The sequence below is a fragment of the Polypterus senegalus genome, chromosome 10 (genome assembly GCF_016835505.1).
Source record: "Polypterus senegalus isolate Bchr_013 chromosome 10, ASM1683550v1, whole genome shotgun sequence".
NCBI lineage: Eukaryota > Metazoa > Chordata > Cladistia > Polypteriformes > Polypteridae > Polypterus > Polypterus senegalus.
In genome coordinates this window covers 23,076,381-23,147,016 of record NC_053163.1, presented here as the reverse complement: position 1 = coordinate 23,147,016, position 70,636 = coordinate 23,076,381, and the positions used below count along the sequence as shown (strand labels likewise).

General features: G+C 41.2%; 2 protein-coding genes across 2 annotated transcripts; both read left to right on the top strand.

Moving 5' to 3' along the window:
* The first annotated feature begins 32,775 nt into the window (after positions 1–32,775).
* LOC120536943 (tripartite motif-containing protein 29-like) lies at positions 32,776–43,743 on the top strand. The gene is made up of 6 exons (XM_039765518.1): positions 32,776–33,391; positions 35,056–35,151; positions 37,959–38,192; positions 38,295–38,454; positions 41,385–41,450; positions 42,376–43,743. The coding sequence occupies exons 1-6, from the start codon at positions 32,810–32,812 to the stop codon at positions 42,486–42,488; spliced, it is 1,251 nt and encodes a 416-aa protein (XP_039621452.1). The 5' UTR covers positions 32,776–32,809; the 3' UTR covers positions 42,489–43,743.
* A 10,717-nt stretch (positions 43,744–54,460) lies between these two features.
* LOC120536940 (E3 ubiquitin-protein ligase TRIM16-like) lies at positions 54,461–63,743 on the top strand. Its single transcript, XM_039765515.1, has 6 exons — positions 54,461–55,100; positions 57,646–57,741; positions 59,897–60,130; positions 60,210–60,369; positions 61,786–61,842; positions 62,560–63,743. Exons 1-6 carry the CDS (start codon positions 54,513–54,515, stop codon positions 63,099–63,101), a joined length of 1,677 nt encoding a protein of 558 aa, XP_039621449.1. The 5' UTR covers positions 54,461–54,512; the 3' UTR covers positions 63,102–63,743.
* The last annotated feature ends 6,893 nt before the right edge of the window (positions 63,744–70,636 follow it).

Sequence of the window (70,636 nt, the reverse complement as noted above, 5' to 3'; positions counted from 1 at the left end):
GCGACACTTTTAGAAGTGAAACGAAGACTGAACGAGAGAGAGAAGAAGCTGTCGGAGATCACGGCAGCTATGGCTATGCTTCGGGTGGGTTCTAATGGGTAGCTGGCATGATACAACAAGGTGGTCAGTTAAAGAAATACAAATCCAAAACAGACAGCATGGCAGGCAACCATACACTAAGCAGTCGGAATTTTAAATAGTCATGTCAAGACAATACTAGTATAATGGAAACTTACATCTTTGACATGAAACCTGAGACACAGAAGGAGATGGGACAAACATAATCAGAGCATTCTTCCTTGATTTCCTCCTCTGATCCACAGTTTAAAATCAAGCAATTCAGATTTGATTAAAGTGTACATTGCAGATGTTCAGTTCAGGGAATTTGGATACATTTCGGTCACAGCTTGTAAAAATGGCAACACTTTTTCTACAGGCCCAACACTTCAGGACACCATAATGTTTGGGGCACAGCAATGGCAGGTCTATTAAAGCCATCATATTTTTGTTGCAGATCCCTTGCATTCAGTGGCTGTTTGAAGTCTGAGATTCATAGACATCACCAAGTGCTGAAGGTCTTCTCTGGTGATGCTCTACCAAGCCTGTCATGCAGCCATCTGACGTTCTTTCTTCAGCATATGGAAGGCCTGCTCAGTTGGATTTAAATTCTAGAATTCTCTTCTGTTTTAGCTTTGAGAAACTCCTATGTTGGGTTAACATGTTTGGCTCATTATCTTCTTGTAGGATGTAGGATGAAGCGCCGTCCAATGAGTTTGGAGGTATTCACTGGAACTTGAGCAGATCAATTGTTTTTATACACACCAGAATTTATTGTGCCACTATTGTTACTAGTTCCATCATGTAATGAAGAGAAGTGTGCCAGTACCTGTAGCAGTCATACATGCCCAAGCCATAACACTCCCACTACCACCATGTTTAACAGATGAGCTGGTCTGCTTTGGGCCTTGGGCATTTCCTTTTCTTCTCCACACTCTGCTCTTGCCATCACTCTCATGCAGGTTTATCTTTGTCTCATCAGTCCACAAGACCTTTTCTCAGAATTATACAGGCTCCCAAGTTCTTTATCACAACTTTTAATCTGTCTGTCTTATTATTGTGGCTAACGAGTGGTTTGTATCTTGCAGTGTAGCCTCTGTGTTTCTGTTCATGAAGTCTTCTGCTGATAGTCATCTCTGACATACACACATCAACCTCCTAAAGACTGTTTCTGGTCTTTCGGTCAGGCGTTTGGGGCTTTTTCTTTACCATAGTGATGATTCATCTGTCATCAGCAGTAGGGGTCTACTTTGGCCTACCAGTCCCTTTGTGATTACTGAGCTCACCAGTGTGTTCTTTCTTCTTCATGATATTCCAGGCAGTTGATTTAGGTCATCCTAAGGTATTGCTGATGTCTCTAATGGTTTTATTCTGTTTTTCAGCCTCATAATGGCTTCTTTGACTTTCATTGGCACAGCTCTTGTCATCATGTTGAACAATGGCAAAAGGGTAGAAGCAAGCCGAGGTGTCTTATGAACCAATGAAACACACCTGAGGACTCACAAACGCCAATTGTCCCAGATATTATGGTACCCTGTAATGGTTGGGACCATGTGGAAAAAGTGTTTTGACCGAATTGTATGCAATGTGCACTTTAATCAGGTCTGAATTATTATTTTACACTGTGGAGCTAAGGGGTGGGCTGCACGTTGGCTCAGTGGTAGCGTTGCTGCCTCGCAGTTAGGGGACCCGGGTTTGCTTCCCAGGTCCTTCCTGCATGAAGTTTGCATGTTCTCCCCGTGTCTGCGTGGGTTTCCTCCCACAGTCCAAAGACATGCAGGTTAGGTGCATTGGTGATCCTAAATTGTCCCTAGTGTGTGCTTGGTGTGTGTGTGCGCCCTGCAGTGGGCTGGCACCCAGCTCGGGGTTTGTTTCCTGCCTTGTTGGCTGGGATTGGCTCCAGCAGACCTCTGTGACCCTGTGTTAGGATATAGCGTGTTGGATAATGGATGGAGCTAAGGGGTAAATTGAGGGATAAAGTTTCTTTGTCCCAAACATTATGCAGGGTTTATGATAATATGCATTGCTGATTGTACTTGCCATATTGTGACCTGAATCCAGGAAAGTCCCAACATGTCTTTTCTAAGTGGGATCACTCTTAGGCTACACACCAGTATCTCAGTCTCAGTAATGTGTACTTTCATTTTGTTTTTTTGTTACAACACAAGAACCAGTCAATCCGGGCCAGGACACCGTTATGCTCGCACTCACCCAGTTTAGTTTTGGGAATGAAAATAGGATTGTGCAGAGAAATTAAAAAAAGAAGGTTCTAAGTGAAGTGATTTCTCTGTCGAGTCAGATTTCTGCATCCATGGAAATACAGGAAACTGAGAATCGATTCAGTGATCTGAGGTGGTCCATTGAGAGAACCTGCTGGAAAGTGACCGAGCAGATCAGAGAGGTAGAAAAGAAAGAAATAGAAAAAGCTGAAGCAATCAAGCAGCAACTGGAGAAGGAGTCTGAAGAGCTGGAGAGGGGCCACGCTGAGCTCAGTGAACTTTTAAAGACCGATGATGATATTCAGTTCCTCAAGGTGAGTGGTAGACGTCAAAATGAATCCCTTTAGATCAAAGACGAGGGCAGCGAACAAGATCTCTGGGTCTCTGCTTTTTTTAGGGAACTAGGGGGCTCTGCCCCCTGCTTGCTTCGCTTGCCAACCCCCTGGCCTGCGCTACGTGCCAGCCACTACGCATCTCTACCACGCGTGTATGCGTATTTCACTTTCACCAAAATTCTCGTGGATATGCGCCTCTTCATTGGGAAGAAACACTACTTTTCCCTGATGGCAACACGAATTAGATGATCTACAAGTCTCCAACTTAAAGTTTAAAGCAAAACAATATCTACATACTTCTGTCATATCACCTATGTCCATATAGCTGATCTCTTTTCGCTGTTCCATTATTTCACCAAGTAATAATTTCCGTTTGTTAGCGCTAATGCGATCTTTACTATTAGTTTTTTGAGGCATTTGAATTTTAGTAATTTTATAATCTCTAACCTGCTCTGCATGTGTATTGTGCCAAAGTTTTTGAACCTTGCTTTCTAAATACTGACAGATTTCAGCTACTTTCTTGGCTTGCCATGCCTTTTTGCTCCTCCTTTTCTTCATGTGTTCAATACGTGGACCAAATATAATTATGGACTGAATATATTTATGTTGACACGTTCAATACTTATTTTTCCTGCTGTATGTTACCTTGAAACATCTGTCATCCTTAGCAGAAAGAGTTACCTTCCTACAAGACATTTGTTTTATCTTACTTTTAATAGAACAAGAGCATCTGGGATTATTACGGGGAGCTCCTAATGGCCAGGGGCACATCTACTGTGAAATTAATGAAGCTTAAGCTTCAGGACCCAGAAACATTTGGGGTGTCTACTGTATGGGAACGGCTTTTCAAAAGCCTGCGATGGAAACCAGGGCATCAGTGAGCCCCAGACCCCAGCACAAACACACACACAGTCCCTGGTTCAAATAAAGGTTTGCTAATTACAACAAAATACACAATATCTCCACAAGTTAACAAAAGCACAGTGTTGCTCCACGTCCTCTCAGTTCTGACTCACCTGGAGAAGGGAGTGTGGTCCCTTTCAGAAATCCGAGTTTAGAGAGTGCATCTCCCAACAGCACCCCATTGTGACACCCATTGTCCCCAGCAGGGCTGTATTGCTGGACTACATCTCCCAGCATTCCCTACTAGTTCCCAAATGGTTGCTGATACTGCGGTGTGCTGCCATCTCCTATTCTGGGGGAATGAAAAGTCCCCAGCAATATCTTCCCCTTCTGGTGGGCTTTCCGTCCATCTCCTCCGGCCATCACTTCTGTGTCTGGCTTTTCCTTTTCTCTTGGCTGGATTGCCCATCTGTCTGTTCAGAGTCTTCTGTCCGGGTAAGGAACCATCCCCTTTTCTGGTTGGGATGGCTGTCCAACCCGTATGGCATTTACAAACCCTACTTGAAGTGATTTCATTTTTTTAAATTTTCTGTCTTGGAACAGCCTCATTGAAGAAGATATTAGTGGTTACCTCCGACCTCATTGGAAGTTGCGAAGGGGCCTCCCCATAACAGTTCCAGCTTTAGGACCTCAAAATGTAGGTTATGGGACACTTTAGGTCTCTTTTACGTAGGGATGGGAATCGAAAACCGGTTCTTGTTGAGAACCGGTTCCCACTGTTTCAATTCCTTGGAATCGTTTGCCATTTTTGCAAACGATTCCCCTATCAATTCCAGTCGCCTCGAATGACGTCACCACGTTGCGTAGCATCATTTACCCAGCAGGAAACATGGTGCCTAAGTGGCACAAATGCTCAAAAGTTTGGTTATACTTTACGAGAAAGAATGACAACAGGGCAACTTGCAATACTTGCAAAGTAGATATTTCATCAAAGGGAAGAAACACTACGAATATGCAAAAGCATTTCTTAACAAAACACGCAATAACCTTAAATGAATGTCATGTTTTTGATCCACTTCAGACTAGTGAATCTCAACCCAGCAGCAGCAGCAACGTTTGCACGTCCTCTCCTGTTAATATGAAAGGTAACTAATCAACTAACATTGCATATTATGTTAGCGCGATTTGCCTTATTGCAAAACCTGCTATTACTTTGCATTGCATTTAGATGACCATGACGAGAGAGACAGACAGAGTCTGGCTGGCTCAGATGCTGGCAGTTCTCGCTGCAGTCTACCGGTAGCTTCTCCTTTCACAGAGTGTGTGCAGGCATCCTCCACCCCATCTGAGAGGGTGTTCTCCACAGCTGGAGAGACCATAAGTCCAGAAAGATCATGTATCCTTCTTGAAAAAGCAGATACAGTATGCTTATATTTCTGCAAAAGAATTGTTAATTCTCCATAGTTGATGGTTGCAGAATTGCTCAGTGCACAGTTCCATTGGACTTGAGTTGATTGTATTTGTTGCTGGCTGATGTAGTTTTATTTTTGAGTGCTCAGCTCATATATACTTTTAAAAAGGAGAGTGTAAATGTTACTGGACATTCTTGTGTAATTGCCACAGAATACTTTATGTTATACTTTGTTATTGCTACAGAAGAATATTTATTTTATTATTATTTTACATTTACAATTTTTTTTCTGGGGACCCCGTAGCACCCCATCGAGGAACCGTAGGCTGTGGATCTCTTAAGATCTCACTGTTGGGTTTGTAAGGTCATGCTACTCCTAAATTTCTATCTTGTTCAAAGATAAGATATAAAACAAAGTTCTAAGCTAATCGACCTGTGTGTTCTCCTTTTTTAAAAATAAGAATCGATAGGAGAATCGATAAAGAATTGAATTGTTAAACAGAATCGAAAATAGAATCGGAATCGTGAAAATCTTATCAATTCCCATCCCTACTTTTACGTCACCTTATTTTATTTTATCATCTTCTTCTCTTGTATATAGAATTTCTCATCAGTCTATGTCATACCTGGAGATGAAGATGCACTCCGAGTCACAGTCGATGTCAAATTCTCTGCTGAGGATCAAAGGAAGGAAATGTCTCATTTAAAAGAATATCTGGATAAGATTAGTCAGTGGAAATTTGAGAAATGCACTCAAGATGGTAACTTTTACTGTTTGAAATTTTCTATGGTTTAATTTTTTCTTTCATTTTAATCATGCAGTAATTGCATAAACTGCAATGGTTCACAGTATGATGCCCTGTAACAATGAAAATATATAGTATACGAAGGATGATCCAAAATTCCTGGGGAGTTATTAAAATAATTATTTATTATAAAAACTTACAGCAATTCCCTTTAAGTTACCTTTCAGATATTCTCCTTGAGAGGCAACACACTGGTCCCAGCAGTTGTCCCATTCCTGTTAACATCTCCTTCACTCCTCTTTTGTTACCATGTCTAGAGCCCTCTCCAACCCTAAACTTAACCCTAATTATGGAATTACATCCTCACTGCAGGCATTATGTAATGGTCATATTTACAGGAATGTTGTGGCCTGGTCATAATGCCAGTAATGTTCATGGTTGTAGGTGTCACACTGGTGACTTCTTCAGTACGGCGTTTACGTTTACAGACTCGGAGTGAGACAGTATGTATTTAATGAACAGGACCAGGAGATAAACCTAGTCAAGCTGAGGTCAGAGTGGGAAAGCAAACCGGGCAAAAAGGCTACATTGAAATCGCAAACTGAAAACCAAAGACCAAATAGCAGGAACAAAGAATCTAAATACCAGGAGGATAAAGAAAGGATTTTTCTTGTCAAGCTTGGATACAGAGTATACGTCTGTCCTGAACTAAACACGGTCTCATTGATGACGTCACATGCATCTCACTTTTCAAAGAATTCTAGGAGGCAATAGCCATTGGAACACCCGATGTTGAAGCTCCAGAAAGATGCTCCCTAAAACAAAATAAAGATGTTATATAATTAAATAAATAAAGATGGCGTTGTGGCATAATAGTAATAATTTTCAACTATTTATATCCCGTTCAAATGGGAAAGTAATATCATTTTAGAATCCTTGTAGTGAGCAGAGTTATTTTAATGAGGATAATCAGGAGAAAAAATTCAAAACCCAGTGGATCGTAAATCCAAGACAATAGACAAAAGTCAAGGTCCCAAATATTCAATATCAAAATGTACCAAAAGTTCACAAAAAAGAATCCGTAAACTCGGACTGCGTCGGGCTCAAAATGAGAACATGCAAACATGGCATGGAAACTTAATTCTTACATGAAAAACAAATTCTCCCACCTCAAAAATGTTTACTTATTTGGATCATGCCTTTATTCAAGGCAACGTCCAACATTTATGATACAATTGGCTCCATTTCTTTTGTTTTTTTTTCCAGTTGGAGCAAAGGCAGGTCAAGCGACTTGCTCATGGTAACATAGCGTCAGTAGCACGATTTGAACACATAGCCTGAGGGCCTGAAGTCCAAAGCCGTAACCACTACACCACACTGCCTGCCCAGGCAAAGAGTGTCTGATTATAGATATTCACCCCAGAAAAGGAATAAAAATGATCAAAATAATCCTTCCATACCACGTTGATGGATACTGTGTCTATCTGTGTTCAAGAGAAATTAATTGGAAAATAAGCACAGATGACAACCCTGCCGAGTGCAGTTACACTTTATTGTGTCACCAGGCTGGTGCTTACATATCACACAGAATAAGAACAGCTGCTCTACATAATAACTACCATGATAAAGACCTGCCTTTATACAGCAGTGAAAGAATATTTTGAATTTTTGTTTTATCAAGCAATTTAAAAACAAACTTTTAAAATTGCAATTGAGTTTTCAGGACCTTCCTCCTTTCCAGGACCTCCAAAATGCCACCATGGCGTCCATTCAGGTGTCTACAGCCTCAAGTTTGAAAACTACTGGCTTAGTTATTGCATAATCCAACATTTCGGGGGTTGACTCTTTTTGTATCGACAACACACACTGGACCACCGCACCGCTGTGCTTTGCAAGTGATGTAACATTCAAGCCAGGCCAGTAAGAACATCTTGAACTATTCATCTGTAAAGATGGCTTGAGTGGACTGAACATCACACTTTCCATTCACCTACCCTACTGTTAAATAATTTTCTAGAATAAATGAAAAAGGAATAAGCGGAGGGCATGTTTAGTGCAAGACTAAACTGTAATAAGTTGGAAGGAGCACAAAATGCGCTAGCATTTCTCATTGCCTATCCAACCCTCTTATGATCATAGCAGCTTTACAGATCACTAAACCTTCCATTTCTGTTTCAGTTTGTGATCATAATGTATGTCATAATTTGTACATGATGGTTATGCAAGTTTGACTTTCTCTTTTTCACTTAGGGAGTGAATCTCCAGTTTTCATCCTGCAGCCTTGAGAACCACAGAACACAAAGTAGATTTTGTGTGCTCTTTAAAGCAGTTTTCCCTTTTTTTTCCACATTGCACCCTTCACACATGGTATGGATATATTAAGTGGAACATCTAGGGAAGTCCATGAGATCTGAATCTTGAGTTTTGAAGTTCACAAGTGAACAGTGGAAAGTAATAAAACAAGTCAGTGATGCACTGCTGACTCACCAGAGGTGCCAACTCATGCCATCTTCTTCTGCTTTGTGACTTTTAGTTAACTGAAGCTGTCAGTCCAGCTATTGGGCAGTTGTGCTAGAAAAGAAATTCTGGAACCTTGAGAAAATGAAAAAAATGATATGTGACATTGTCAGCTGTTCCTTCTGACAATAAATAACTGAGGTGAATTGGTGGGCCTTGCTGACTCTTTATGTGTGAGACTGGTGTGGGCCCAATAATGCTAGAATTTGCACTCCATCATATATTAATTTGGTTTAAACGTGTGAGGATTAAACAGGCTTGAAAACTGGTGGATAGATAGAGGACTCCATCACTCTACAGTCATATGAAAAAGTTTGGGAACCCCTCTCAGCCTGGATAATAATTTACTTTCAACAAAAAAGAAAACAGTGGTATGTCTTTCATTTCCTAGGAATATCGGAGTACTGGGGTGTTTTCTGAACAAAGATTTTTAGTAAAGCAGTATTAAGTTGTACGAAATTAAATCAAATGTGAAAAACTGGCTGCGCAAAAATGTGGGTCCCCTTGTAAATTTGCTGATTTGAATGCCTGTCACTGCTCAATACCGATTACTTGGTTGGATTAGTTTATTAAGCCTTGAACTTCATAGACAGGAGTGTCCAATCATGAGAAAATGTAGTTAAGGTGGTTAATTGCAAGTTGTGCTTCTCTTTCACTCTCCTCTGAAGAGTGACAGACAGCATGGGATCCTCAAAGCAACTCTCCAAAGATCTGAAAACAAAGATTGTTGAGTCTCATGGTTTAAGGGAAGGCTACAAAAAGCGATCTCAGAGGTTTAAACTGTCAGTTTCAACTGTGTGACACTAGAGGGTGCTGCTGCTCCTCTAAACCCCACAGACTAACGTCCAGACACCAGGTAAAAGTATCAGAAATTATTTTAATTTCTCCTTTTTGATATTGTGCAACAGTAGACACCACTAACACCACCATAAACAATAAATCAATAATCAAATACACAAAATCAATCCTCCTCTCCTCCCAGCAGCTCCGTCACTCTACCACCCAACTCTGGCACCGCTTGCTGGGTTTCCCATAGTCCTTTATATAGTCCGTGGAAGTGCTCCTGTCCTTCAGTCCACGTGATCCAATAGCACTTCCGGGTCAGATGAAGACTTATATTTTTCTTCAGCGGCATATGCGCAGGATTGTAAGAACAGTGGCTACAGACAACCCACAGATCACCTCCAAAGACCTACAAGAACATCTCACTGCAGATGGTGTATCTGTACATCGTTCTACAATTCAGAGCAATTTGCACAAAGAACATCTGTATGGCAGGGTGACAAGAAATAAGCCCTTTCTGCACTCACACCACAAACAGAGTCGCTTGTTGTATGCAGATGCTCATTTAGACAAGCCAGATTCATTTTGGAGCAAAGTGCTTTGGACTGATGAGACAAAAATTGAGGTACCTGGTCATAACAAAAAGCGCTTTGCGTGGTGGAAGAACACCGCATTCCAAGAACAACACCTGCTACCTACAGTCAAATTTGGTGGAGGTTCCATCATGCTGTGGAGCTGTGTGGCTAGCTCAGAAACTGGTGCCCTTGTTAAAGTCGAAGGTCAGATGAATTCAACCCAATATCAACAAATTCTTCAGAATAATGTTCAAGCATCAGTCACAAAGTTGAAGTTACGCAGGGGTTTGATATTCCAACAAGACAATGACCCAAAACACAGTTGGAAATCTACAAAGTTATTCATGCAGAGGGAGAAGTACAATGTTCTGGAATGGCCAGCACAGTCCCCTGACTTGAATATCATTGAAAATCTATGGGATGATTTGAAGCAGACTGTCCATGCTCAGCAGCCATCAAATTTAAGTGAACTGGAGAGATTTTGTATAGCAGAATGGTCAGAAATACCTCCATCCAGAATCCAGACACTCATCAAAGGCAATAGGAGGCATCTAGAAGCTGTTACAATTAGGCCCATAAATATTTGGACAGAGACAACTTTTTTCTAATTTTGGTTCTGTACATTACCACAATGAATTTTAAATGAAACAACTCAGATGCAGTTGAAGTGCAGACTTTCAGCTTTAATTCAGTGAGTTGAACAAAACGATTGCATAATAATGTGAGGCAAGTAAAGCATTTTTTGAACACAATCCCTTCATTTCAGGGCTCAAAAGTAATTGGACAATTGACTCAAAGGCTATTTCATGGGCAGGTGTGTTCAAGTCCGTCGTTATGTCTTATCAATTAAGCAGATAAACGGCCTGGAGTTGATTTGAGGTGTGCTGCTTGCATGTGGAAGATTTTGCTGTGAACAGACAACATGCGGTCAAAGGCGCTCTCCATGCAGGTGAAAGAAGCCATCCTTAAGCTGCGAAAACAGAAAAAACCCATCCGAGAAATTGCTACAATATTACGAGTGGCAAAATCTACAGTTTGGTACATCCTGAGAAAGAAAGCAAGCACTGGTGAACTCAGCAACGCAAAAAGACCTGGACGTCCACGGAAGACAATAATGGTGGATGATCACAGAATCATTTCCATGGTGAAGAGAAACCCCTTCACAACAGCCAACAAGTGAACAACACTTGATGCTTTTATAACGCACTGGTGATGCCTCATCTTGAGTACTGTGTGCAGTTTTGGTCTCCAGGCTACAAAAAGGACATAGCAGCACAAGAAAAGGTCCAGAGAAGAGCGACTAGGCTGATTCAGTGCTACAGGGGTTGAATTATGAAGAAAGATTAAAAGAGCTGAGCCTTTACAGTTTAAGCAAAAGAAGATTAAGAGGTGACATGATTGAAGTGTTTAAAATTATCAAGGGAATTAGTCCAGTAGATCGAGACTTGTATTTTAAAATGAGTTCATCAAGAACAAGGGGACACAGTTGGAAACTGGTTAAGGGTAAATTTCACACAAACATTAGGAAGTTTTTCTTTACACAAAGAACGATAAACACTTATAATAAGCGACCAAGTAGTGTGGAAGACAGTAAGACGTAAGGGACTTTCAATATTCAATATTCTTTTTGCTGATCTCACAAGTATAGCAGTAAGATGCAGTTTCTGTTTTATCCAGTAGATGTCCTTCCTGGCTTTCTTTGGCGGTCTTGCCTTAGTAGTAATAGCATTGGCTTTTGAATTTGAAATGGATTGAAAAAACTGACCTCGTGAAAACGTAAGGTGGATTCCGATTGCCAAGTAAACTACAAGCCCGTTTTTCTTCATTTGATCACAGCAAGCAGCTCTTCCTGAAGAATTTTATTTACAAAGGTACAATAAAAGCAGTCATGGTAAAAAAATATGACAACCATGCAGGACAGCTATAGACAGACCAGGTGAATAAGTTAACTGCATCTTTTAAAAATCAAGAGTGGTCTCCCCTCAACTTTTGGTATTCTCAGATATGGGGATGGATATTTGAGGAGTAAACCGCAAGATAATGATTATATTTTCATATTATGTGCATTAAAGGGCCGTCAACAACAAATGAAATCAAATTAATAAAATATTGACCAATTATTATAAAAATAAAGTTGAATAAATCAGACTCTGCAGGTGTATGAATAAAAAAGTACCACTTCCGGTTAGGGGAAATATCTCAAAAGTTGATAGAAATCTGTGTTTTGTACCTCATATTTGTATGCAAAATTTGGTTGACCTAAATGAAAGCGTACTGAAGTTATCATTTTTACACACACACACACACACGCACACCCAAACGCACACACACGCACACAGACAGACAGATACACAGACATAATTCTAAAAATGGTATTTTCAGACTTGGGAGGTCTAAAACGTCAAGATTTATCAAAATCTCCAGGTTGAATTTTTGGACGATTACAATACTTTCCCTATACTGTACTTTGTTTATGAGAAACTAAAAAAACAACATTCTGTTTTCACTCGTAGTCGTGAGCCGAATGGTGCAGCTACATTATTGCTGATAAAGCTGCATCAGCATCAAAGCCATATTATGAAGCAGACTTCATGAAAGCAAGGATGTTGAGGTCCACTGAACTGGTGTATCCCTACAAGTGACAGGCTCGATGAGACAAATGATAGAAGATGGGGTTATGGACTTGGCTCAAGACTTGGACAGGCAATTATAGTAAAAGAAAAAGCAAAGGCGTTTATATGTTTTTCTATTGTAACTGATGTTACTCACGTGGTTGAAGGATCACCATCTCCAGGTCAGCCTGGCAAAGATCCCAGCTTATCTGACTATTCAGCACCCCATCTTTGTTCAGCTTGGTTCATTATCACTAAAACTAGCCAAGTCAGTACTCACCCTTGGGGTTGTAATCGATGACCAGCCGTCCCTCACTAACTGTGTTGCAATGGTTCATCAGTCTTGCATGTTTACTCTTTACAATATCTACAAGATCAGACTGTGCCTGACCAAATACGCAGCTCCCGGTCCAGGCTTTGGTCTTGTCACAGCAGGACGACTGCAACTCTCATCTGGCAGGGAAAGCGTCATGTGTCCTTAAGCTGCTGCAGATGATTCAGGTAGCATGTCTGTTGTTCAACCACACAAGGCAGGCACGTCACTCCTTTTTCAAGGTCACTACATGGCCTTCTTGTAGCTGCATGCACTAAGTTCAGATCCTCGATGCTTGCCTACAGAGTAGTCAGTGGGTCAGCACCTGTATCCTGTATATATATGGAGACTTCCTATGCTTTTTCCCTTTAGTCTTGTCTTGGTTGGACTTTTGTAACTCTCTGTTGGCTTTAACACCAGCATGTGTCACCAAGTCACTACAAGTGATTCAAAATGAAGCAGCATGTCTGTTGTTCAGCCAGTTGAGGTGAGCACATGTTACTCCTCTCTTCAGAACACTATATTGGCCCTGGCCTGTGAGTTGAGCTAGTCAGTGGAGGCAACAATTGAGCAAGGGGATGGTAAAAAGTGAACAAGTGCTTTTATTCAAAAGAGTCAACAATCAAAAACAAAGTGTTCAAATAAATAGTGCAGTGATTCACAGTTCTTCATTAAATAAATAATCCTTTAAAGTCAAACGTGAGGTTAAGTCAGTGGGAAACTGATGTGCTATATTATTTGAAATTGGAAAAAATCAAATACTCAGTTAGAGGATCCGTACAGACGTTTTTCAAAACATGGCAGGATCTAATCAGTAATATTTTAAAAATAGGTTCATGAAGCATAGAGAATTTATTAATTTAGGTATGTTTAAAAGCTGTAAAATTTTTATGCCGTTTGGCTTGCTCTCTCTCTCAAGGGTGGGGATCGATCTGTTCTTAATTCTATTTTTCTTTTTGTAAAAACTTGATTGCTTTGTATGGAGTGCAATAAAATTAATAAATAAAAAAAAAACAATAAGAAAAACAATCCTTTAAAACGAGGTTAAAACATCCAACAGGAAGCAGTCTTTAAAAAGCACAACAATGACAAGCCTGGTGCTTCTTTTCTGTTAGCGTCTCACCTGCTTCTCCCAGTTGGGCTTTGCAGCAGGCGAGACACTCTCTGCAGCTGCCCTCCAACTCACGCACAAGACTGGAGACCTCCCAATCCCTGGCTTCGGTCTGGCACTCATCCCAGCCTCGAGACTTGGTTTCCACCAGCGGCCAGGTCGCTCACGTTGGGGACTCCACCACCAAGCCTCCCGACTCCTGCTGCCTTTCCGGTCTTCTGTGGCCAGTCGCCTTCTCCTGGACACTCCCGCTACCTGCTCGCTCAGCGGGAGCGACATCAACTACAACCCCTGGGTGAAAGCCTAACACCCAGGCCCTCACAGCTGCCCATGAGCGCTCGTTCGCTCGCTCTCCACACACTCCGTGTGTCTCTCTCATGCCCCGACCTGCTTCCTCTCTCGCTCCCATGTAACCTCCGTCCTCTCTTTTTCTCTTTTCTTTTTCTCGTTCTTTTCAGATCTTTTTCCCAACCGCCTCGCACTTATTTTAAACAGCGAGGGGCCATAGCCGCTGCAGCACATTAGCCACGGGAACAATCACGGATGTGGGCAGTTCCTCTCCTGTGCACTCTCTGAGAACCGCCCACACCGCAGATCGCCCCGCGGCTTGCTACAACCACTACGCCCACTCATGAAACCGCCATGAGTGCGGTGATTATCTATTTAAAAACTGGCCCTTACTGAGAGCGGTGTGGACCCACTATACCACACTTGCCAGTTTGATGTTTTGTTGAATGAGCACAATGTTAGCTTTGGGATCCCATGCCACACAGCCAGTGCTGGTCAAAGCCCTCCTGGGGCCCTAGGTGAGATTGCCCCTCGTCAGGGCCAGATTAAGAGCATTAGAGGCCCAAAGTGCTTTGGGTGCCTGAAGCCCAAACTAATATTACTATTTTATTATTTTATTATTGTATATTGAGGAGCTCCGGCCCCTGCTCTCTTTGCTTGCCCACCCCCGGGTTTGGTTATATGGACATACAATCTAAAAAGAAATTGTTATTTTCATGGGAATTGTTACATACTCTTTTGATTCTATGTTGCACCGCTTCTCCGTGATCATAAATATACACCTGACCGAATTGTGGTTCTTCGAAATTAAACTTGGCGTAACTTTAATTGTTGTGGGACCACAGATTCTCATAGCTTATGGTCCATTATTGTGTAATTCAATGTTTTGACCATTGAATGATGTGAACGTGAAGGCAATATATTTTGCCTGTAGTGTTTGTGGATTTCACTTTCACCAAACAACAAATATTTTAATTCTCACGGATAGGCCGAGAATTGGGAGGCAACACTACTTTTCCCTGATGGCAACACGAATTAGACGATCTACAAGTTTCCAACTTAAACTTTAAAGCCTTACAACATCTACATACTTGTGACATATCACCCATGTCCATATATTCGATCTCTTTTTTCTGTTCCCTTATTTCACAGAGTAATAATTCACGTTTTGTCTTTACTTTCTTTTTTTTTTTTGATACTTTTGAATTTAACTACTTTCATAATCTCTAACCTGCTCTGCATGTGTATCGCACCAACATTTTTGAACGTCTTCATGAAGTCTTTTATTTCTGATCCCGATTGGACCTACGAGGTTTTCAATTCCATTTGGATCGGGCTGATTATTACTTTCCTTATTTTCAAAATTTGCACATAGCTGCTCTTTCTTCTTCACTTAGTCGTTGACGTGCCATCTAGAACGTATAAAATTTTTAAGAGCTGGGAGCACATGAAGTGTGTCTGCCCAAAGCATTTCAACAACTGAGAAGTTAGATGTCCGTGATCTTGTCTGTAAGTAGGGTGTCACGTGCAAAAGTGACCATCTCACGGATCTTGCTTCCAAAGGTTGTAAAAGTCTAGTCTCGCGGGACGTCAAAGTGTCTCTCCGAGAAGATCACGTCTTGACTCAAGATTTTTTTTATTTTAATAGATGTAATTTTTGAATCTAATGTGGGAGCTCCTTTTTGTGGAAACTGGTTTAGCTGCACCATTTTCTTATGGTCCATGGTAAATCCGGCAATGGAAAATTTCTTGGGTGCCCCCTTCCCTTGATACCCTAAGCCTGTGCTTATTTTACTTAATAGCTAATCTAGCTTTGCCCCTCATTGCCCTGAATGGGTAGTCTGCATCATTTGACTTCGATGACATGTTTTGCATGCTCGATGCCCAGAGTGCAAATGCTGCCCATTTGCGTAAATACCGCGGATTTGAAGGAGCGTGCTCCCAGTCGTGTACAGAGCATGCGCACTATCTCAAATGGTGCTCCCTCCACATAATGAGACATTAGGTGGAGTGTCCGGAGCGCGCATACATCTTAACTTTCATGAATAATGCACCTCAAATGACGGAACCCTAGGTGGTCCTCTATGTTGTGTAATGAATGGATTGACAGGCTTCGCACACAAGTGTTACTCAAGTGTTTTTAGGAAATACGTATGGAAATCTGACTTTTCATGAATCAAAAAGCGGAAGTGGTAACAGAATTGAGTGAACAAAGATTAAATGAGGATCTTGCGTTTATGGTGGGTATCGCTGAGCGCTTGAATGACCTCAACCCCGCATAGCCTAAACAAATTTGCAACGGAATATTATGACATGCATACAGTATGTGTGTTTCAGCCAGAAACTAAATCAGGAGGCACAGATCGCGGAGAACAATCCTGCATATTCCCCTTCTATGAGAGACATCAAATTGCAGGCAAAGCTGAAATTTTAATTAAATAACACGACAAAACACTGAATTTAAGCAGCGTTTTCAAGCCCTGAATCATCTTGAGGTGTTAAAAGTCGCTATTTACCATAAACCCATCTGACATGCCAGAGAGGACCTGCAAATGGAATGAACTGATTGAAAGTGCAATGCTGTGTTGAAGGACATCATTTGCCAACGTAAATCTGGACACAGTTTGTCTGTGTCTTGGACCAAAAATAACTGACAACTGTTGCCTTAGTGATTTTTTGTGTTTTTTTTGTAAGCACCAACACTTGTGAGTAGAAGCTGTCTACTATGAACACAAATATGTCAGAAGTGCGCTCTCACCTTAAATGACATGATAAAAGCTGCGTGGCTCAAGGTCACACCCTTCAAGTCAAAAGAGTTCAGTATCAGGGAGTTCTATTTAAGTAGGTTTGGCTCATTTATTAGTGTTTTCCCGAAGTTAACTCAGAGTGAATGTGCAGTAATCTGAAAAAAATATATTGTTATTCTGGCAATGGCACTGCCACTAAAGGGGCTTTAGTAGTAGATATATTTACACAATGTTCAGAGAAATAAAGTTTAGCAATGCAAAGTGATAATTATTTTTTGTGTATTATATTCACACCGATTATCCAACAAAGATGATTCAAATAAATACTTTAATTATTGGAACATACTAAGTAATGACAATTAATTGGATTTTTTGCAAGGTAATATGGTCTCCTTTTGTGAAATTTTTAAACAGTGCAGTGTCCATTCCCAAACGAGTCTGCCACCCTTTCATTAAGCAACAACAAACCATGATTATTAAAAAAAAACAACAACTGGTTAATGTAAGTTATGGAACTTTGCATTTACAGAGTTACACAAGGCTGGATTAAGACTTTTAGAGGCCCTAAGCACATAAAAGATGTTGGTGCCTCCATATATATGAGTTGCACTCACTCTCAGTGGATGATCTGAATTGGCATCTCCTTCAGTACTCACAGTTTACAGTGCTGCCATCTCTGCCAGTCACTGCTGCTTCCCCAGGGTGCTTTGCTCTTTCATCGAATGCCACCATTCTGTGGGATTCACATTCATTCCAGTGGCCTCTCTCTCCATCCCTGTCTGCTCCGATTGGATGGCATACACTGAATTTACCACCCAGCAGAACCTCCTCTCAGCCCTCAGTGCTGCTCCTATTAAAACTGCTCAGCAGAGCCAATGCTGCCTGTCCTGTTCCCTCTAAGGAGTACTCATCATACACCAAAAAGACTCAAATGAGTGACCGCTTTCTCTGTTAGTTTAATTTTAAAACTTCCTTTAATACAATTTGGCTTGTTAATTCACCATACGGCCACTTGTAATGTTCAAGTTAGGAGAGCTCACACACTCCTCAGCGCATCTCGTACCAGCGTAAGTTAAAACACCAGATTGTAGTAAAAACTTTAAAATCACTAATGAATGAAACAATTGGAACAACCCTGGTACTCGTTTCACCACAAGAAGTTAAACATCAACTCCACAGCTTGTTTGAATCTAACTTTATACAGCAGACAGTTGACCCCGGGTGCCACGGTGGTGCAGTGGTAGCGCTGCTGCCTCGCAGTTAGGAGACCTGGGTTTGCTTCCTGGGTCCTCCCTGCATTAAGTTTGCATGTTTTCCCAGTGTCTGCGTGGGTTTCCTCCGGGTGCTCCGGTTTCCTCTCACAGTCCAAAGACAAGACAGGTTAGGTGCATTGGCGATTCTAAATTGTCCCTAGTGTGTGCGTGTGCTCTACGGTGGGCTGGCGCATTGCCCGGGATTTGTTTCTGCCTTGTGCCCTGTGCTGGCTAGGATTGGCTCCAGCAGACCCCTGTGACCCTGTGTTGGGATATAGCAGGTTGGATAATGACTGACTGACTGACAGTTGACTCCTGTCTACCAGCTCACCCACTTGGCCAGACCCAAAGTGCTAATTAATGATAAGCCTCACAATGTGCATGAAATTTAATTTCACCCTAAGCTCTGAAGCACCGCAAAAAAAAAAAAAAAATCCCTAAACAACTTGCATTTTTCTTTCAACAAAATTCATGACTTGGAGTGTTTTTTTTCCAAGGTTGTGAGAGTTTCCAGTAGAGAAAACCCATTAATGTGCAAAATGGTATTCTATCAGTGAACTGGCAGATAAACATTTGAGTAAAAACCACTGTTTCATTCACTGTTCATGACTTGAAACTTGACCGCTTCACTCATCACTAGTGCTGATGAAAGTTTAGTGGTATTTTGATAATGTATTACCTGAACACTCACCTTTAAAAATACAGAACTACAAAAGCAGAAAAAAAACCAACTTGTAAAACGGCGTCATGAGCAGGCCCTGGTGAACTGCCACACTGTTGAACTCTTTGATGTGCAAAAGGTAGGTAAGGAAACAAAAAGTTAGGACTGTCATTGTTTAACTTTCTCTTTGTCTATTTCACAGAATGAAAAGGAATTGAATTACACCGGTAATGTCTAGCCATCTCACAGAGCACTTCATTAAGTAAAAGCGTCATCCAGAAGGGTGTCCTTAATCTCTTCTTTTATACAATCTGAAAAATCCCAGATTTTAGAGCATTCTGCATTATCAAGGGCCCCCCTTCTCTCTTTCCAGTCTTTCGTGTCTTAGACCTCATCTGCATTACTATATATTCGTTTAAAAACACAGATATTGGTCTCTGTTTTCACTTTTTATTCAAACTACCCCAACATTTTCAATCCTCAGTAATAGATAGATAGATAGATAGATAGATAGATAGATAGATAGATAGATAGATAGATAGATAGATAGATAGATAGATAGATTAATGAGTAAAGGAAACATAACCTTTGGTTATGTTATTTTGTATGCATATTATTGTTGTGGGGTACAAGATCTGTAAATTTTGTTCTGTATTTTCATTATATTATATTTTGCTCAAGACAACAATAGATGAACTAAATTCAGGACACATCAAAGCTTATCCTCTTCCCAGTTGTACTTCACTTTTAAAACAGCAGTTCCAACAACAGAGGAAGACATGGCAATGCCTCATGCGATCAATTACTTTATAACCTGAGAAAGGATGGACATCTGGGACAACAAGTAGCTAAATTGGTTTGTAGCCTAGGAAAGAAAGACATGCCAGTAGGTATTAAGCAACATCAAAAAAGTTTTATTGTTTTGGAAAATGGACAGAGAATCTATTCATCATATTGACAGCCAGCCAATCAGAATATCTAACAATCACATCTTGAAACCCAAAGGGTAGGATTTTATAACAAATATGCCTCATCTGAGGAGCGATGGAGGAAGGAGGGAGGAAGAAGAAGGGACAAAAATGTTAGGAGAATGGAACAGAGTGACGTCAGAAGGGGGCACCAGCAATGTGCGGCCGTTTCCATCTGATCATCAGAAAAGCATATAATGAACAACTACGAGTGCTAGATCACAAGCCACCTGAGACATTTCCGAGTTGTGTGTTTTACAACCAGCCATCTAGAGTGCTTAGATCTTCTGGTCAGTTGTCTCTTGTTGTCCCTTGTACCAAGTGTAAAACTAAAGGGGACAGGGCTTTTACAGCTGCTGCTCCTCGCCTGTGGAACTCTTTACCTCATTACATAAAGGAGTCATCTACAATTGAACTGTTCAAAACAAGATTAAAGAATCATTTGTATTCACTTGCATTCCATGACCTTCAGTAATACATTGTGATTATATAACATTACTTCTATTTATTATTTATTTTATTTATGTTCATTTATTTTATTTCTATTTAAGTTATTCATGTTAATTGTATGTTTTTCTTTAATTCTATTATTGTAAAGCACTTTGGCCACAGCATTCCTATGTTGTTTTAAATGTGCTATATAAATAAAGTTGACATTGACATTGACATTTATCGTAAACTTTTTCTAAAGATTATATATATCCAGACTTTACTATCAGTTCTATCTCACTATTATAAAAAAAAACTTGCGACGAGACGAGACTTTGACGAGACGTGATATTTTGAAGAGAGACAGAGACACTTTCACTTCCCTCGAGATGGACAAGTCACATCATACTTACAACCTTCAGATGCAATTTCTGTGATACACATGCAGAGCAGGTCAGAGGTAATGGAAGTAGGAAATTTGGAAAGTCTCAAAAAATGAGACAAAAGAACGCATTAGCTCAAACAAACTGAAAATATTATTTGGGGAAATAATGGAACAGCGAAAAGAGATTGAATATTCAGGTGCTGAACAGGCTTTTAAACGTTCAAAGCGCCACACAAAATGCAGATCACGCAGCATGCAGCAGCAACAAGCCAACAGCTTCTTGAGCAAAGAGGAAGTGAAAAAAACACCTGATACTTGTTTCCCAATGTATCACCAAGGGGTTTCAGAGGAGTGACCGAGTCTCCTTGGGGTGAGTTCAGTCCCCCTCTTCACAACGGCGCCTACCACTGGCTGAGGGGGGGTTTGTTTGTAAGGGTTTGTGAGCAAATTGCAGATCGTGACGGCAGCAGCAGCGCATCAGCAGCTGCTCGAGCAAAGAGAAGTAAAAACAAAATCCCATTTGTATCCCAATATATCACCGTTTAAGAGGGGGTTTCGGAGAAGCAGCTGCTGGCAGGGGAGGGAAGGGGTTGGAAAGTGAAGCGAGCCGGGAGCAAATCATCCCTGTTTTCTATTATTCTTTGTTCTATTGGTATTATTATAATTGTAATAAATACCATGCTACTTTAAATTTTCTATGCTTTGTCTTCATGTCTAGAGTGATTGAAGTAATAAGGTAGATTTCTTTGAGCACCTGATGCAGCTGGATATTTGCCATTATCTCTGTACTGTGAGGTTTATTAAGGCTGAGGTTGAGAGCTCCACCCAATAGTAGGGAACAGTACATAAAGTAAGGCATTCTTGGTTGATAAATGGCCTATAGTCAAGGATGTTGAGCCGTTGTATGTTAAAATGTATTCTTGGAGACCAAAAGTAATATTTAGGTCTTAGATTTATTTAAAACATTGTATGTTGTTTGTGCCGATAATAAGTAAATCTCTTGAAGTGCTGAGAGAGTGACAGGCTATGTTATTTCTAAGGCACTTGTGTGATTTAAAGTGCTAGAGATTAACCTCCTGTGTGTGTGTCATTACTTGGGCACTGTTGAGTTTCTGTGTGTATGCGTATAGCTATGTATGCGTGTGTTAATTTTATGGTGCAACAGTAGACCAACCTGGTAACAAATTTAATGAGTATACCTACCCCTAGGTAAAGGATAAGTGGAGGGAAATACCACAATAATACAACTATACATTGTTTTCGCTTCTCAGTGGATGGCGTAACAATACCATCAATTAATGAGAAACCAGTCACTAGCCTAGGTAAGGTTTTTGACTGTAGCCTCAGAGATACTGCATCAGTTCAGACAACGATCAAGAAGCTGGAAGCTTGGTTGTCGGCAGTAGATAAGTCTGGTTTACCTGGCAGATTTAAGGCATGGATATACCAGCATGGCATCTTGCCACGGATTCTTTGGCCGCTGTTGGTGTACGAAGTGTCGATGTCTACAGTAGAGGCCCTGGAGAGGAAGATCAGCTGTCATCTTCGAAGATGGCTTGGCCTGCCTCGCAGTCTAACGAGTGTAGCACTATATGGCACGAGTAATAAGCTTCAGCTTCCTATCAGCAGCCTGGAGGAGGAGTTCAGGGTTTCTCGTATAAGAGAGGCCCTAGTCTACCAAGGCTCTGGAGATTCTAGAGTAACAGCAGCAGGTATTGAAGTGCGAACAGGAAGGAAGTGGAGAGCACAAGAGGGACTGGAGGTGGCAGAGTCTCGGCTTAGACACAAGGCACTTGTGGGCACAGTGGCAACGGGGCGAGCAGGACTGGGAGCAATCCCAAAGCCACAGTACAACAAGGCTCAGGGCAAGGCGAGACGAGGATTGGTCCTAGAGGAAGTCCGAGCAGGTGTTGAGGAGGTGAGGCAGCAAGGGGCATGGACGAGGTGGGAAGGAGCGCTGGAGAGGAAGATCACCTGGAACGACATCTGGAAGGCAGAGCCACAGCGTATTAAGTTCCTGGTCCAAGCTGTGTACGACGTGCTCCCCAGCCCAACGAACCTGCATGTTTGGGGTAAGAGTGAAGTTCCAATGTGTCCACTCTGTCCTGGACGAGGATCCCTGGAGCATATTCTGAGTAGCTGCCCATCTGCCCTTGGAGAGGGCCGATACCGTTGGCGACACGATCAAGTCCTAAAGTGTATAGCAGAGACCATTTCACATGCAGTGGCCAACAACAAATATGTTGGCAGCCAGAGAAGAATTGCCTTCATAAGGGCTGGTGAGCAGGCGCAAGCAAAGCAAAAATCATTCAGCCTCCTTTCATCTTCAGCAGACTGGGAGCTGCGGGTTGACCTGGGCAGGCAGCTCAAGTTCCCAGAATTTGTAACATCAACCTCATTGAGACCCAATATAGTTTTAACATCTGCATCGTCCAAGCAAGTCCTTTTGCTGGAACTGACAGTCCCATGGGAGGACCGCATGGAAGAGGCAAATGAGCGTAAGCGGCTCAAGTATCAGGAGCTCATTGAGGACTGCCGAAGGAAGGGCTGGAAGGCTTGCTGTGAGCCCATAGAAGTAGGGTGCAGAGGATTTGCCGCTCGATCCCTGTGTAAGATCTTTGCCAGGCTTGGAATCACAGGAGCTGCAAAGAGGAGAGCCATTAAGTCCATCACAGAAGCCGCAGAAAGAGCCTCGAGGTGGATTTGGATCAAGAGGTCCGCAAAGTGGGCCAGTGCTGCTGGGACACAAGTTGGGGCATGATCAACCCCGGCTGGGTCACCTGAGAGAGGGTGTCTGATGTTGTGAGACCTGAAACACCCGATGATCTCAGGAAACATCACTGATGATGTGTCCCAGCGCATCCAGAGATGTATCTAAATACTTTTCTTTATCAATAAGAGTTCAGCTGATACAGAATTACAAGGAAGTCAAAAATCTTTACAAGATCTAATGGTCTGCATTGAGAAAATGCTGAATAAAGTGACAGAGATGACAGAAGACCAGGAAAGAAGAGAAGTGGGTAAGGGTGAAGACATCATAAGGACATTAAACAAGGAGAAGGAGGAGCTGAAGAGAAGAGATGAAGAACTAACTGAGATTTTACAGACAGACAGCCACATCCACTTACTGCAAGTATAGCTTGAGGTTCAAGTGTTCACTATTGGACAGATACTGCTGGGTTCCATTTATGCTAATCAGGGTGGAACCATTTTGTTTTCCTGTCTGTGTTTTTATGTGTATCCATTATGTAATCATCACTTTGTAAAGCTTCTACCTGTGAACTTGTCACAGCACTTTGTGCTAGCACTTAGTGTAGAGTGCTACTCAAAAAATAAACAGAATTTAATTGAACTGAAAGAACACCTGAAGGCTGCCATACTGGGTTTATTATAATGAATTGCCTGTAGTGTTCACTTGCTCTTTGTTTTCTTTCTGATTGTAATCCTTAATGCTGTCTTCCTTTTTCTGTCCTATACACAGAAGTTCCCATCTCTGTATGTCCCTCCTGGAAACAGACATGTCCCTGTCACTGTGGTCAATACTCAGTTCTCGTCCAATGACTTTAGGAAAAAGCTGTCACCTCTCAAGCAGGACCTGGAATGGCTAAGTAGCTGGCAATTAGATAAAGGTAAGGATGGGGAAAACCCACAAGTTTAGTGAAATTACATATAAGCCTAACAGCAAGGAAAGAGCCAAAGAAATAAGAATTTCAATGTACTATATACACATCACAGTAAACCTGAACTTGAATTGAGTTGCATTTTACAAATGCAGCCTCATAATTAACTGAGTTTCAAATTCAGTAACAGTGAGTGTCCACTGTGCATATGAGGCCTATTATAATAAACCCAGTATGGCAGCCTTCAGGTGTTCTTTCAGTTCAACATGAGGAAGCTGTCCCTGTCCCTATATAACACACTAGTGAGACTACACCTGAAGTTTTGTATGCAGTTCTGGTCACCATGCCAAAAGAAACACATAGCAGTTATTGAAGCGGAGCAGAGCAGAGCAACCAAGTTCATACAAGGACTTAATGACTCAGAGAATTAAATATGTTTAGTTTAAATTAGAGGTGACTGGATGTGAATAGTCTTGATCTGCTGGACTAATTCCCTTCATAATTAAAACACCTCAATCACGTCTCCTCTTGATCTTCTTTTGCTTAAACTGAAGAGGCTCAGCTTTCCTTATAACTCATCCCATGCAGTCCTAGGATCAGCCTAGTCACTCTTCTCTGCCTATTTTTCATGTCTTTTTTGACCAAAACTGCACACAGTACTCCAGATGAGACCTCACCAGTGTGTTATAAAGCTTGAGCAGAACCTCCTTGGACTTGTACTCTACCCATCAAGACGCTATATAACTTCACATTCTGTTAGCCTTCTTAATGTCTTCTGAACATTGTGTGCAAGTCGATAGTGTCAAGTCTTAGTGACAAATGAAATGGGATTTGACCTGATAATGGTGGGCCTATGAAGCAGTAGCACGAACCACTATGCCAAATTCTATTTTCACCAGCGCAAACTGATTGTAATACTTTTATATGGTATATAATATGATTAAAGAATTGAATACACACTGTCTAATGCCTCCATTACTTCAGACAGGAAGGCTGATTCTGGCAAAAGGCAAAGTTTTTTATGTGCTTAAGACCCTCCAAAACTACCAAGTAGTTCTGCTTTAGTATTATTATTGTGCTAAAGTATAACTTTGGTGTTTTAAAAATGTTGTTTCTTTTTCTAAACTGCTGACGTGAATTAGGTACAACTGCTTAACATTTTTGTTTTTTCATTTTTTATTTAGTGATTTCAGCTCCTGTTTGTCACCTCAGGATCAGGATCTCGTTTTAATACGAATGGCATATCAAGATCTCCTTTGTTGTCTAATGTTATCTGCGGGAGATGTATTACATTACCTTTCTTGGATACATCCTTCTTTCTACAGCAGTTTGTGCGGATGAAGACTGGACAGTGTTAACTGTTGTAAATATTCGTTGGGATGTTGTAAGTTGATGTTTTCATCTTCCACACGATCACCACCAACTGTTTCAGCATAGTTTATTGACATGCATTTAATCAATTTGCCATGTAACCGATCAACATTTTTGGCATTAATTCGTTCAACTTCCTCATTTCTCGGTACTAGGATTGCCTGTGTACTCATTTTTTCTGATAACCCTTTATGATGAAATTCTTCAATAAGATTTGGACACAATACGACTTCTATAATTGGGAACTTAAAGTGAGAAAAACGTTAAATTTTATAAGAGCTGAGAGTGCAGGAAGTATTTCTGACAAAAGCATTCACACAAATGAGAGGTAAGAGGACCGTGGTCTTGTTTGAAAATGGTTGAGAGGAGGGCGTGACTTGAAAAAATCTCTTCAAAAAAGTCTTGTTGCAGGATTTCTTTATATAATAGAGAGATATGCACTGTAAACAAGGAAAGTGCCTATAAAAATATTCACCCCATTTGAACTTTTCCCATTTTATTGTTATACAACATTGAGTCACAGAGAGTTTAATTTGCATTTCTTGACAATGATAAACAGAAAAAGACTCTTTAATTTCAAAGTAAAAAGAGATCTCTGTAAAGTGGTCTTACTTAATCTCTAAGTTACAAAGGGGCACCAGGTAGGGCAAGATGAGGCTGGTCCAGCCAGAGATGAGAGCTGTGGTGGAGAAGTTGTGTACCAGCAGAGGGATGAAGATGCAGCTGCAAGGAGTGTGGACAAGATGGGATCAGGCATCAGAGTGATAACTATCTTGGGGAGAACTATGGAAGGCCGAAGCCCAATGCATAAATTCCTTGTCCATTCAGTCTATGATGCGCTCCCCAATCCATCTACCCTCTACAGGTGTGGTAAAGCTATAACATCGGCATGTCACTTATGCTCCGGGATAGAGACATTGGAGAATATTCTGACCAGATGCCCAAAAGCTCTGGGAGAGCTATCACTGGAACCATGAACACATGCTGAAGGTGGTAGCAGATCCCATCATCTCAGCCATCATTCAGCACAAGCACTACCAGCCAGTAAAGTGGATAAGTCACTTTGTTAAAGTGGGGGGAAAAGACCGTGGTACAGCCAAGGGTGCAGAGAAGGCTCCGTGCAATGGCCCAGGATTAGCAGCTGAAGGTTGACCTGGGGAAGCAGCTCCATTTCCCAGAGTCCATTATGGCAGATATAGTGCTGCTGTCAGGGGCTATAAGACAGGTGGTCATGCTGGAGCTCACAGTTCCCAGGAAAAACAGGATGGGGGAGACCACAGAGAGAGTGAACCAAGTATGTAGACATGGTGGTGGATGGTGCTTGCCCATAGAGGTGAACTGTAGAGGGTTTGTTGGTCATTCCCTCTTCAAGGCATTCCATCTCCACGGAATCAAGGGGGTGGAGGAGTGTCACCAAGCAGGCCATCAAGAAAAGCACAGAGGCCGTGAAGAGGGCCTCAGGATGGCTGAAGTTGAGGAGAGAGAGCCATGGGCTAATTCTACTCAGACATAGGCAGGAGTCTGATCAACCTCTGCTGGGTTACCCAGGTGAGGGTTTATGGTGTTGAAAGACCCAAAATACCCAATGACTCCAGGCCTATATTACTGATGATGTGTCCAAGTGCATCAGAAGATGTCAGTATGAAGTAATCACATCAGTATTCAGTCCCTTTAAGTTAGTATTTAGTAGACTCCCTTTTGGATGCCATGACGGCTTTCAGTCTAAGTGCAGAGGCCATGGGTTGAAGGTAATCACCTCTCTTGTAGGACATTTAGAATGTTTTTGGAACATTTCATAGTATATTTTTTTAATTTTGATGCAAATTTTGGGCTTTCATGTTGGCCACAGCCAGCCAATCAAGCGGAAACAAGGCTGCCTTGTGATGCACCTTCTTTGGCCAGGCTGGTAGAATTCTGGCCTGCTTTCCTGACTGTTTTTCAAGGCTTAACTCTACTTTGTTTGATAAATCAGAACAGGTGGGGGAGTACATTGTTACCTTTTGTATGCTGGCAGCAGAAATAGGGTGGGACAAAACAACACTGATCTCTTTGTTTAAAAAGGAATTGGCTTCTGAAATCAAGGACAAATTAACCAGCCAGGACTCCAGAGACACTCTAGATGAACTTGTTAATTTACTACAAAATAGAAGCATGTTTAACTAAAAGAAATGGTAAGTAAAATTATGAAAGAGGGTTTTCTGTATGTACTACAGAAAAGAGGACTACTGAAAACCATATTTTAGCAATAAAACGTCAAGACTGAAGTGTGAGACCCCCCAAAACCCATAGGCTACATGCATAAAAAAGAGCAAATTAGAAAAAAATATGATTATCAGTTATAAAAATTCTAACATAAAAAATGGTCTTTTAACGTTCAGTCCCAAATCTAGATAGATAGATAGATAGATAGATAGATAGATAGATAGATAGATAGATACTTTATTAATCCCAAGGGGAAATTCACATACTCCAGCAGTAGCATACTGATAAAAACAACATTAAATTAAAGAGTAATAACAATGAAGGTATAACAGACAATAACTTGGTATAATGTTAACATTTAACCCCCCGGGTGGAATTGAAGAGTCGCATAGTGTGGGGGAGGAACGATCTCCTCAGTCTGTCAGTGGAGCAGGACGGTGACAGCAGTCTGTCTGTTGCTGAAGCTGCTCCTCTGTCTGGAGATGATCCTGTTCAGTGGATGCAGTGGATTCTCCATGACTGACAGGAGTCTGCTCAGCGCCCGTCGCTCTGCCATGGATGTCAAACTGTCCAGCTCCGTGCCTACAATAGAACCTGCCTTCCTCACCACTTTAACCAGGCGTGAGGCGTCCCTCTTCTTTATGCTGCGTCCCCAGCACACCACTGCATAGAAGAGGGCACTCGCCACAACCATCTGATAGAACATCTGCAGCATCTTATTGCAGATGTTGAAAGACGCCAGCCTTCTAAGGAAGTATAGTTGGCTCCATCCTCTCTGTCACAGAGTATCAGTATTGGCAGTCCAGTCCAATTTATCATCCAGCTGCACTTCCAGGTATTTATAGGTCTGCACCCTCTGCGCACAGTCACCTCTGATAATCATGGATCCAGGTGGTGAGACCCCTGAACTGACATCATGAATATAAATGTGTCAAGTTTCCTTTCTGCAGAAGGAGGAGAAGAGATATTATTATTAGTCAGTGCCAAGTCCTGTTTTTATAGAATATTGCTTGCAATGGAGTCCAGCCTTGTGCCTGGATATTACCTGAATCTTCATGAAAATGTAGAAAATGGATGAATATAATTTGATTTGATATACTTTGTTAGTCCCCAAGAGGAAATTGTCTTTTCACATGACTTTGGGTGTCAGAGTGCAGGGTCAGCCATTGTACAGCGCCCCTGGGGCAATCTTCAGATTAAGGTCCAACAGAGTAGGATCAATTCTGGCAGTAACAGATTTTGAACCTTTCAGATACCAGTGCGGATCTTTTGCCACAGGGGCCACCACTCTGTGTTCTGTAAGGAGAAATGAAATGATCACAAGCCTGATTACATTTTCCCAAATCCATAAATAACTTTACTGTATCTTTATATGAATATACAAGGAAGCTCATTCTGCTTTTGTGCCCACTTGATTTCTTTTTTTGTAGACTTCTGTCAGCTCTCACTGGACCCCAACACATCCCAGAAATGCATCTGTCTTTCTGATGAAGAAGAAAGCAACAAGGAATGGAGAGATACAATCCTGTCTGTCTCACCCTCACAGATTTGACCTTGTGCCCCGGTTCTTGTCAAAGAGGGTCTGGATGGTGGTCATTCTTACTGGGAGGTGGACTGGAATGGTGGGTGGGTTGAGATTGGAGTCACCTATGAAGGACTCTGCAGGAAAGGAGAGTCTAAAGAATGTCAGCTGGATCATAACAGAATCTCCTGGTGTTTGTTCTGTTCCAAATCATCCTACTCGGTGTGGTACAATGACAGGGAGATTGAAATAACTGTGGCCCCCAGTACCCGAATAGGTGTGTATTTGGACTTTACTGCTGGTTCCTTATCTTTTTTCAGTGTTTCAAATGCAATGATCCAATTGTTCAGTTTCCAAGCTACTTTTACAGATCCTCTCTACCCCTGTTTTAGGCTTTCTTATCATTCTAGCATACTACTTCAGCCCGCCATCGGTGCAGCCTTAACCTCTTGTTAGTAATATATTCATCTATTTTTGGAAAAATGGGAATCTGGCTTTTCAGAAGGGAAATTGAATATACTAGCATCATGGTGCCACAGATGTTATCACTGGCACCTCTTGGCTCCTGTTTGTATCAGGGCCCAGTCCCTGCCTAAGTGGAATCTGCACTCTCTCCTCATGCCCTTGTGGATTTTGTGCTGGTACTCTTTTATTTTCCTCCCAAATCCAAGACACATTCATGTTTGGTCAAACAGAAAATCTAAAACCGATCACATATGAGTGTGGATAAGTGCCATGTAAAAACAACACCAACAATACACAATTTCACAGCTGGGTAGAACCAGCTAGCCAAACAGGTTGGTGGGTTCTGTGTCTACACAAAACCCTTCTAAAATGGATGGATAGGGGCAAAATGGCTATGGCTACTTCATTCTCCACTAAGCTGCAAGGAAGCAACGTCCTGGGACTGGAACACCCGTGTGCATACCAGCAGGGCAATCTGAGTATTGTACGTAGTTCTGAAGCACAACCTTGCTGGATGCTATGAGTGCTGTCAGGGGGCACTTCTTAGAATAAGCTTTCCTATCTGGACTTTGGCATTTTCCTGACCTGGAAGAACTTCCTCAGTGGGTGGTTGCTCTTCCAGATGGGAATAAAAGGAATTACCCCTCTTAACTCGGGGGTTCAGTCGTGGTTAGTAGACAAGCCTGAGGAGAAGTGGAGTGGAGAAGAACTTAAGGAAGAGGTAAAAAAAAAAAGGAAGATTAAAAGAGAAAGAAGGAAGTGATGTTCAATGGGTTTTGGGCAGTGGTTCTCAACCTGTGGGGTGGGCCCCCCTAGGGGGGTGCAAAGTAACAAAAAGGGGGGGTGCAAAGATGTGAAAAAAAGAAAACAAGAATCAAAAATATGAAAAAACATCTGTTGAAACCAAAACAAATGAACTTAAACTACATTCTGATACTAGAATAATAAATATAGAGTTAGATAAATGTCGATAAAAGTTAAGTAGGTATAATAAAATATGCATCTACATTTCAAAAAAATGTTAGGGGGGCGCGATTAAAACTGTTATGAAAACTTGGGTCGCAAATACGTAAAGGTTGAGAAATGCTGGTTTAGGGTATAGATGAGCCCCCTGGTGGCCATAGCAGGAGCAAACAAACAATTACATCAATTATTAGACAGAACACATTCATCTTGTTTTATACAGACCCAAGTGCATAGGAAAGCCTGTGGCAAATATTTGAAAATAACTGTGTTATTAACATGGAACTGTTATAGGAAGTGATGTCAGATGGGTTTGGGGCATAGGTGAGCACCCTGGTGGCCATAGCAGGAGCAAACAAACAATGACATCAGTTACCAGAAATGATCAACATGTATTCACAAGACATACAGATGGAGTTTGGACTAGACAATGAAAGACAATTATTATAGAGAAGGGGATACCCTCGAAAATGGCAACCGAATCGGGGCCATTGCAGACGGTGAATTATACAAATATTTAGAGTCCAAACAGGACAAACGCATGCAATACAAACACATTAAATATGCTCTTGCTCAAAAATATACATCACGTCTTTCCCAAATGCTCAAAATGCGCCTAACATGCACAATTAAAGCCATCAATACCTACTCCATACCAATACTCACATACTCCTTCAATCAAAAACAGTCCTACAAAAGCTCCAAAGGACAACCCAAACACACAGAACACCAAACATTAACACCCCAAAGCAGCCATAAAATGACTAGCTCTTCCAAATACTGAGGCATCATAGTAAAACAGGACAAACTTTAAAAATCAATAAACAAACAGGTATCGCTAGATAAGCAGAGGCAAGGTACACTCCAAAATGTAGGTAGACCGACTCGAATGAAGGCTGGCCCTGTCCGGCTCCCCAATTCTTATGTCACATTTCTACCTCCCCTCAGCTTGCAGCCTCTGTCTCGGATTAGCAAGAATAAATCACTCCTGCAAGCGAACTATGATACTTAGCGCAGTGAGTTCGCTAGCTAAGTGGAGGTATGGTACATCACCTGACAGAAGTCACAAAATCAACCGGATTGTTCAAGCAAATTATAGAAAAAACCCGATCTAAATCCGTTAAGTAGTTCTCTCGTTTGCTAGCTAAGTGGAGGTACGGTACATCACCTGAGGCTGACGCGTGAGTGAGGAGGGTCCCCCACCCCCTTCCTTGGCCCTCTGCGTGTCTCTTGGATTGGCACAAATAAATCGGTAGTAGTTCTCTCGTGAAAAGCGGACAGACAGACAGACAGGCAGACAAACATTGGATTTGATATATACAGTATAGAGATGTATTCACTAACTTCGCAAATGAGGATAAATATCATCTGGTCCTGGTGATTTGTTTGATTTCAGCCATTTCAATCTAAACAGTACTTCTCCCTCCATAATTTTCAAATCACTCAGTACCTTCTTAGTAGTTCCTGTTACTGTTTCCTCACAAGTGAAAATGTCAGCAAGATGCAAGTTTAGAAAATCGTGTAATTTCACTGACTGTGTATTCCTGATGGACTTCACCTCCTCCTCCTTGACTGTTCTTTTACTACTAAAACACTGAAAGAATCTGTTTGGATCGTCTTTCACCTTATCTGCAGTAGCTTTCCTAATACCCTTCTTAATGGTTGTTCTCACACATCCTATGGTTAGGACAGGACTTATTAGTCGTTTTTTTTATTCTGTCTTTTATCTTTTTATTCATCAGCTGCTGAGTTTTTTAACTTCTGACTAATTTTAAATATATCTGTCCTGCATCATGTCTACAACATTTTAAAAAAATGTTCTACTGCATCTCTCTACTGTCTCCACACAGCTTATCCTAGTTTATCCATTTTAGACTTTGGAACCACGCATATACTCTTTATTTTCCTCAAGAAAATCTCAGGAAGACCTTGGCCATCACTACCTAGAATGTACTTGGTTTCAGTATATAAACATGAAGTAGAAGTTGCACTAATGGAATCATCTAGGTGCCAAGGAGTGATGGAAGAAGACTAATAGTGTGTTTATTTAGCTCATCATTGATTCTTTTTATTTCAATAGTAGAATGGAGAGTTTATGGTCATTCACTTGCATTCCAGAGTTGGGTGGCCGAAAGCAGACATGGCACACATTTATTAGTCAATACTTATTATTTACTGACATCAAACATTCAGTATCGATGAGATTTACAGAACTGACTCATCCTTACGCAAATCTTTGCCATAATTTAAGTTTTATTTGTTCAGCATGGAAAACCGAGCTTTCCTGTCTTGAGTCAACTGGCACAAGGCCAAATCCCCACCCGTTAGCCACTTAAAAGTGCAAGCAGCTCCCTGGAACATCAGTAAACTAAAGTTCTTCTCTTTGTCAGACTTGTGTGACTATACCTGAAACATGAAGGTGGAAGCAGACCTCTCAAACACACATGATTCGTTTTTGTGCTGTGGATGCATGCAAAAACTGCAGGAGCCTGTCTTTCTCCCGTGTGGGCATGGTTTCTGCATGGAATGCAATAAAGGCCTCAGAAGTGAGACTGGAATAAGCTGTTGCTCTCAATGCAAAAAGGCTCCACTGAAGAGGACAATTCAGGTCCAAAAGTCCTTAGAGGAAGAAGCCACAGTCGATGTGACAAAGAAGAAGAGACTGAGCTCTCTAGTAAATAGAGATTTGGGACCTGGAGAAGTGATGTGCGATTTCTGCTCTGAGACAAAGTGCAAAGCGGTGAAGTCTTGCCTGAATTGCTTGATCTCCTACTGTGGGACCCACATCCGGGTCCACTATGACATTCCCATGTGGAGAAACCACAAGCTGATAGAGCCTGCTGAAAACCTGAAGATGAGAGTCTGCAGTAAACACGAGAAGCCCATGGAGTTATTCTGTCGGACAGACCAGACCTGTATCTGCTACTTATGTGAAGTGAGTGAACATAAGACTCACGATACTTGCTCAACGGAAGAAGAAAGGCAAACAAAGCAGGTAACGAGTGTACTGTCTGATTTCAGTGACATATCAGCTTGAGCTTTCATGGAATAAATTGTGGCAATAGGGCTTTTCTGTATCATTTTTAATTTTAAATAGCAATACCTCTCATAAAGTACCCTGTAAAAATAATTAAACCCTCTTGGCAAATTTATATAACATTATTCCATGCTCATTAAAAAGTATGAGGCAACAATACCGCACGCATCTGCACATGCAGTTCATCAGTAAAATGCTCAGTAAGTGATTAATACAAGGCAAGCGTGGCCATCAGTTACACCACTGGAAAATGACGTTGGTCTCCTCTATGACTTCTTTTAAACAGAACACTGTACTCCGTTTGTTTTTAAACTACTCGCGTTTTTATTGTATATGTCACTTTTTAAATTTACAGCAGAGGTCTCCAGTCCCAGACATGGAGGATTTTGCTCCAAGCAATCTCTGCATTACAGAGATTGGAGATAAAAACTGAATCGACTAAATCAGAAATGCCTAACAGGCAGGATGAAAGAATTTATATTGCATATAATTAAAAAACTCGCTTCATTAAGAGCAGCTTCTAATGTGGAGTTTGGTAAGAGCAAATACGCACCAAGATAATAATTGTAATAACTCTTGTGTTCTGAATATGTTTATGAATGATAGTGAGTACAGCTTGTTATGGCTCAGTGTGTGTGTGTGTTGTGTGTCTTCAGCCTGCAATGGACTGGCGTCCTGTCAAGGGATTTCTCCTGCATTGAGCCCTTTGCTTACTGGGATAGGATTAAGCAGACTTTGAAAATGGCATGGCATGACATAATCTCATATGTTGACTTCTGTGGTTTTGGCTTTTATCCTTACAGCCATACCATCTGCACTTTGGAAGAGGTCATCCACCTGAAGCTAAGCAGGTTTGGGCCCGTCCAGTATTAGGATGGGAGATCCTCTAGGAAAAGCTTAGGTTGTTGCTGGAGGAGGCGTTGGTGAGGCCAGCAGGGGGCGCTTACCCTATGGTCTATTTGTGGATCCCAATACTCCAGTGTAGTGACAGGGATACTGTGCTGTAAAAATGGTGCCAACCTTTTGGATGAGACATAAAACCAAAGTCCTGACTTTTTGTGGTCATAAAAGATGCCTGGGCATCTCTCAAAAAGAGCAGGGTGTACCACGATGTCTTGGCTAAATTGCCCATGACATTCTTGTCCATTCTGGCCCTTTTTCGTCCTCAGCTTTGATGTTATATATATTAGTTTTTCCACGGTTGCCTCAGAACAGCTATGTGGGGCCCAAATAAATGTTAAAACCCAGGGCCCCCCCCGACCCCTAAGTCTGCTCCTGCCTCTCAGCATTTATTCGTAGGCCTTTCATCCTCACACCATTAATCTATTTACTCTCATGTATATTTAGTGAGAACTGTTAGATTACACCATCATACTCTTTAGCTTCCAGGTTTCTGGATAAGGCTGTACCTCATGGAGATATTGCATTTCATAATTACAAAATATATTTTTAAAAGTCATAGACTTTTTAGATCTTTCCCTATTTCAGGATTTCAGGGCATTTTATTTCTTCCTTCTTCTCACTCTACTTTTTATGGGGTTCCCTCCTTATCAATTGAATCTAGGAGGTCACCCAACGCCCTTTATGACACCTTCTTAAACTCGGGTTCTATCTCCACAAAGGGGCTGCTGAAAGGAACACTGGAAGACATCCAGAAAGCAGTTAAGGAGAAGCAAGTGAAGCAGGGCGCAATGAAAGAATCTCCAACACTAATTAAGGTAAGTTTTTGTGATTCTGAAAGATTAGCCATTTGTAATGTTATAAAATGTGTGGTACTGGTCTCTGTATAATAATAATAATAATTCTTTATACTTGTATTGCACTTTTCTCGCTGCTCAAAGCACACTCTAAACATTGAGGAAATGGGAAACAAACCCACAATCTCCTTACTGCAAAGCAGCAGCACTACCTCTCCTATATTATTAGAGCAATATGACAGTACTAGAAAAAAGATCAAGTAGAGCACTGGGTATGAGAAATGAGGAAAGACTGAAGGAGACGAACCTTTCCAGATCAAGCAAGGTTAGCAGAAATGTGATAGAAGTGGCAGAAAATTATGAGGGAACTTTCTATTCTAGTTTCTCATCGAGTCACCAGACAATATCAATTTACACAATTGTATGTTTCTGAACATGACAAATTTAGAGAATGTCTGATATCTTTCCAGCACAGTTGCATTCACTCTGTGACCAGTAGGGGATGTTACCCCAGACACATAAACAAGACACAAGTCCTGAGTTCAAATTAAAGGATTGTTAATGGAAAGTTCCTCTACAACAGGCTTCTTCATAATAACAAACACAAGCACAAATCTCTTCTTCTCTCTTTTCCTTCTCCTTCCACTCCTCCAGGAAAGTTTTTTCTATTTTCCATCCCACTCCAACTTGCCTGGATGAGGTCAAGCAGCCTCTTTTATCGTAGACCTTGGAGGTTTTCCGGTGCTAGGGCATAGCCGGTTGGAAGCACTTCCGGGCCAAGTGGAAGCCCCACAAAATAGGGATCATGGATCCCTGGCCAGTCCCAAGAAATCTGACAAGGTTGTCCCATTTGACTACAGTTTCAAGCATGCCTTGCAGGTATCCATACAGGTTGCATCACCAAGGGATGCTGCTACCTAGCATATCAGTGGAGCCCTAACAGGTGTCCTTCTGTCACACTAGCATCCCAGCCAGGTATTATTCCTCAGGTCAATCAGTATACCCACATCTGCACTGGCATCTCCTGCTTGTCTCCAGGCAGAGGAAGGATAATCTTCACCTTCCTTCTTGTGCCTCTGAATAGCTGGGGCCAGTCCAGGTAAGGAACCTTGCCCATGTGCGCCATCCATCAAAACACCTTTTTCTGACAGCCAATAACATGGCGCCTGACAGAGCCAGTGCTGTACAAAGGGTTAAGAGGTACTTTGAGTTCTCTGCCCTTTTTTGTTTTTCAATTCTATTTTGGTTTGTAAAACATAAGGCATCAGACAGATGAGTTTATCCACAGTATGTGAAGTCCAAAACACCCGTGTTCTTTTTTCCTCTTTGCTGCGCTCATTGACTGTCAGCTCTAATGCCAACAGAGTCCATCCCTATGACTAAAAACAAAATCAAACCTGTTTGATTGCTGCGCGTGTCACGGATCAGTTGGACTGATTTCCTAGATATGTTAGACTAGACCACCGGCCTACAAGGGAGTGTGCAGCAAATTGCCTCTGACTCGCCACGATTATGTAAATGAAACTAGCTGGAAAAGTCATATAATGTGACATAGCCTTACTGTGTCACTCACCTCCTCTCTTAACAATCTCAATTATTGATAACTCTGTGTGTTTTGAAAATCAATGTCTTTGTATGGAGACTTAACTCCTTTACAAGTGCCACTAACTTCCAGCCAATGTTCAGCGTGGTTGTGCGCATTGTGAACTATTTGGCGAATTTAGGCACAGATTACCACAGCAAAACTATATACAAATAAATGGAAAGAAGAGGGTTAATTAATTGAAATGTCAATGGTATTCGAGGAGATATCAAAAAAGGAAACAAATATACAAAAAGGGAAAACAAAATAACAAAATCTATGCCCTCTGAGCTTTAAATATCATTATCCAACTGACCAAAACTCCTCGCCAAACACCCTTTCATAATTACACTGACCTGGTCATGTCTTCCTTCTTGCCCAGCAAGCCCTTGCCAGTACTCACTTTCCTGATTCCAAGCTCACCCAACTGAGGAGTTGAAGGCCCCTAAGAGGCCATTCCAGCTTTTCAAGAAGCACATCCATGTCGACATGGTTTTCTTAGAGACCCTTAGTAGATGCTACAGTAGTTCAGTGTTTCCAGGGGAGCTGATCTACTTACGCGGCAATGTTGTGTGGCCTTCACATTCGCCTCATCTCGTTCCGTTCAATTTCTTCTTGTGGGGCAATCTCAAGTCGAAGGTATACACACACCGAGCTCAAAATCTTGAAGCCCTCAGGGATGCTGTTCACCACAAAATCACTGCTTTTCCCCTTGAAATGGGCGAACGAGTCATGCGAGCATTCAGAAAATGTCTCGAGGAGTGCATTGCTAATGATGGCCACCACCTTGAAGACATCATTTTGAAAACACAGTGAAAAAGATCTGTTTTGTATATCCTTTCTTGTGTCACAATGAAATGTATTTTATCTCACAGAGTTTATGTAGAATAAATGTTTGAAATTGTACTTTTTAGCTCACCATGTAATAGATAGATTATTTGTTGGCACATAACTAAGATTGTATCATGAACCATAACAAACGGCTTTTTTTACTTATACATAAATTTTGGTGTCTGTGTCTCTCCAGATGCCCGAACTACGTGCAAAGATACCATTGCCCTAGGCATCATGGATACATTACAACTATAATATTAACTATACATTAAATTTGTTATAGTCAAAGTCTAGGCAGGTGATGTGAATCCAGCCACTTCGTGATTTGAATATCCAAGTCCATAATCACTACATTTTACAAACACTGGGAAGAGTAAACTGTACACACAACTTCTTTTTTCTCTGACTTTAGGTGGCTGCAAAGAGGGAACGGCAAGAATGTGAGCAGTCTATTAACACCTTGAAAGATTTACTCGCTCAATTCGAAACAAAGATGAGTGATCTGATTACCGAACAAGAAACGAAAGAAATCCAAAAGGCCATAGGGATTGAGAGGCAACTGCAGCAAGAGATTGAGGATTTGAATAGAAGATATAAAGAGATGATAAGGCTTTCCAAGATTGAAGACCACACTCTTTTCTTACAGGTGATATTTCTACATCTTTCAAACTAAACATTAGTGGAATATCTCTATTCTGGATAAAACAAAAAAAACTAACAATTTCTTATTTCTGGTCCTTTGTTGTAGAACTACAAGCCACTTTCTGTCACTTGTGGAGCTGGTGCTTTACCTTCTAAAGTTGTATGCAGAGACTTTTCATCTGAAGAACTAAGGAAAGAGTTGTTGGGTCTGAAAACGACTCTAGAGGACATCAACAAGCGAGGACTGGAGGCAGTCGCTAAAACAGGTATGCATAGCCATTTGAAATTGCCATCTGAGATGTAAAACACCTTTAGAATTAGAGTGACATCACCACCAGAGGGCAGTGTAGATTATACATAAATATTTGGCCAGTGCTACATTTACAAGCAGACAGCACATGTTTAGAGGATGATAAATTCAGGGCTTCTTGAATTAAAGTAGCTGTTTCATGCAGTAATGTTTCTGGCACTTGTGTCCATCACAAATGCACGCAGTCACAACTTTGATCTGGCACTTTGTTTGGGCCCATAGGCTTGTGTAAAGCTGCAACTGTGAGTGCCTGCAGTTACTAATGATTCACCAATCAAAACACAGCATTCACTAGAGCCCACTCTCTCAACTTTGGTGTGCAAAAATGGCAGCGTTCATTTCAAGATGTATTGCTTGTTGCGTGTGGTGAAATGAATAAATGAACAAAAAGTGAGCTAAACATATAAAGAAATAAGCAATAAAAACATTGTGACACTGGTGGGTGCTGTCACTCCTCAAACCCCACAGATAAATGTACAGGACACCAAGTAAAAGTACTAGAAATAATTTTAATTTCTTCTTTTCTTTGATATGGTGCAACAGTGCACCACTACTACCACAATAAACATCCATCCATCCATTTTCCAACCCGCTGAATCTGAACACAGGGTCACGGGGTCTGCTGGAGCCAATCCCAGCCAACACAGGGCACAAGGCAGGAAGTCAACCCACCACAGGACACACACAAACACACCCACACACCAAGGTCAATTTAGAAACACCAATCCACCTAACCTGCATGTCTTTGGACTGTGGGAGGCTTGCACTCGGAGCGCCCGGAGGAAACCCACGCAGACACGGGGAGAACATGCAAACTCCACGCAGGGAGGATTTGGGAAGCGAACCCGGGTCTCCTAACTGCAAGGCAGCAGCGCTACCACTGTGCAACCGTGCCACCCACAATAAACAATAATTACAAATACAATAAATCCTCCTCTCCTCCCAGCAGCGCCGTCACACTACCACCCAACTCTGGCTCCGCTTGCTGGGTTTCCCATAGTCCTTTAAATAGTCCTTGACCCAGAAGTGTTCCTGTTCTTCAGTTCATGTGATTCACTAGCACTTCTGGGTCAGATAAAGACTTATATTTTTCTTCAGCCCGGAAGTAATTCTGCTCTTCTGTCCCAATGACTTGGGAGTATGTCCGGGCCATAGGGAAAATAAAAATCCTTGCGTCTCCCTGCAGCGTCCCACGACGGCACCCACGGCACCCAGCAGGGCTGTGAAACTGAACTCCATCTCCCATGGTGCCCTGCAGTAATCCGGGGCACCTCTATGCTGCAGGGAAGATGACATCTAGTGGCCTGGATGTGTCAGCTGGGATGAGCTGCCGGCCGTCCATCACAACATATTTCACAAATTATTTTATTATTTACATTCACATATCATTGTGTTTTTAATTATCTGTTGTCAGATTTTATAATACATTTATTGCTTTGCAAATGTGTTTATTTCATTTTATCTGAGTGCAAGCCATGAATATCGCTAGTATATATATATATATTGAGTATATCCTCATCGGCCACTTTATTAAGTACACCTTCCTAGTACTGGGTGATTGGACCCCCTTTTGCTTTCAGGACTGCTGTAATTCTTCATGGCATTGATTCAACAAGGTACTCGGGGATCCCTCAGGGATTTTGGTTCATATTGACATGATAGCATCACGCAGTTGCAGCAGATTTGTTGGGTGTACATCCATGATGCAAATCTCTGGTTCTACCACATCCCAAAGGTGTTCTATTGGATTAAGATCTGGTGACTGTGGAGGCCTTTTGAGTTTAGTGAACTCATAGTCATGTACAAGATGTTTAACTCATGTTTATCCTGCTGGAAGTAGCCATTAGAATATGGGTACACTGCGGTCATAAAGAGATGGCCATGGTCAGCCACAATACATAGGTAGACTGTGGCATTTAAATGATGTTCAGTTTGTACTAAGGGGCCCAAAATGTGCAAAGAAAATATCCCCCACAGCATTACACTAACACCAGCAGCCTGCACCACTGATACAAGGCAGAATGGATCCATGCTGTTGATCTCAAATTCTGACTCATCTGAATGTTGCAGCAGAAATCGAGACTCATCAGACCAGGCAATGTTTTTCCAATCTTCTCTTGTCCAATTTTGCTAAGCCCATGTGAATTGCCTGTCCTTAGCTGACAGGAGTGGCCCCCAGTGAGGTCTCCTGCTGCTACAGTCCATCTGCTTCAAGGTTTGACGTGTTGTTCTTTCAGAGATGCTGTTCTGCTTGCCACAGTTGTAACGAGTGCTTATTTGACTTACTGTTGCCTTCCTATCACAAATTCCTATCAAAGCAGTCTGGCCATTCCCCTCTGACCTCTAGCATCAACAAGGCATTTTTTCCCAGAGGACTGCCGTTCACTGGATATTTTCCCTTTATCGGACCATTCTCTGTATATCCTAGAAATCCTAGAAATCCTAGAAATGGTTGTACATGAAAATCCCAATTGATCAGCAATTTCTGAAATACTCAGACCAGCCTGTCTGGCACCAACAATCATGCCACGTTCAAAGTCACTTCAGTCATCTTTCTTCTCCATTCTGATGCTCGGTCTGAACTTCAGCAGGTCGTCTTGACAGTGTCTACATGCCACAATACATTGAGTTGCTGCCATGTGATTGGCTGATTAGATATTTACCTTAACAAGCAGTTGAACAGGTGTACCTTATAAAGTGGCCAGTGAGTGTATGTGTGTTTCTGCGTATATCCATTTGGGTATATTACATGGTGTTTTTGTTTTAATAGGATGTTCGGACTGAAGTAGAATTATACTTTATGAGAGTAATTTTTTCATGTTAGTCATAAACAATGCCTTCTTCCTTCCTGAAGCTTCACAGTTCTATATGTCTATCCTTTGTCAGCAGGTGCAGCTCCAGTTATAACACTGAGGGTGGCTCATCCGAAGAACATAAAGGAACTTATAAAACGTAAGTTACATTCCCTTTCCCATTCATTTTCACAATTATACACAGAAACTCACGAAAGTGTGCCTCTATTCTTTCTGTATCTGTGTCTCCTTCCTTCCATTTCCCACCATTGCCAACTCCAATTCAGGTTTCCAGGGTGTTAGAATCTGTAACTAACACTCAGCACAAGGCAGAAACCAGACTTGGACAAAGCAGTAGTTTACCACCTGGCACGTCATATTTGATAAACTGGATACTATGATGAATATATTGATGTGTATGTATGTTGTGAACCTCGCCCCGGACACAGAAAGGCAGACACGTTAATGTCACCCACAATCACTGGTTTATTTTCCATCTTTTTGTACAACTCTGCTCACCAACCCCCCTCAGTCCAGGCCACTCCAATGCCTTCTCTTTTCTTCTTCTCTTTTTCTCTCTCTCTCTTTCACTCTCTCTCTCTTCTTCTGACCGCCTCCTTCCTCCTCCAGACGTTGCCACTCTTCCACCCGACTCTTGTCAATGACTGGAGGGAGGCGGCCCCTTTTATAGGAACCCGGATGGGTTCCAGCTGCTTCCCGGCAATCTCCCACGGACACACCCCCGTGTGGCGAAAGTGCCGGCTGCGCACCCGGAAGCCGTCCGGGTGTCCACTGTCGTCTTCCCCCCCGGCACTTCCTGGTGTGGCAGAAGTGCCGGGCTCCTGGGATAATCAGGCACTGGGGCGCCGCCTGGCGGTGGCCACGGGTCCCTACAGGGCTGGGCTTCCAAGCCCTCTACCCGAGGCCTCCAGTATAACCAGGACGGACGCCTCCTCTCGGTCTCGGTCTGGTCCTCCTGGGCGTCCACAATGTTTTATTTTTTATTTTGGTTGTTTCTGCCAATGGAGCTGTTGGGGTTGATGCTTCCAGTTGTTCGGTACTCACATTGTTTCTTTATATTGTAGGACAGCCAGTGCCAATTTTGCCATTCCCATCACTTGTACAAAATGGAGTCTTGACACAGGTGCAGAAACCCAGCTTCACCTTCGTACCTGCTTTCCCAAAGGGCGCCTGCTAAATGGCTGAGCTGTTCTACAGCTGTCTTCTCAACAATTTGGTCAGCCTGCTTTCTGATTTGTATCTTCTAATTAAAGGTGTTAAAATCCTTCAAGACCAAAGAGGTCATCTTTCTCCTTACTCCAAGATGGACTGTTATTTTACCTGTTGAACACCAAGCATGGGCCAATAACTGGAAGTGGATTCTGACACAATCACCAGAGACTGAAACCTCCTTTAAATTTAGGTGTTGCACACATCTCTCCAGCTGACCAATAATCTTTGACTTATGCTTTTCCCTGTGAAATTGCAGAGGATGAGACTAATAGCTTAACACCGAGCTGAGGAAGACAACTGCATGCATTGGAGCTAAAAAAACCTACACGGTCTGACACACAAATATATACCACTCCAGCCTTCATCTTGGCTTATCTTTACAAGATAATAAGAACTCTTAATAGCCGTGATTAACTCTGTCAGGTAAACTTCTAGATTTAACTAATTTGCAGAAAGAGGCCTCAAATCATGTCCTAACAGTCTAGCCACCTCTAACCTGTTTTGATTTGTGGTCTTTTTAAATTATTTGCTCATCTCCTTGTGCTTTATCAATCTCATATTAAATGTGGATATCATTATTTTTATAGTTAGGGAACCCAATTTTGCCATTAGCTTCTTTGATAACAGATCATTTTCTAATGGCTATATATTTTCTGTGGCTTTTTCTGACACCATCTTTATTTTCCAATCCCAGGCACCTCCATTTTGAGAATTAGTTACTGTAGTGTTGAAACAACCCTTGGAGGTGTGCAGTGCTGACGTCATCCTCACAATAGGCTAAAAGTTCAGCACCGGGAGCTTCCTGGTCACCTGAGTTTGCAAATAAATCAACAGAAATCTCTGTGTGTTGTCGTTAGGGTTCATTTTTAGCGTCATAGACTCTTTTCCTGGCGTCGATGTTGATTTTTAGTTTAGCGATTTGGTTTGATGAAATGTAGAACAGACCCTTTCTTCTGGCATTTTTCATGTTTCTTTTCATGGTCACCTCCATTATTTTGACAGCAAACATAATATAACCCACCACAGTGAATACAAGTAAGGACAAGCAGACTGTGAGGGCACTCTAAAATTCCAGAAGTTAATGAGAAATCTTGTAAAATCAAGAAGAAGAATGGCAAAATCTTCAAAAGAGTAAATAACAGCCAACATCTCCTGTGTAGTATTTTTGTTTGTCTCATCTGACTTCTAGCATTATCTTTTAAGTTAATACTGTATATAAATAATTGTACAATTTCTAACATTCTTGTATATATCATTAAATCATACTATTTTGTTTCTTAAAACAAATGTAATTCAGTTACCTTAATATAAGTTGTATGATGAAAGAAATCCACCATATAAAGTTTCTTTTAATAAATGTTCAAAGTCACAATACTGAACTAAGAACCTTGGCAATTCAAAACTGAACCTTTGGCTCAGATAGAATATCAAGAAGCTAGCAATGATTAAGCAGCCAGCAATTAGGAGACCTGAAACTTTTTTTTCCTAAACAAAGTCTCTAAAAACTTAAGATTGAATTGAAATCATTGAACTCAGGACTCTAAATCCAATCTCAAGAAAATTCTGGAGTCAAAGTCATAAGTCTTTTAAATGGCTGCTATGTATTAATATAAACCCTGTATCCTTACCAATTTGAACTTTGTATTCTTAATCAGGGGGAGTCAACTGGAGGTCTGCAGTGGTTGCAGCTTTTCATCCCAACCAGTTTCATAATTAGAAGTCTGGCCTAGCAGATCTTGAAACTTGGTGTTTAATTATGGATTCTTCTTTCATTCTTCCAGAGCAGATCTTTAGCACATTGTTGGTTTTTCGTTTTCTGAAAATATGATCTATATGTGTTGTGGTCCAGAACAGATTTGTAGCTCTTGGTCCTTCCCTTCCCTCTCTTTTATTTCAAAATATTGAACGTTGTGTTTATTTTAGTTTTATATTTACATTATTGGCTTAGCATTTATCCATAGTGACTTACAAAAGAGGTCAACATCAGTCTGGGGACTGTTTGGGGACAAGTGTAATAGGTGTAAGCACCATGTTGGACCCCTGCCCAGCCGGGAAGCTATAACATGAAAATGACTACATGAGAGGAGGGATAACCCAAACAGGATGGGGCTGGATTATTATCCCAGTCAAGGGGAAAGATTATTGGATGGACTGGGGGAGGTTGTTTATCAAGAGCGGTCACGTCCACAGTACGATAGATGGCAGTGCTCTGCTGGGCCCGGCACGGACACCTGTAGGGGTTCATAGAATTCATAGTCCTGAGGGACAGCCCTTTCAAGGTCTTTGGGTGCAACCAGAGGGTACTGTAAAGAGAAAGACTACCTGTTTCTTGACCAGGAAGTGCTTCCATTAAGCTATGCACTGGCACTGGAAGTACTCCCAGATCCAACATTAAAGGAAGCCATCAAGGTTTGGGAGGCAGAGGGTTAAGCTCACCTGAAGGAGGAAAAGGGGTATTGTGAACTGGACATTGTGGTATGGACTTTGGTGCCTGGTATTCTGTGTTGTAGTTAAAGAAGAGGTATGTACTGTAAAGGCCAAGTCACAGATGACTCTGGGGATGAGTGTGTGCCGCTGCCTATGGAGAATTGTCTGCATGTGGAGTTACCCTGCTCTCAGTCCTAGGTGAGCATGTGCTGTTCTCTTGGAATCTCTTCTCTACACCTCACCTACTGTAGATGATATTGTTGGTATGGCCAGGGTATTTCAAACTGTTGTCCTGCATTGACAAGTGGCCCAGAAGGGTGTTTCTGTTGCTACTTTTTTATAGACATTATCTTCTTTTTTTCTTTATGAAAATGATCATTTTGTTTGGGTGTTTCTAGCCAGAGACTGAATTCCAGAATATGAATGCTGGACGTTAGGGCTCATTTGAAGATCTGGACTAGCAATGTAGGACAATCCATTTTGTATATTTTCAATTTTAGTATTAAGGATTTTATATATGAATAAACATCCATCCATCCATTATCCAACCCACTATATCCTAACTATAGGGTCATGGGGGTCTGCTGGAGCCAATCCCAGCCAACAGATGACGCAAGGCAGGAAACAAATCCCGGGCAGGGCGCCAGCCCACCGCAGGGCACACACCTAACCTGCATGTTTTTGGACTGTGGGAGGAAACCGGAGCACCCGGAGGAAACCCACACAGACACGGGGAGAACATGTAAGCTCCACACAGGGAGGACCCGGGAGGCAAACCCAGGTCTCCTAACTGCGAGGCAGCAGTGCTACCCACCGCACCACCGTGCCGCCCATGAATAAACATTTTTATATTTATTTATCTGTGTTGGGTAGCATAGTATAATTGGAGTGGAATGCAGACCAAGACCTTTTCCACTTTCATAAGGGAGCTGAGGTGAAACATGAGGACCCACATTTAAAGTCGTTGCTGACCCAAAAGAATTTATTCTGTTTGTTGCAAATGATTCTAGTTTAATTGCTTAGTCTGGTGAGTTGTTTTTATTAATAACAGAACATTAATTCTGTTCAATTGCATGAGAAGTAAACTACTAAAAAGGAATATAATACTCAAAAATCTAGGGAAAGGTACAGTATCTTCATTAATTAGTTTGTGCAAGAAATGGCATGCTCTCATGAAGAAGATGATACAGCTCTCACATGAGTAATTAGCCAAAGGGTATCTGGCTAAAAGACTACACTAAATAAGAGAACCTCTAAAACGATTTCACTGGCAGCCCGTACAGGCTTTGTTGTTTGCATGCTAGCAGGTCCTGAGAAGTTCACAAAACCTTCTTGTGCTACAGTTGTTAAAATATAATCTAAAGTGTGTGAAAAACCGAGAGGGAGATCAATAAGGTTTGCTGTCCCAAGAGTGAAAATCCCTTTTTAATGAGATGAAGAATAGTTTATAATGAAAGGACTTTGTGCCAGGAAAAGTGCAGCCATCATCTGGCAGTGAGGCAGAGGGTCCATTGGGGTTTTTATGCTTGGTGGATGAGAGAGGTGGGATGATGGGAAGAGCTCAGCTAGAGTCTAGGATCTTCTGGGTCAGTTATCTCCTGGTTTGGCAAAAACAAGAATACACAGGTGACTTTTTATTGTGCTGGGTCTCGACCGCTTATTTGAATATCATACTAAAAAGCATAGATGCTCTCACAGAAATTTGTTCCTACTTTTTCTCTTCATCCCACTTATTATTCCTCATAGCTTATGCTAAACCTCAAAAAATGGCAAACAAAATGCTCTCGCTGTTTGAAGGAAGCTCAAAACTTACTCACTTGTGAATTACTGTGGAGGATGTAAGTATTGACCTTGAGCTGTTAGCACATAAAGACTCTTCTTGCTCTCTCTGAGGTAAGGGTCACATGTAGTCACCTTGGCCACAATGACAAGTCCTACAATGGTTCTGTCCACCTTATCTATCACAATAATACATACTATACATGATAAGATAATAGGTTCTTATCAAGACTTGCCAGCTGGCTCTTGATTATATTACGGCCTCTCTGACATAATGACCATTTGCAGAATCAATACTGCCACAGAACTGGCTTAATAATGACGTCTTTTTTGGCAGAGGTAATACACCTTTTTCTGAAGCTAATTATCAAACTTTCCTTTGAGTTATCTCAGCTCTCACAAACACTTTATTGCCCTGACTGTATTTACTAGACAACTGATGAACTCCCTGCTATGATTAGAAATCACAGCATAAGAGATTGAGGGACAGATGTCTTTAGAGGTTAAAGGAACAGTCAAACATGATCCAGCCCCATGTTTTAGTCAACAATCTGATTGATCAGTTCTGTTTGGACCCTAACTTGGAGGGGTGGATCCGGGACTTTTTAACAAGCGAGTGTCAGTGACTGTTTCTCTGATGGCCTTAGTAGATATATTGGTACTCCACAAGGGTGCTGTCTATCTCCTCTTTGGTTTATCCTTTATACAAATGACTGCAGGCATTTACACAAGGATAGACACATCCTGAAAATTATAGATGACTCTGTCATTGTGAGTCTTCTACAAGATAAGGAGGACAGCCATGGACCTACTGTAAATCAGTCTGTACAATGGTGTGATCACTCTAACTTATAACTTAATATTTCTTAGGCAAAAGATATGGTTGTAGATTTCAAGTGTTCTCCGCCATCTGCTGTCTCAACTCTAAATAAAGGGGAGGCAGTTGAGATTGTAGAACAATACAAATATCTGGGAATAATCATTGATAACAAACTAAACCTGTAAAAATGTGCAGTCATGACTTTTCTTTCTTGGGAAACTCAACCATTTTAAAGTGGACAAAAACATAATGAGACCCTTTTATAAGTCCTTAATTGAAACCATTGTTACATTTGCTTTTGTCTGTTGGTATGACAACCTCAGTAATAAGAATGTAAACCATCTTAACAACATTATAAAAAGTAGCGGTAGAATTATTTGCTCACAGCAGACATCTATCACTGACATGTACTGCAAACAGGTTAGAAAGTTAGAAAGAAAGCCACCTCAGTTCCATCAGATAGTAGCCATCCTCTTTGCTGTCAATTCCAGCTCTTGCCATTAGGCTGCAGATTTAGGTTTCCAAAGGTAAAGAGTAACAAATTTCAGAACTCTTTTATTCCTAGAGCTATACACATTTTAAATTCTTTTACTAGTGAGGACGCGGCTAAATGTTAAATTTTGTATTATTGTTTTGTGTACTGTTGAAAGCAATTATTGTTCGTTGTACTAAAATTAATTTATTGATTCAGCGGGTTGGAAAATGGATGGATGGATGGATTAAATGTTGTGTCTTCATTTATCCATTGGATCTGTGTAACAAATGCTTCTGTTTTTGTACTTTCCTGCTGCAAACAAATTTTCCTCTGGGATAATAAAGTCTACCTAACCTAACCTAACCTAACCTAACCCTGACAATGCAGCATCTTAATATCTGTCTTATTTTTAGTTTGATATATAACATCTTTATCTTGTTTAAATATTGTAAAAATAGATTACTGTTGATCACTCATTAATAAGCACAACAAGACAAATGAAATTGAATTCACGGTGAAGCTTCGTGTCTCACTGTTTTGTCTTGGTAGAGTATTATATTGCTCTACTTTCCCCTTTTGTATTATTAATATGTAGCCTTTGTCAGAATGCCTCAAATCTCACAGACTTACCACTGTTTATAAGGTATTATAGTATATAACTTCTCCCCACCTTCCCTTCTACATCTATAACCTCAGGCAATTAGGTGTAGTAAAAGACAAGCAGGAGTTAAGTTACACTATAAATAATGTATTATTGGTAATATTCATAAATAATAACAATATGCAAAGTACATTTGAATATTGGCAACCATACAACCTGAAAAATGGTGATGTGTAGTTTCAGGCAGCACACAGACTTGTTAGTTACTTAAAATGTCTCTAATTAAGGCATCATTTGTGGTCATCTTTCTTCAGAACAGGCCGCATGCCTGTCTCAATATGGCTGCCGATCTGTGTTCTTCTTTGTGTTGTCCTTTTCAGTTCATGCGTCAGTTTGGTAAGAGAGAGAGAGTGAGGGAGTGAGCAAATTTATAGGTTTTTTGTCCAACTCCTAGAGCCAATAGGACGTCATGGAACTTAAAGGCTTTTGATACAAGACAGATCCAAACAGCCATACTTCAGACCAATTGGGGAATAGAAGACCTTCACACCTGCCACCCCCCAAAACCATATGTTAAGGTAAAGCTTGGCAGTTAGGCAGCCTGGCTTTCCTGCGGGGGTTGAGAGAGACACTTTAGCAGAGAAACACTTACCAAACTGGTTTAAGGCACTTACCCCAAACCCTGTCGTAAAATTCAAAGAGACACATTCCAAAAAGGGGGAGTAAACATGAATGCTTCTCACTAATGTAACACTAATATTACATTGCTTTGCCTAAGTTACAAATAAAGACATACAAAATATTTATCAACTTGTATGCAAAATTTCACATCACAACACTCACTTTGCACAAATATTCTCGAAATAGGTTGCATTTCACTTCCAGCAAAGTTCATGCCATTCACAAAAGAAGAATGGTGTTTCATTACTGTCTGAAGGGATCACAATGTATGATTTCCACTTCGGTCTCCCTGTCATTTAGTATTTAAATATTGAACTTTAGTAAGTGTGTAAGTATGCATATCGTTAATTAGAATAAGGTGTTTGTTAGGTAATGGAGGAAAACAAGAGAGGTTGAGTTGTCCTGGTCAGTGAGATTTTCCTGTAGAGACGGTGCATTTTAGTGTGTCTTTACGTTGAAACTATGCAGCATGTCACATTTTCAATAAAAATTCTGCGCTCTTTCACAGTGATGTGAATGAAGCAAAACAAAAAAATTTGATGTTGCTGATGTTTTACAGATTACATGCTTTAGACAACTGCAGGCAGGACCACAAGTAAGCACAAAAGTGAGAATGCGGCTTTATACAGTAGGATTCCTTAGTTTCCAACCAAAACAAAACTTTCAACCTCAAGAAACTCTTCAGTGAGCTTTGCCTTTTACAAGTGGGAAATCATCTATGAAGCACATTTTAGTGTTGCTGTAAAAAACTGTACTCAAATCGAAACTTGCCTGTTTTTCTCATCATTGCTCATTAATCAATTGTTCAAATAATTTGAATAAACAAAATGTCTCTTTGCATTATTTTGTTTTGAAGCACATTGCCATTGCATGTTGAAATGTTTTATTAAGCCATCAAGGTCAGAATTGTAGGTTCCATGTACAGTGTATGACGTGACTAAGGAGTTTTCGGGAGCTCTTCTGACTGTGGTATCTGCGCATTATGAAACCACAATAATCACAATTCATCACAATTCCAGAGGTACAACTGATATTCTTTATGGCCAATCAGAATCATTTCATCTGCTTCCAGTTAAATGACCTTTATGCATGATTTGGACTGACTATCATCCCAATCAAGATTAATTCCCAGGATGACCTCAAAGAATACGGAACCCACCCTCCATATTCTGAAAGGTATTGCAGTTCAACTCTCCCTTTATTGTGAATTTCTTTCTCTCTCTCTCTCCATTACCTTCTGACATAATTCACTTGGAATTATCTTTTAATTTATGCATCCAGTTTATGTAAAATATTTAAGCTTTTGTCTTGTTTTTCTGAATTTTGGTGATATTGTCATGCCACCGTATTGTAAATGATTTTCCCCATTTGCCACTGTTGTATATCTAGGCCGTACAGCTCCACAAACCCAGACACAGACAGACACAGTGACAGCGTGTGTGTGTGCCTGGCTCTGTTGTGTCAGGTTGTCCACAAGAACTGGCCTCCTGCCAGCCGACGGCCAGGAAATCTCATCTGGGACACTACTTCTGGTATATCGGGGCCGTACGGCTCCCCAAACCTGGACACAGACAGGCACAGTGGCACACAAGTGCAAAACCACCACACACTTTATTTCTTTTTCCATTGTGGGATATGTCTTCACGTTCCCCAGTCCCAGCAATACACCTCAATCTCCTCTCTCTCTCTCCCTCTCTCTCTCTTTTAGTCTTCTCTGACGCCTCTGCTCCTCTCCCGGCAAGTTTTATCTTCCTCCTCCCGACTCTGGCTTTTCGAATGGAGTGAAGTGGCCCCTTTTATGGGACACACAGAAGTGCTCCAGGTGCTCTCAGATCCTGTTCCAGCAGCACTTCCAGCTGTGGCGAAAGTGCAGTAGTCCAGAGCTCCGGAACTGTCCAAGCGCCCACTGGCCCCGATGTAATCCAGGGGGGTTGCCCTCTCGTGTTCCAGGGGAAGTATTGTCCAGGATATGTCATCCCCCCTGGTCCTTCCATCATAGGGGAATCCCGGCTGGGGAAGGGCCCTGGCCCCCCTCCACACCACCAGTCTATGTTCCATTGTTGATGGGTGCTGCCATGTTGTTGTCGGCAGATGTGCTGTTGCTGGTTAAATGATAAAATGTCATTGATCCCACACCATTTAAGATGATGGTGTATTGCACACAATGTCTACGCTATTGGATTTCAAACAAAACCAATGTTTGTTCACACTAAATTAGTTAGGGAAACACTTCTTTAGTTATGGTTGATGCATTTTGTGGGAACAATTTATCACTAAGAGTTTTGATTTCAGATTCTGCCTCTCCTGATCTTTTGGCTCTAATGTTTACTGAAAGTTCATTTGAACTTCACCTTGACTCTTCATCTCTTGGTCCATTCCTTCTCTGGCCTTTTTTAACCTTTTGGTCCCGCTAATCTAAAGTCAGAAGCAACCTGTATGACACACTTTTCTCCGGCTCTGTTAGGTGACCCAAAGCCAGGGTCCATACCCTAAGAGTATATATAGGGGCTGATTGACACTAGCAGTCAGGAGACACATGTCTGAAGTGCTGCCAAAGTGCTGTGTCTGCACCCCGTCCTTCAAAGCTGCCCATTAAGTTGCTTTTATGCCAACTTTTTCAGGTACTTCTACCCTTTCTGACATGTCTCAGTCACCTGACAAGTCTGTCTCCCTTAGGTTTGGACCCGGGGTGCTACACTGCTTTCTTCTTAGAACCTTTGTCCTCAAGGGTAACATGAACTTCATCTGCTGGGATATTTGAGGGATACAAGCCATTCAAATGATCTGTGATGTGCGTGATCAATTGATCCACTTCTATTAAATCTAAACGAGTCCTCCATCTCGGTATTGTTATTCGGCTCATCTCCCAATGGCTTCCACCAGTGAAATGAGCTAGGACACAGCCATCTGAGGAGAAATCTTCCTCTGGCTAGTCAAGTGTTTCGTCCTCACTCTGCACTCAGTTAACCAGTGAGCCCAAAACCACTTTTGCCAAGAATCACTTCTAGTCTCATCCTGGAATCACTTTTGAGTTCAGGGACACTTCTGTAACTGCATCAAACACATCGGCCTTGGACTCCCTTTCAGGGGCTTCCATGTTGCTGTGTCCCAAAACCTTCTATAATTATAATGCCTGTTTTCCAAGGCAGTCCTTTAGATGCCTGTTCTTGTGGATGGCGGTCACAATCAGACATGTCCGTGTCATGGACATGTGCCAGGGTGTGTTGTCATTTTCAGCTTTTCCTATCTGCTACTTTCAATTCAGCCACTTTCATCTCTTTCTTTCTCTCTCCAGCTCAGGTGTCTCTGCCTACAAAACTCCAAGCGCATTTAACACCAGTGCATGACCTACCACCCATGGAAGTGTTCTTTTTCCTACATTAGCATGGCTTACTATACTATGATGTGATAAGTTAAGATAATTTAAGAAGATTAAATACTCAGAAAATGGAAAGCGGGGTACTTAACTGTAAAACTACTGAAAGCACAAAGTGCCACCTATCCTGGAGTTTTGGTCAGGTTTCATCCATAAGGTTTAATGAGAGGTACCATAGAAACAGAAGTAAAAAGGTACGCTGATTTTGTGTTTTTTACTAAATGAAAGGATATATACATTTTAATGCATTCTTGTTTGTCATGTGTAAAATAAGAATGAAGAAGGAGATTGTAAAGGGCTTGGGAATGTCCAGGGACCTTGTTCAATGACCATGAAATCAAAGAAAAAAAAACCAAAAAGTAAAGTCTGTGACCACCAGGGGATGCCTCAGTGCCCCCTCACAAAACACATCCCAGCCATTGACAAGTTCCAGTTCAATTTAATAATGATTCATTATTAACAGTACCTTAGTCTTTTTAATCAACCAAACAATAGACCAAATAGTAAACCAACAGCTTCCATCTCCTTCCCTTCCTCCTTCACAAGTGTCATTCACTCCCTCTCAACTCTATATCACTTGTACGAGGCAAAGCAGCTCCTTTTATGTGGGATTGGGAGTACTTCTGGTGCCTCAGTATTGCATGCAAAAGCACTTCTGGGCCACACATAAGTTGCAAGAAGCAAGAAGGTTCCCGTCCTATAGCACCGCCTGGTGGCACACAAGGACCTAACAGGGGTGCCCTTCCACACTACAATTCACAAGCAACTCAGGAAGTGTCCAAGTTGGGAGCGAACCAGAGGAATACTCGGGCTGGGGGATGAATTGTTCATAATTTCTAACCTTTCCCAGTCTATCCATCATTCGTTTATCCTGACTGGGATAGGAATTGAGGTTTACACTTCCACTCCTGTGTTCTTCATAGTATGACCTCCCAGCTGGGTAGGATTTCATCCCCGATCCCAGTTGGGATGCCAGTCCATCCACTCCATCATTTACAAGTCCAACAAAAAAACACCAAGCATCTGTTGCCTGTTTACATGTTGTATAAATCAGCTCTCCTGAGTTTCAGGTTCCTCAAATAGGAGTTTGTCACATTGGAGATGTGTTCTTCTTGGAGGTGGGTTTGTAAATGAATGCTGATTTCGTTGTTGTCTTTCTTTAAAATGGTCCCGGAATGGAGGAAGCAAAACCCAGAAGTGATGTCAGAAGTCATCTCCTGACTCGTCCTTCAGTCTGAGGTGTTAGTGGCTGCAAACACCACATGCATTTATGGCAGAGGTATCACATTAACAGGGCCTTGCAGATGCTCCTTATGCGCATGCATGTGACACATGTCACCCTAGAGCAATGACTTGTTACATGTTGGTGTGCCTCATTCCTTTTAAATCAGCCTGTAATTCTAGATCCCATGACAAAGCTTCACTAGATAGTATTGCCTGGAAGGTTGATCCCATGGTCAGCAGTGATCAGTGCCGTTTGTGCTTATAAATATCTTGCGTCTAGATGACTGTCCCCGATGGAATTTTAACTCATTTTTTTATAGTTCACTTGCACTTTTCCAGCTTCTCAGAGGTCTCTGGTTTCCTTGTTTCTTGGAATTGCATCTCAGCTCTGTAACTGAGTAGCTCAGGTTGTGTTTTCCTGCTGTTTTCACTCATTAAAATATAAAGCTGACACAGTGCTGGTAACATATGGGATCACTCCTACATGAAGCAATTCCCAGGCATTTGGCTCCTGCCCAAGACCACGCCTGACTCTTTCCTGAAAACTGGATCGTTGGTTTTACTTTCTTTTATTTAGAAGTCATTCCTCAGCCTGACTGCTGCACAATGGCAGAAGCCCGGCTGTCGATGTTACAGGAAATGTTCAACTGCTCCATGTGTCAGGGGATTCTACAGGACCCTGTCTCGACCCCCTGTGGGCACAACTTCTGCACTAACTGCATTAATAAACACTGGGATCAGAGTGATCAGGCAGAGGGCTACAAGTGTCCCCAGTGCAATGAAGTCTTCAGCTCCCGGCCTGTCCTGTCCAGAAATGCCATGCTGGCTGAAGTTATGGGAAAATTAAAACAGATGGAGGTCAGCCTCCCACCTGAGGAAAGCTGTGCAGGTCCTGGAGATCTGGAGTGTGATGTCTGCACCGATAAGAAGCGAAAAGCTGTGAAGTACTGCTTGACCTGCCAGGCCTTCTTCTGCGAGACTCACATTCAGCCTCATAGAAACTCTGAAGCATTTAAGAAGCACACGCTGGATGATCCAGTGGCTCGTCTGCCCCAGGAGCTCTGCTTAAGACATCAGAAACCCATTGAGTTTTTCTGCAGGACTGACTGGTTGTCTCTTTGTTACAGCTGTGTGTTGACAGAACACAAGAGCCATGACACCGCAACGCTGGAGACAGAGCAAGTGGAGAAACAGGTGATGTACAGGGGTGGGATGAAGGAAGGTGGGAATTCCAGCAGTGGAATATCTAAGCCAGCAGTTCTCAAACTGTGGGGCGTGCCAACTTGGGGGGGCACTGAAGCTGTACGAATAAATGACATCAAAATTAATATTTTACATTTTTTATTCAAATTTAAATTTGCACGCATATAATCGCAATGAATGCATTATAACAAAAATTAAAATAAAACATTTCTAAAGCATAGATCTAATGACTAATTAACAAACGGTGCCACTACTGCTGCTTTTATAGTTGTGTATTTTCAATCCAGAAAGTTCGAGACGTATCGGTACATGTCGCGAACATTCGGGTAACATTAGATCAGGTGATAATGCGGCACGACTGCACCACATTGGCCGCATAGCCAATATTGCCAAATTGAGTTAAATAATTTACTGCGTATTGGGTTATTTTCATGATACAACTAACAGCGGTATAATATTTGTCGGACAAAAATACGTTCGTCTCGAGCAGATTGACTTCATCGGGTCCTCGTTTGTGAGATTTTTAAAAATTAAAACATATATAATCGTTTATTAAAATAATAAAGAATAAATAATTTATTCTTGGGTTTTTGGATTAGAATTACTACCAAAAACCACACAAGGCATTTTAACAGTTATTAAAGCACTTAAAAAAAAATAAATTGCAAATATTTCATTGAAGTTAGCCGAACACATGTAAATCTTATGGAAGTAAAAATGATAGGATACCACGGCACCACATGAGTATCATACCTTCATTAGTTGTATCATGGGTTATTCTCATCTATTTTATATTATGCAAGGGGCGCAGAATTACTCCAGGTAGAAAAGGGAGGGCGTGAAATACGAAAGTTTGAGAACCGCTGATCTAAGCCATGACCCTAATAGAGTACTGTTGACTATTGTGACTAATACTAATAACTAATACTTATTGACCCCATGTAAATGCACAGACCTTTACTGACCATGTGAAAGTTCATGTTGACTGTATATGGCTAGTTCCACACTACTTTGTTTTCATTTAAAAACACACACATTACTGTCTGTTTTTGTCCTTTCGTCCACACTACTCTGACATTTTTAACTTCCGAAACACTCTTCAGAGTCGTATACTTCTGAAAATGCCTGCTTGACTGTAATATAGATGGGTTGAAAGCGCAGACTCTAACCCCTCTCTGATTGGTTCATTCTTATTACATAGCCCTTCCCTGATTGGGTCCTGCCCCTTACAACATCCCAGTCTCTGACTGGTCACCCTTCACATGTCATGTTTTCCTGGCTCAGATTCAAAGTTTTGTGCCATGTGTGCCATTTATTGATGTTAATGTTGCTTTTGTTGGTCACGTGTACTTTTATTTGTTTTTGATCTTGTCTGTAAGCTGCCAGCGTTATGTTCCTTTTGTTTTGTGGGTGGTCCCTCCAAGAGGCGGAGTTACCTGCCAATCACCGCTAGGAACTGCCCAACACCCACTAAATCCCGAAGGTGCGTGGGAGTGATGAGTTTACCTGTGCTTTACTGTTCCAAATTGTGATTTACCGATTACTTGACCTCCTGGTCTGCTCATTTCTATTACGTCTCTGGATTTCTGTATTGCAGCGTTTCTCAACCTTTAAGTATTTGCAACCCGAGTTTTCATAACAGTTTTAATCGTGCCCCCCTGTAACATTTTTATGTAGTTTAAGTTAATTTGTTTTGGTTTCAACAGATGTTTTTTCACATTTTTGATTCTTGTTTTCTTTTTTTCACATCTTCGCACCCCCCTTTTTGTTACTTCATGCCCCCCTAGGGGGGCCCGCCCCACAGGTTCAGAACCACTGCTGTATTGGGATCTTGTTCACCTGAATTGCTTTGGGTTTTAGGCAACTCCATTTTTCCTTTTGTGCTCTATGGAGCTTCATTCTTGTTACAAGCATTTTGTGGAAATACACCCTTTTCTTTTTATAAAGATTATGTGTTGCCCTTATATTTAGCCAGTGTTTGGTGGTATACCCCTCTCAAGTGGGCATTTCTGGAAGTGTATTGGAATTGATTGGAATTATGCACCTTGGGACTGCTAGTTCACAACATTACAGAAGAAAACCATATTCAAAAATAGCAGACATAGAGGAGTTGCTTTCCATAGTGCATGTTGCTTACCTTTATGCTTCTAAATAATTCAGCTGTCATTACAGTTCTGTGATAAACCCCATGGCCGGTGGCATTACCACCCCTTCAAGGATTTTTTTCCATCAATGCATGTGTGCCCCATGTTGGCGGACATTTGCATCATAAGCATTTGCAGTCATTTTAGTGTGGACAGAGATACTTTTGAAAATAGCGTGAAAACACAGAGATGGTTTTCATTTTAAGTAAATGTGGTAATATAGTAACGTAAATGTAACCTAAGAATGGACTTACCAAACTGTCTGCTGTAAATGTAAATTCATTGCCCATGCTGAACACAGGCATTTGTTAAGGTTTATTTAATTTACAGTTGTTTTGCCTTTGTTGTGAATGCTACATCAGTAATGAAAGAATCCCCCTTTGACTACCCAGGCCCAGTTAAAGACAGCACAGACCGAAATCCAGCAGAGAGTCCAGGAAAGAGAGAAGAAACTGGAAGAGGTGTTGAAGGCCGCAGAGTTGATCAAGGTGAGAGATTCATGCTGGAAATGGAGCTCATGTGTCATTCCAGATTATAATAAAAGTGTGTCCACCATTTCATTATCTTATGAAGAGGAATGGTGTTTCTGATATTCCGCCTTAATCTTCGTGAATGGGATATTTTTGCAGGGTAATGGGATGTAACTTTTAACTTGGCTTTACCTTGGTTATAAATGTTTAGAAAATAGTAGCTCCCTGAAGCAATGGTTCAACTTGAATACAGAAGAAGCAGGACATTTTTTTTTCTAAACAGATGGATTCGTTAGAATGATTTGTCTTGAATAGGATTTGTAGACACTAGGAGTCACTGTTGCCTCTTAAACCCAAAAGACAGACACAAAGGACACCAGGTAAAAGCACTAAGATGTATTCTCTAATTATTTTCTTCATGTACAGTGCATCACAGCCACTATAAACAGATAAATAAAGCACAAATCACAATAACCACAAATCTTCTCTCTCTTTCTTTCTCCTCCACTCCTCCCAGCAAGCGTTGTCCACCTCAGGCTCATCTGCTGGGTTTTCAGCAGTCATTTTATATAGTCCCCGACCCAGAAGTGCCCCTACTCTTCCATTCACATGACCTGCAAGCACTTCCAGGTCAGATGGAGAATTCAAGCTTTTAAATCAGCCCAGAAGTACTTCTTGTGACCTACTAGTACTCCCAGACTCAGTGAGAACCTTGTCTCCCAGTGTCCTACAGCATCCCATGTTGGCACCCATGGTACCCAGCAGGGTTGTGATGCTAAACTCCATATCCCACAGTGCCCTGCAGGAATCCAGGGCGGCGCAATACTGTAGGGAAACTGCGCTCTAGAGACTCGGGGGAGGCAATGTCCTAAAATACTTTGCCTTCCCTTCTCCTTCCAGTCTTCGGGCGTCCCGGCTCGGTTGAGCTGCTGGCCAGTTAGCACAGGTTAAATGCCACGTAAACTTGGCAACATGTTGTTCTGAGAGTGAAGAAGACAGAAGTTTCAAGGTAAGGCGGTAATACTCATTGATCATGGCACTGGAGAATGGCGACCTGTTTCATGCTGATTAGCATATGCAAGTAAGAATTACACTGCACTCTGTACATGTGACAATAATGACCATAGAAACCATTAAACTTTTTGTGTTGGTTAAACTCCCCTTGGAAAGCGACAAAAGCACTTAGGCATCATAGTGTGGAGTCCATCTAAGCATTGTGTAATTGCTGCTTCCGAGAGGCAAACATCTCAGAAGAGCAGGCCTGACAGGTTAAATAATACCACCTGAGGCAAGGCATATTTTTGCCCAAAAGAAACGTATTAGTCATGAGACAAAACACTTACTCCACATACAAAAGATATTGTGATACACGCTTTAGAGCACAATTGTTCTCTTTTCTGCAGACAACTGACTGTGCATAGTAATGGTTGCCAGACAAAAACAAAATAGAAACAGAAATGGTAAGTTATTCTATTAAACTGAAAGTAATATTATTAATAAAAATAAGTGTAAAATATGATTCAGCACTTTGGAAAATCCAAAATGGGAACAACTATGAACAAAAAGAAGCTGAATCAAGCACTGAGAAATTTCTAAAACTCACTGAATCATAGTATCTGTTGTATTTATTGCAGTCTTCATTCTAGGATAGATATTTAGTGTATTGTACATAGTACATATTTTTTCACACTATATATGCTCCTTGTCCAGTGAGACTTCAGTTGTTTCATATGGCCAGACAGTCAAACAGGGCGACTGAAGTGGGTGCTTTTCATGTTATACAGTATTAGCCATCCCCTGCAGCTTCGCCCGTGTAGAAGTGAAACAGGACAGTGAGGAGGACCCTGCCCGGCTCCACACTCCTGACGTTACGCTTCCCCCTCCCCTCAGCCCGCAACCTCTGTCTCGGATTAGGGCAAATATATCACTCCTGCAAGCGAACTATGATGCTTAGCGCGATGACAGAAGTAGCAAAATTAACCGGAATGTTCAGGCAAATTATAGAAAAAAAACCAATCTAAATCCGTTAAGTAGATCCCTCGTGGAAAGCGGAAAGACAGACAGACAGATGTTGGATTTTATATATAGAGAGATGTGAATGCACCTAAAAAGAATAGACTTCTTCTTGCTTTAAAACTGAATTGGTTTAATTCTGATCTCTTATTTCACTTAGGTCTCCGCAGAAAAAGAGGTGCGGGACAGTGAAGCAGCATTCCATGCGGTCATCCAGTCCATGGAAGAGGCCAGCAAGAAAGTGAGTGAGCTGATCAGAGACCAGGCAGAGAGAGAAGTGAAGACGGTGGAAGGCATCAAGGAGCAGCTGGAGAAGGAGATTGAAGAACTGAAGAAGAGAGACAGGGAGCTGTCAGAGCTGGCACGGGTCGAGGACCAAATCCACTTCCTCCAGGTGAGGGTGTCAGCAGAAGGCCTCAGCAAAGGCCCAGTTATTTGGTTTTAACTCTATTCTTTCTGCTTTCCTGATGTAGAATTTTCCATGCCCTCCTGTCCCTCCTGGAGATAAAGAGTTGCTGTCCGTCACGATCTGCAGTGACATCTCTATTAAGGAGCTGAAGGAGTTGCTGTCTTCTCTGAAGGAGTCTATGGAACCAGTAAAGAAATGTCAGCTACTGAAAACAACCAAGAAAGGTGTGATAAATACACAAGACCATGCAGGCCATTGCTGATCTTATTATTTAATGTATTAACTTCTGTCCTAGTAAATCCATCCACCCATATCTTTCTAGCCAGAGCCTATGGATGCAAGGCAGGATCTATCCCAGGAATCACAAAACAAACTGTGGTTTACCAGAAGCAAAATAAACACCATTAGCACATACATTTTCATGTCATCGTGAACCTTCACCATGTGCAAAAGCAGGGCACAAATCATTAGGGTGCGTTTCACAGAAAGGGGGATGTGGGCAGAAAACACTTATCTACAAGCACCACGCATCCACTGGTCTGGACAAGTGGCCACCAATGAGCCCCTGAAAGGATCCTGGATTACTTTGACTCATGGAATTGGAGAAACTGAACACTGATGGTGTTACCTCTGACCCTAAATGAGCGGTTCCAGGTGAAACCCGCTGGGTGAATGAGTTGAGTAACTGGCAGTGCTGGAGAGCGGCCAAAGAAAGAGACTTTGGTAACAAATCCTTGGGGAGCCATATCCCTTGATTTCCCCACAAAATCTCATATTAGTGAGTTTCACTTTTTATAATTGTGATATCAAATTGAAAGCAAATCTTAGGGGCAAATTCAAGAAACTGTATGTGAACTGAAACTTTTCTGTTTCACTTTTCATTAATCACAGACACACTGCCTCCAAGAGTTGGTTACATTAAGCTGTTATCTATCCTGGCGACTTTGGGCTTAGGACAGAAAACAACCCTAGTCCACCAAAGGGTGAAGTTACACATTTTTACTGATTCATCTATTAACATAAGGTGGCCATGAGGCTAAGGATCTATGCTGGTATCTGGTAGGTTGCCAGTTAAAATCCTGTTACTGTCAAAAGGGATCCTACTCCCTTGGGCCCTTGAACAAGGCCCTTAACCTGAAAATTGCTCCCAGGCCGCTGTACAATGGCTGACCCTGTGCTCTGACCTAACAAAGGTTATGTCAATAGATAATTTCCCCTTGAAGATTAACACAGTGTTCCAAATACCAAAACATAATCAAAGCAAAAAGAACTTCACCTAAAATTTTAGAAAACTTCACGTGGAATCTCATCCAGGTGTACATTGCACAAACAAAAAATACTAAGCAACTGAAGCAACTTTACATATGAAGTACAATTAAAGTTTGGGTTACTCATGGAGGCAGCGGTGGGATTTCAAGATTTGAGTCCACTTTCCTAGTTACACCTACCTAACATTTTCATTTAAAGGTCTTTCGTTAAGATATATCCTTGTCCTTATATCATAAGCATTTATTTCAGTTTCCTATAGACTCTATGATGTTTATCCAAACTGCTTTGCAAGTGTGGGAAGTCAAGAATAAGCATGAGATTCCTATGTAAAGAGTGACCCGTATTTTGCTTTTGTCATCTTTGTTCTGTAGGAGAAGAGTCAGTTTACATCCTGAGATTTCCAAGAAGCGAACAAGACTTTTTAAAATGTAAGTGTACTTCTCCAATTGCTGATTTCTTTGACACTCAAAGGTGTATATACCGTGGGGTGTATTTTACTGACACTTTTTAGGTCTGCTGATTCTCACAAAGTACTTTCCAGTAAATACAAAGTAATTCTAAGCAATCACTTTGACCTTAGTGTGAAATAATTTTTCTTGGTAGTTGTGAGGTCTTCCCGTACAAGAATAGCAACATACAATAGGTGTTCAGGGAATAGTACTAGGAATATGTCAATTATATAAATTATATACTGTGTTCTGGCCATCCCACTCAACAGTTCTTTTTCCAATAGGAGAATTATGGGAAATACTAAAGTGGTACCTCAGACAACCGCATGAAAGCACCGGTTGATGAAGAAACCATGAAAGAATAGTGTGATGTCCACTCAATGCAGTTCTGGTTCTTGCCGAATCTATACTGAAGCTGTTCTGTTGGCTAATGGTGGCCCCATGTCCCACCTATACAATTTACATTTTCTTTATTTTCCCAATTATCTGCACCCAAATCATTTCATAAAGTCCAACACAGTGTAGTATCTGGAAAAAAAACCCATGTAATTCTGATTTATTTTCTGTTGCAAGACTGGCCTTACCTTCTGAGGCTATTCATCTTCATGTTCATTTCATCCCTCCATACATCCAACTAATTCTGTCTTTCCAATTGCTGCACTAAAGTGTAACCCTCCGAATTTCTACCTTTTGTAGATGCCTGTCAACTCACCTTGAACCCATGCACAGCAAATGAATACTTGTGGTTGTCTGAAGATGTCAGGAAAGTCACACACAGCACAGAGCCTTGTCCCAGCTTCGACCACCCTGACAGATTTGATCGTTGGTTACAAGTCCTCTGCAATGAGGGTCTGTACAAGAGTCGCTACTACTGGGAAGTGGAGACTGTTGGGAATCGTGCAGTCATTGGAGTAGCTTACCATTCGATTGGGCGCAAAGGAGGAGATGAAGACTGCCATCTGGGAGGCAATAAGAGCTCCTGGGGCTTGTATTGTTCTGGTTCCAGCTACTCCGCTCGCCACAATAAACAGGAAACAGAAATAATTGCCCCCTACTCCTCCAGAATCGGGGTGTACTTGGACTACCCCTCTGGTACTCTCTCGTTTTACAGCATCTTAGACACAATGACGCTTCTTCACAGGTTTGAGGGCAACTTCACTGAACTGCTCTATCCAGGCTTTTCTCTTAATTGTTATGGCTCCAGTGTGACAATCTGCCAAGTGAACCAGCAGGCTTAGTGCTAAAATGGTGTTTCAAATCATGGGAGACAGGAAAAGGGCAGTAGGGATATGTTATGAGGATGGTGTAATATTATTATGAGAAAAGTATGCACTTTAAAATACTTTAGAAAGTGAATTGTTGTAGATTCTAAAGGTTAAAACTAGTATAGAAAAATTTCAGAGATTCTGGCCAGCTGACCTGAGGGAATACAGGTAGGCTGAACTGAAAGTCCAGCATAGCCTGGAATGGAAGAGATAAATCAAATGTATGACACCAGCTCAGCCTCCAGGAGGAAAGCATGGACTGGAATGAAGCAGGGAATTATCCTATCCCATTACTCCAGGAGGTACATCAGGTAAGCAGGATTAATGTAAAGACAGGGTAGAAAAGAAACTCTCTCACTCTCGGCTGACATATTCAGACAGGTCATGCTATCTGTTTACTCCACTCTGTTTAAGGGCCATGCTCAACCACGTTGGACCAGAGGCCAATCAACACACAACTTTAGAAAGGCACCTGATAGCTTATACAAGATGAACTGATTATTTCCAAGCTTGTAGTAATATCATTTTGCAAATATTTGCATTTGTGCATTGTTGTAATCTTAGGCGTATTATCTACGTATAATCTCTCTATATATATAAAATCCAACATCTGTCTGTCTGTATTCTGTCTGTTTTTCACAAGTGAACTACTTAACAGATTTAAATTGGATTTATTTCTATAATTTGCTTGAACATTCTGGTTGATTTTGCGATTTCTCTCATTGCGCTATGTATCATAGTTCGCTTGTGGCAACAATTTATTTGCACGAATCCGAGAGGCATGCAGCAGGCCGAGGCGGAAGGGGTTCAGGCCTTCCTAACTCACGCACCAGCCTCAGAGCATGTCTTACATCCAATTAGCTAGCGAACGAGAGAACTATTTAACGGATTTAGATCAGATTTTTTTCTATAATTTTCTTGAACATTCCAGTTGATTTTGCAACTTTTCTCATTGTGCTAAGAATCATAGTTCGAGACAGATTTTGATTGGCCGAGGGGAGGGGGAAGTGTAACGTCAGAAGTGAAGAGCCGGGTAGGGCCTTCCTCACTGTCCTGTTTCACTACTTTGCGGATGGATCTTCACGGGATGGCTAGTATATGATAAAAGTGTTACTTTTTCTCCCGTGCTCTATCTTAATAATAACAATTCTTTACATTTATTTAGAGCTTTTCTCACTACTCAAAGCGCTTTTCAAAGTCAATGGGGAGCCACTTCAACCATTACTAATGTGTAGCATCCATCTGAATGATGCAACAACAGCCATTTTTGCACCAGTATGCTCATTAACATTAGCTATTAGGTGGTGAAGGGGTGAGAGAGATAGCCAATCAGACACAGAGGATGACTAGGGGGCCAGAATAACTAGGCCATGGAGAGCAATTTAGCCAGGACATCGGGATACACCCTACTCTTTACAAAGGATACCCAAGGATTTTTTATGACCACAAAGAGACAGGACTTCGGTTTTTACGTCTCTTCTGAAGGATAGTGCAATTTGTGCACAGCGTCCCCATCACTGCACCGAGGCATTGGGATCAACATTCAAACCATAGGGTAAGCTTTCCCTACCTCACCAACACCTCTTCTTGTTCCCTAAGGTCATAGATATAAAATACAGTGTAACATATGAGGGCTATAACAGGGATTAGGGAAAATTTTGCTCAAGTCCATGTAATAAAGAGTATAGGGAAGTAAAGGGGAATAGGGTCACCTTAGGACCCACAACTAAACAAAATATACAGTATATAGTATATATATATATATATATATATATATATATATATATATATATATATATATATATAGCAAAATACCCACTTGCAGCGAGAAGTAGTGTGTTAAAGAATTAATGAAAAAGAAAAGGAAACATTTTAAAAATAACGTAACATGATTGTCAATGTAATTGTTTTGTCACTGTTATGAGTGTTGCTGTCATATATATATATACACACACACACATATAAACAAATATATACATATACACATATACATATACATATATACATACATATCTACATATATACTGTGATGGATGGCCGGCTTCCTATTCCAGCAGGGCCTCATGGACTATGTAGTTTTTATGCACAGCCCTGCTGGATACCCTGGAGACCACTGGGAGTCACTGTCGGGAGGCCAATGGACTCATTTATGCCCTATAACCCGGAAGTGTATCATAATTCCGTGACAGGAAGAAGTGACGTGCTTCCGGGGTGAAGATAAGGACTATTTACCCTGACCCAGAAGGAATAAGGACTTATGGACTGTTGGGCAAAAGCACCTCCGGGTCAGGGGGTATAAAAGGACTACGGGAACTCCCAGACAATGAGCTGAGCTGGGTGGTAGGAGGGCAACGCGTTTGGGAGTGGAGGATTGTTGATTATTGATTTATTATTGTGTATAGTTGGTTTATGAGAATAGTGGAGTGGTGGTGCTTTGTGCACTTGATTATTATAATAAATAATTATTTTTGGACTTTTGCCTGGTGTCTGGCGTGGTACCTGAGGGTTTAAGGGAGCGATAGCGCCCCCCTACTGTCACAATACATATACATATATATATATACACATACATATATACATATATATATATATACACATACATCCACATATATGTACATATATATATATACATATCTACATATATACACACATACATATATACAGTGCATCCGGAAAGAATTCACAGCGCATCACTTTTTCCACATTTTGTTATGTTACAGCCTTATTCCAAAATGGATTAAATTCATTTTTTTCCTCAGAATTCTACACACAACATCCCATAATGACAACGTGAAAAAAGTTTACTTGAGGTTTTTGCAAATTTATTAAAAATAAAAAAACTGAGAAATCACATGTACATAAGTATTCACAGCCTTTGCTCAATACTTTGTCGATGCACCTTTGGCAGCAATTACAGCCTCAAGTCTTTTTGAATATGATGCCACAAGCTTGGCACACCAATCCTTGGCCAGTTTCACCCATTCCTCTTTGCAGCACCTCTCAAGCTCCATCAGGTTGGATGGGAAGCATCGGTGCACAGCCATTTTAAGATCTCTCCAGAGATGTTCAATCGGATTCAAGTCTGGGCTCTGGCTGGGCCACTCAAGGACATTCATAGAGTTGTTCTGAAGCCACTCTTTTGATATCTTGGCTGTGTGCTTAGGGTTGTTGTCCTGCTGAAAGATGAACCGCCGCCCCAGTCTGAGGTCAAGAGCGCACTGGAACAGGGTTTTCATCCAGGATGTCTCTGTACATTGTAGCAGACATCTTTCCCATTATCCTGACTAGTCTCCCAGTTCCTGCCGATGATAAACATCCCCACAGCGTGATGCTGCCACCACCATGCTTCACTGAAGGGATGGTATTGGCCTGGTGATGAGCGGTGCCTGGTTTCCTCCAAACGTGACGCCTAGCATTCACACCATTAAGTTCAATCTTTGTCTTATCAGACCAGAGAGTTTTGTTTCTCATGGTCTGAGAGTCCTTCAGGTGCCTTTTGGCAAACTAGAAGGCGGGCTGCCATGCGCCTTTTACTAAGGAGTGGCTTCCGTCTGGCCACTCTACTATACAGGCCTGATTGGTGAATTGCTGCAGAGATGGTTGTCCTTCTGGAAGGTTCTCCTCTCTCCACAGAGGACCTCTGGAGCTCTGACAGAGTGACCATCGGGTTTTTGTTCACCTCCCTGACTAAGGCCCTTCTCCCCCGATCACTCAGTTTAGATGGCCGGACAGCTCTAGGAAGAATCCTGGTGGTTTTGAACTTCTTCCACTTACGGATGATGGAGGCCACTGTGCTCATTGGGACCTTCAAAGCAGCAGAAATTTTTCTGTAACCTTCCCCAGATTTGTGCCTCGAGACAATCCTGTCTCGGAGGTCTACAGACAATTCCTTTGACTTCATGCTTGGTTTGTGCTCTGACGTGAACTGTCAACTGTGGGACCTTATATAGACAGGTGTGTGCCTTTCCAAATCATGTCCAATCAACTGAATTTACCACAGGTGGACTCCAATTAAGCAGCAGAAACATCTCAAGGATGATCAGGGAAAACAGGATGCAACTGAGCTCAAATTTAAGCTTCATGGTAAAGGCTGTGAATACTTATGTACATGTGCTTTCTCAATTTTTTTATTTTTAATAAATTTGCAAAAACCTCAAGTAAACTTTTTTCACGTTGTTATTATGGGGTGTTGTGTGTGGAATTCTGAGGAAATAATGAATTTAATCCATTTTGGAATAAGGCTGTAACATAACAAAATGTGGAAAAAGTGATGCGCTGTGAATACTTTCCAGATGCACTGTATATACACACATACATACACACACATGTATATATACACCTACATATATACATATATATATAGGCACATACATCCACATATATATACATATCTACATATATACACACATATATATACACACATATATATGGTTGAAATAGTTATTACTGTCAAATAATGCAAAGAGTACGCGACACGTGTTTCGGCCGAATTCTGGGCTCATCAGGCATACACACTCACTGCACTCTCTCTCGGGAATCGAACCTCGGGCGTCCGAGGTGAAGCCTCTTATGTTGCGCCACGGAGTGTGATTCGTTTATTTGACAGTATGTAGATTGGGGTAATTACATTCAAGGCATTCGTAGTCTGAATCACAATCTGATTGTATTGGTGGTTACCTACCAGGTAACGCTTGTGGTTGGTCAGCAAGTCGGCTAACACCTTAGTGTGTGGTTCGTTTATTTCACAGTATGTAGATCGGGGTATATATATATATATATATATATATATATATATAGCAAAATACCCACACTTCGCAGCGGAGAAGTAGTTAAAGAAGTTATGAAAAAGAAAAGGGAACATTTTAAAAATAATGTAACATAATTGTCAATGTAATTGTTTTGTGACTGTTATGAGTGTTGCTATCATCAAGGATTTTATTATCATTATTTCTTTCAATCAGGTTCGTATTTGGAGGATGTGTTGTGTTACAGTCCATGTTTGTCAACCATTGTAAAGATATCAGGTTTCATTCATTGATTCATTTCTTACTGCATCAATGAAGAGCTTGTCTTCCTCTTTATTTGAGACATCACACACTGCATGCACGGGTTTTTTTTTACACTGTTTTCCTTTAGCTGGACATTGACTTTTTCCACCGTTTGCTTTCTTTCCACAGTAGCTGAACTATGAATATGCTTGTATACGTCACTCGCTTCATATTCTTTTGCTGCCTTCTCAATTGTGTAATGTTTTTTTGTTCAGCGCTCTTTGGAGCTCTTGCTTTTTGTCTGCGTACTACGTTCACAGTCAGTTCACGTGAGCTGCTCGGAGTACATGCATCGAAGGTTCTCAGCTGTGCTTGCGCTATCTCGTGCGATGTCCATGGTTTTATTTAATGTTAGCTAAGACCCCGTCAATTAAAAGTTTCTCTCGCAGTTTCGCTGAGTTTATGCCAAACACCAACCTGACCATCTCATCTTCGTCTGAATATTTAGCGGCAGAGTGTTTCTATTGGATTGCCGCTGACAGACGGCCTTATATGGGCAGGCACTCAATTACGTGGGAGGCGTGATGATGAGGGACGCAACTCTGCCCCACATGGCGACCGAGCTGCAGGCTATGGCCAGTATATATGTACATAAGGAGGTTCCAGTTATGACCGGTACGCATAGAATTTCGTAATGAAAACTGCCTAACTTTTGTAAGTAAGCTGTAAGGAATGAGCCTGCCAAATTTCAGCCATCTACCTTCACGGGAATTAGTGATGAGTGAGTGAGTGAGTCAGTCAGTCAGTCAGTCAGTCAGTCAGTCAGTAAGGGCTTTGCCTTTTATTAGTATACTAGCAGAATACTCGCGCTTCGCAGCGGAGAAGTAGTGTGTTAAAGAAGTTATGAAAAAGAAAAGCAAACATTTTAAAAATAACGTAAGATGATTGTTAATGTAATTGTTTTGTCATTGATATGAGTGTTGTTGTCATATCTATCTATTTATATTATATATATATATATATATATATATATAGCAAAATACCTGCGATTGGCAGCGGAGAAGTAAAAAGAAAATGAAACATTTTAATAATAACGTAACATGATTGACAATGTTATTGTTTTGTCATTGTCATGAGTGTTGCTGGCATATATATATATATACACACACACACAGACACATATATAAACATATATATACATATAAACATATATATATATACATCTATACACATATATACAGTTATATATATACATATACACACATACATATATACATATACATATATACACATACTGTATATATACACACACACATATATACATACTGTATATACACATATATATACAAATCTACATATATATATATCTACATATATATATATTAGGTGGGACTCGATTAAAAAATTAATCCAATTAATTAGAGGCTGTGTAAGAATTAATCTTGATTAATCGTATGTAATCGCACACGTAAATTTGCCCCAAATCGCAAATGTTTTTTTTTTTAATTTAAAACGGTTTTAGTGGGCTTACAGAATCAAATAATAGACATGGACATGAATATTGTAAACTGAAGCTGTTTTAATTTCTGAAAAAAAAAGCTTCTAAACTGCATTTGAATTCAAAACAGAAACAAAAATATCATCCCTGGTTAAAATTGGGCAGACTTAAAAATAAAGTGGTAGTTTAAGTACTTTAAGTAGATTTTCAGAATAGTATTGTCTTTAAATAATAATAACCAAAATTTCAACATAAAGTGCAGTTTTTCTTCTTAAAAAAATAAGTCAGAAACATAAAAGGTAATTTGACCAGCTTACTCTTTAAACTCTGAGTAACATTAGCCAAAATTATTTTGTACATTAGGCTAAAACAGTGTGATCATTGAACATTTTGTAATTAGATGTAATTAGAATTACTGACGGTCACGGAAGTCCAATGATCCCCAGTAAGAGCCACAAAGTCCGCTTTCTGTAATGCATCTAATTTTGCTTGCTTTTCAGTGTGCACAAAACCATGCTTTTATCAAGGCTTCTCTCGGGTAGTCGAAATGATCAGTCGTAGGAACGCTTTATTCCGACTCTAACATTTTTGTAGCTGTGATGTGTGCATCAGTGTAATGGATGTACCAGGAAATCATGCATTGACAAAAGTTCCCGTTTGCTTGGAATTGAAAGTGTGATTAAATGCGTTTTTTTTTAACGCGTTATGGAGTACATGCATCGAAGCTTCTCAGCTGTGCTTGTGGTAAGAAAGGGAAAATTTTAAAAATAACGTAACATGATTCTGCGTTAACCTAATATTTTTTCATACGTCCCAAACCAAGGAGATGCGAAGGTAAAATGAATCGGGTAGCGCGCGTACATAGTCAGTACACCCCCTCTCGGGAATCGAACCTCGGCGTTAGAGGCGAAGACTCTACAATTGCACCACAGCGTGTGGCTTGTCTATGCTAAAGTATGTATTGTAGATCGGGGTATATATATACATTTATATATATATACCCGTGTACCGCAGTGGAGAAG

Coding starts and splice junctions, on each gene's coding strand:
- LOC120536940 (XM_039765515.1), top strand. CDS start 54,513: ATGGCAGAAGCCCGGCTGTCGATGTTACAGGAAATGTTCAACTGCTCC. Junction 55,101..57,645: donor CAGAGCAAGTGGAGAAACAG/GTGATGTACAGG, acceptor TTGACTACCCAG/GCCCAGTTAAAGACAGCACA. Junction 60,370..61,785: donor ACTGAAAACAACCAAGAAAG/GTGTGATAAATA, acceptor TTTGTTCTGTAG/GAGAAGAGTCAGTTTACATC.
- LOC120536943 (XM_039765518.1), top strand. CDS start 32,810: ATGAAGGTGGAAGCAGACCTCTCAAACACACATGATTCGTTTTTGTGC. Junction 33,392..35,055: donor AAGAAAGGCAAACAAAGCAG/GTAACGAGTGTA, acceptor ATCTCCACAAAG/GGGCTGCTGAAAGGAACACT. Junction 41,451..42,375: donor CATAAAGGAACTTATAAAAC/GTAAGTTACATT, acceptor TTTATATTGTAG/GACAGCCAGTGCCAATTTTG.